Below are 72,089 nucleotides of genomic sequence, written 5' to 3'. Positions count from 1 at the left end.
CAATTGTCTCCATGGCACTGAGCAGCCCTCATGGCACTGCAGGGGCTCTCGGCCCATGGAGGAAGGTAGAAAATAACAGCAACAAAGACCTTCTTTGGAAAAGAATAACGTCCATCTCCAGGTCTGCACCCACTCCCCTGCCTCTTCCCCTTCCTCAGGAAAAAAACTGCTAGCAGAGAAGATACACAGAAACTCGGGGAAGGGCAGAAGGCCCTCAGACAGAGGGCTCTGTTTGCTGCTGCTGTTCCTTCTGAGTGAGATTACTTTTTTTCCTATCTAAGCAGCGTGCCAGAGAGAGCTGGCTCCTGCCCTGTATCCTCAGCAGGACAGGCCCAGCTTCCAGAAGCTGGTGAGGAGCTGCTGGGCCTTGGGCTGGCCTCATCATTACTCCTCCTTAGGAGGCCATGGGACTCGGCTCTAGGAGGCAGGGAGCCAGGCAGGGATGGGAAGACAGTGCAGGGTTTGGAATTCCCAGTGATCTCTCTGCAGGGCTTACAGCTCGGCCTGGAATATGTGCTCAGCTCACTCAAGTCAGTCCTCAGAGTTTTGTATGTTTTGAGGGTTCTATTTGATCCCCCAAGCCTCTGTGCAGGGCTGCTTCTGAGTATCTCTCTCTCCAGCTGTGTGGCCTGCCATGCCAAGAGTGCTGGGCCAGCTCTCAGGGCCTCAGGGCTGGCTCCTCTTCCTGTGCAGGGAGCAAAGTGGGGTGGAAATCCACCTGGATCTGTGTGGTCACTCACTGGCAGGACAGTGCTCTGTAAACTTCCTAACCTTAGGTTTCCTCACCTGTAATACACACTAACAGTCTTACTTAATCTATGTGATGATCACATTTGTTCCAGGACCACTCTACCCCCACCATGGATAATTCATGGATGCTCAAGTCTTGCAACAGGTCTTGCAGAACCCACAGATAAGAGAAGTTGGCCCTTGGTATCCATGGGTTTTGCATCCTGAGAATACCATATTTTCAATCCACAGTTGGTTGGATCTGACAATGGAACTCGCAGATACAGAGAACTGATTGCATAAGGAAACTGGAAAGCTCTCTGTGCAACCGTGTTTACAATGCTGTTGCTAATGAGTCTTTTGCCTCCTTCGGTCTCAGTTTCCTCATCTGTAAGTGGAGGGTAACTCTGCTGACCTCTGCATTATTATAGTATCACTTGAGGAGGTGGACATGAAAACCCTTTTGAAGTGTGAAGTTTATGAGAGATGGTTATCTGAAACTTTCCTTTTTATTTTTATTTTATTATATTTTATTTTTTTTTGAGACATAGTCTCACTCTGTCACCCAGGCTGGAGTGCAACGGTGCGATCTTGGCTCACTGCAACCTCCATCTCCCAGGTTCAAGCGATTCTCCTGCCTCAGCCTCCCAAATAGCTGGGATTACAGGTGTGCGCCACCATACCCGGCTAATTTTTTGTATTTTTGGTAGAGATGGGGTTTCACTGTGTTAGCCAGGATGGTCTCGATCTCCTGACCTCATGATCTGCCTGTCTCGGCCTCCCAAAGTGCTGGATTACAGGCGTAAGCCACCGCACCGGCCCTGTAACCTTTTATACCTGTGTGCCTATCCCTTAGGGGAGACCAAATAAGATAGAATTTGTTTTAAATGCTCAGAAATGGTTTCCAGGATGCCCAAATCCTTATTATCCTTTGCTAATTCCCAACCCCTACTTGCTTTGGCCTCACATATTCCCCAAACTCTGTTGTTGCATCCCTGCTTAACCCTCTGTCCCCAGGACAAAGTGTGAAAGTCATGCATAGCTGACAACATGGCTCTTGGAGACCAGCCTCCCTCCATCCTCCTCTCTTGCCATTCTCCCATTCACAGCTCTAGTGAACCTGAATTTTGACTTGTTAGAAAGCACCAGGCTTTCTCTGGCCTCTGGGCTTTTGCACATGTTGGTTCTCCTGCCTGCTAACTCCTACTCATCCTTCAAATATCAGTTTAATGGCCACTTCCTCCAGGAATCCTTTTGCATTAGTCTGGGTGTCCCTGATCCAAGTCCTAGCAGTGCATTTTTTCCCCTCTGCTGCGATTGACTCCTTGCTCATTTATGTCTCCCACTTGACTGAACTCCACGAAGGTAGGGCCTTGCCTTTTTTGTTCTTCGGTATATTCCCAGCACCCAGCACAGTGTCTGATGTGTAGTGGGTGCTCAAAAAGCATTTGCTGCAGCAAGGAACAGTAGGTGGGTTTACGACAAATGAAAATGAGTGGGATTCTGCCTTAGTCATGTTGCTGAGAGCTCTTCTGTTCATTGAGTACTTATTAAGTCCCCTTGTGAGCCAGACTGTCCACTAAGCCCAGCAGCTCCTGGGCTGCAGACCTGCCTGCAGAGGTGTAGACATTGTGAGGCAGACGTCGTATCAAGCAGAGCAGGTAAGAGTGGGATGAGGCAGCTCTGGGTGCCTCAGCTCTGCTCCTGAGGCCTGACCTTAAACCCCGGCCACCCCCCAGCCTTTTTTCCTAAGCCCAGACTCTTTCACGGCCAGGCTGACCTTGGTCATTCCCAGCAGAGGTGTCTCTGTCATAGCCCAGGCCTTTGCCTGGTTTCTGTCTTATCTGTGGATTTCTTGAGCTGAGCAGCATTGGTGTAGGAGGAGACAGATGGGACCACACCCAGCTAATCCTGCAAGGAGCTCCAGCCTGGCTCTGGGAAGTCCTATTGGAATATTAATATTCTGAGGAGGAAGCCAGTGATTACATTTTAGACTTGCAAATGGGCTTAGTAAATAGGCTTTGCTGAGAGGTGGGACAGACAGCTGGACCAGCAAGCAGTAACGGTGAGCAGCAGCAAGTGGTGATTAAGGAAGAGATTTGCTCCCCAGAAAGGGAACTCTCCAGGGGCTGCTTCCTGGTGGGAGATCTTTTCAGTGAATTCATTTAGGCAGTTCTTGCCTTCCTGCAGAGGTAGAAGTCCCTGGGTGTTGCTTTTTACTGTTTCTCTCTCTCTCTCTCTCTCTGTGAAGACCAGAGAAGAAGAATATATCCAATGACAGGAGAGCACATACTCATAGGTGGGTGTCTGTTGAATAATTCATTCATCCATCCATCCATCCATCCATCCATCCATCCATCCATCCATCCGTTCCCTCAATAATATATATCGTGCACCCTTTCAGTTGGGTTCTGAGGACACAGCAGCGAGGAAGACATTCATTTGTCTTTCCACTCTTTCCTCCACACCAGGATGTAGTCTGGGTCCAGAATATAAGTCAAAACACTTGCAGCTGCTCAGTTTGCCTCTATCAGACCCAGATCACTTTCTATGCCAAAGCCTGGCTAGCACAGTGGATATGTCACCTGGACACAGGTTGGGATGGCCTGGCATTCTGACCATCTTTGTGTTCCCAGCACCATATCGCTAAAGGAAAGAACCCAAGGTGACATAGGGGCACCAGGCCCTCTGGATATTGCAGCACTCTTCCCAGCTCATGTGGTGCCTGGTGCAAATGAGAAACCAGAACTCCTTCCTGGAGACACATCACTGCCACCTGCTGGAAAATGCTCACAGCAAATATTCGACTCTGCACAGCCACAGTGCGAATGGTGCCCCTTAGATTTGCCTATTGGGTCTACTGCCTATCTGTGTGGCCTTGGTCCACTGCTTAGAGTGATCAACTCTGCAGTCCTACAGGGCAGTGGCTGCTGCCAAATATCTCGAGAGAAAGGTGCATTGTTATGCCAAGCCCCAAATACCTGACAAGCCAATATCCATCTGTTTGCTATTAGCACATATTTAAAAAGTTCTATTAGATGAAAGATAACTGAGGGTAGAAATTTATATGATTCCAAACTACATGTGAAAATCTGACAAATGCAAAGGTGGAAAGTGCTCTAAAAAGATCTCATTTTCCTTCTTTCTTTTTTTAAAAATTTTGAGATAGAATCTGCTCTGTCGCCCAGGCTGGAGTGCAATGGTGTGATCTCAGTTCACTGCAACCGCTGCCTCCTGGGTTCAAGCAATTCTCCTGCCTCAGCTTCCCAAGTAGCTGTGATTACAGGCACGTGCCACCACACCCAGCTAATTTTTGTATTTTTAGTAGAGACATGGTTTTGCTATGTTGGCCAGGCTGGTCTTGAACTCCTGACCTCAAGTGATCTACCTGCCTCAGCCTCCCAAAGTGCTGGGATTACAGGCATGAGCCACCAGGCCTGGCCCTTTCCTTCTTTCTTATCTATATCTCTCCTCTACTCCAAGCTGGGGACAGATAGCATCACCACTCAGACAAATGCAAAACACTTGGCCAAAAACAATGCCCTACTCCTTGGCCCCCAGTACTCACACATTCTTTGGAGAAACTTTTCAAATATTTTTATTTGAGATTCATTGCCTTATAGTTTAAAGGATTAAATCCATTGCTTTGCTGACCACCTCCTCTGTGGACAAAGGCCTGAAACCCCTTTGTCCCCAGAGGAGGTGGTCACCAAAGCAATGGATTTAATCAATAGGAAATGGAAACCTAGGTTTGCCTTAACGAATACTGAGGGCCTCTATTTTCAACCCTACATGTGCTACAGTGTGCACAAAGGTGTACACACATTCATATGTGCATGCTCACACTTGTTTGCACTTGTGTGTGCAGTTGTTGGGAGTAGGTGAGCCAGAGTCTAGCCTGGTGCCTCTTTCCCACTGCATCGATAAATGTGGGTTGATGAAAATGGTGACTGGGACCTTCCCCTCCCTGAGGTTTGCAGGTAAAATAAAGGTGTCAGTGCTGCATGATTTTACTGGCTACCCTGAACCCCGTGGTTTTGTAAAGTGATCGGCGAGTGTCCAGGAGCATGTCTCCGGGGGTGGGTGGCTCCAGCTGCAAAGGCACACACCAGGCCCCCACATGGCAGGAAAGGGCTGGCCCAGGAGCCTGAAACAGTCAGAAACAACACATTCCCAGGCTGAGCATCCTTGCTCTGCTCTCCTTGGCCATGGGAATGCGGGGACTGGATCCCTTCAGCTGTGAAAGCTCTTGCCTGCTTTCTGCCTTCCCTTACATACATCATCTGTTCAATGCAGCTCAAGCTCCAAGCCAAAGCAGCTCTCAGCAAATATGCTGAGCCTGGTGGTGGGCATCAGATAGAGTCAAAACTGCTCGGGGGCAGTGCTGGCCACCTTGGCAGTGAGACATGCCAGGCCACATGCACAGAGGGCTCTGGGGAGGACCAGTGTGTTGTGATGCTGAGAGGCAGAGGATGCTTCATCTGGTCCTGGCTTGTATCCATCTATTGATCCATTCAGGTGCTGAATAAATGCTCATTAAGTCCCCTGTGTGTAGGCTTTGTGTTGTGGGCTGTAGGGGGTACATAGATGAATGACACATGATTCCAGCCTGAAGAGCTTACACAAGCCACCCCAGCATAAAGCCAAATGTGCTACTCAAATGCCACGGGGGTCTCAGGAAGCAGAGAGCACTCCCAGCTAGAGATTAGGAAAGGCTTCATAGGGAGCTGGCATTTGAGCTTGGAGAATGGCTGGGATTTCAGCAGGTCTTGAGGATCTGCTGAGGATAAGAAGGAGGCGTTTCAGCAGAGGGCAATCACCGGGAGGGAGGAAGACGGGGGAAAGCACATGGCATATGACAGGTCTTGAGGTCTGGCCACAGTGTAAAACTGGGGAGGGGATTGAGAGAAGATGGGACAGGGAGGGTGACTGAGGACTGATTAGCAATCGAAGGAGTCATGTCAGCCAGGGTTGGTGTGGTAGGTAGAATAATGACCCCAAAGACGTCTGTGTCCTAATCTCCAGAACCTGTGACTATGTTACTCTCCATGGTCAAATGGACTTTGAAGATGTGATTAAATTGAGCATTTGAGGTTAGGGTTGGGGGTGGGTGTGTAACCCTGAATTATCAAGGTGAACCCTATATAATCACAGGGGTCCTCATGAAAGGGAGACAGTAGAGTTAAAGGAAGGAGAAGACCATATGATGACAGAAGCAGAAATTGGAGTGATGTAGCCACAAGCCAAGGAATGCTGGCAGTCCATAGAAACTTGAAGAGGTAAGGAGTGGATGTTCCCCTGGAGCCTTCGGAAGGGACAGAGTGCTGCCCACACCTTGATTTTGACCCTATAAGGGTCATTTTGGATTTCTGACCTCTAGAAGTGGGACAGGATAAATTTGTGTTGTTTTAAGCCACTAAATTAGTGGTAATTAGATACAGCAACAATAGGAAACATACGGTTCGAAACACTCTTCCAGCCGTTGTAGTTTCTAATGTAAGGTATTTCAGTTTTCTATCAGACCTTAGTCTCCTATATTTTAAGGGGTTTAAGAGTAGTACTTACTTCTTAGAGTTTTAAGGATGAATCAAGATCACATATGTAAAGCACTGCATATGCAATTTATTGTAGCCACTAGGACTATTATTATATTATTTCTGCAGGCCATGTGGGGCCCACCACCTCATTCTCACCTTCCCCACTTTCCCCAGCCTGGCCTCCTTCCAGTACAGTTTTCCCTTTTCTTATTCCTCCTGCAGCTTTCAGTGACTTCAGTAACTCAGGCTGCTGGAGCCTCGCTGGGCTGTATATTACAGGTGAAGGATATCACCGAGACTACCTACCCACCCATCATTTAAAACACAATGTGCAGGATTGGATTCCTATTGATGGACCTGCCACAGGTTCACAGATCTTAATACTGATTGAATATTAACATTTTAAAAAACTAAGGCTGGGCACAGTGGCTCATGCCTGTAATCCCAACACTTTGGGAGGCTGAGGCAGGCAGATCACTTGAGCCCAGGAGTTTGAGACCAGCCTGACCAATGTGGTGAAAGTCCGTCTTTACTAAAAATACAAAAATTAGCCAGGTGTGGTGGTACACAACTGTAATCCCAGCTACTCGGGAGGTTGAGACATGAGAATCACTTGAGCCCAGGAGGCAGAGGTTGCAGTGAGCTGAGATTGTGCCACTGCACTCTAGTTTGGGCGACAGGGATACTCTGTTTCAAAAAAATAAAAAATTAGTTGTATATTTAGTGGTAATCACAGATAATAAAACAGATTCACTTTAGGTACTTTCATGTGCGTCCGTGTGAAGAGATCACCAAACAGGCTTTGTGTGAGCAACAAGGCTGTTTATTTCACCTGGGTGCAGGCGGGCTGAGTCCGAAAAGAGAGTCAGCGAAGGGAGATAGGGGTGGGGCCGTTTTATAAGATTTGGATAGGTAAAGGAAAATTACAGTCAAAGGGGGTTGTTCTCTGGCGGGCAGGAGTGGGGGTCACAAGGTACTCAGTGGGGGAGCTTTTGAGCCAGGATGAGCCAGGAGAAGGAATTTCACAAGACAATGTCATCAGTTAAGGCAGGAACAGGCCATTTTCACTTCTTTTGTGGTGGATTGTCATCAGTTAAGGCAGGAACCGGCCATCTGGATGTGTACGTGCAGGTCATAGGGGATATGATGGCTTAGCTTGGGCTCAGAGGCCTGACAGGTACAACATTTAATGAGTATAACAACCAAATCGTTGAGAGGTCTACACGTAGTTGGTGTGCCTAAGTTCAGGTTTGGAAAGGTAGGCAGACTGTGTTGGAAGTTTGTCTCTGTAGCCAACCCAGAAACACGTGTAGTTTTTATATACACTTGTTTTTAACAGCTTTATTGCAGTATAATTGACGTGCAATAAATGATATGTATTTAAAATATACAATTTGGTGGGTTTTGACATATCTATATACCTATGAAATTATCATCATAATTAAGTAATAAACATATTCATCACCCCCACAAAATTCCCCATGTCTCTGTAATACATCCCTTCTCCCTGTTCTTTACCCCTTTTTGCCCATTCTCCCCATAGGCAATCACTGATCTGCTTTCTGTCACTATAGGTTAGTTTATACTTTCTAGAATTTTATATAAATGCAATTATACAGTATGTATTCTTTTTCATCTGGCATCTTTCACTTAGCGTAAGTGATTTATCCTATGTTATGTTGGATCAATAGTCTGTTCCTTTTAATTACTGCGTAGTATTCCATTATATGGATATACCACAGTTTGTTTATCTATTCTTCAGTTGATGAACATTTGGATTGTTTCCAGTTTGGAGCTATTACAAATAAAGCTGCTATGAGCATTCATGGAAAAGTCTTTGTATGGATATGTGTTTTTATTTTTGTTAGGGAAATACCTAAGAAAGAAATGGCTGAACCACATGGTAGGTGTATGATATGGTTTGGCTCCGTGTCCCCACCCAAATCTCACCTTGAATTATAATCCTTATAATCCCCATGTGTCAAGGGTGAGGCCATGTGGAGGTAATTGGATCATGGGGGCAGTTTTTCTCATGCTGTTCTCATGATAGTGAGTGAGTCTCACAAGATCTGATGGTTTTATAGGCTTCTAGCATTTCCTCTGCTTGGACTCACTCCATTCTGCTGCCCTGTGAAGAAGATCCTGGCTTCTCCGCCACAATTGTAAGTTTCCTGAGACTTCCCCAGCAATGCGGAACTCTGAGTCAATTGAACCTCTTTCCTTTATAAAGTACCCAGTCTCAGGCATTTCTTCATAGCAGTGTGAGAACCAACTAATATAGTGTATGTTTAACTTTATAAGAAACTGTCAAACTGTTTTCCAAAGTGGTTTTTTACAGCCCCACCAGCAGTTTATGAGAGTTTCTTACCAACACTTCACATGGTCAACTTTTCTCATGTTAGTCATTCTAATAGATATGAAGTGGTATCTCACTGTGGTTTTGATTTACGTTTTTGTAATGATTAATTTTGTTGATCATTAATTTTTATTGCTTGTTTTCCATCCATATATCTCCTTTGGTAAATGTCTTCAAATATTGTACTCATTAAAAAAATTGTGTTATTTGTTTTATTATTGAGTTTTTAAAGCTCTGTGTTTATCCTGGATTAGTCTTTTACACATATATTCTAAGATTTTCTCCACATCCAGGGCATGTCTTTTCCTTCAATCGTGTCTTTCAAAGAGCAGGAGTTTTTAATTTTGATGAAGGCCAATTAATTAACTTGTTCTTTTATGGGTTGTGTTTTTTGATGTCATATCTGAGAAGTCTTTGCCTAACCCCAGGTCACAAAGATCTTCTTTTATGTTTTCTTTTAGAAGTTTTATTGTTTTAGATTTTACATTTAGGACTGTGACTCATTCTGAATTAATTTTTGTATATGGTGGGATGTGTGGATTGAAGTTACATTTTTGGCTATGGATAGCCAATTGTTCCAGTACCATTTGTTGAAGACTACTCCACTGAATTTCTTTTGCACATTTGTCAGTGTGGGGGGTGGAAATAATCTTTTCTTCACCCATTAGAACGTTCACAGCTGAGGTACCTATAATAGCAGATTAACAGGAGAAAAGCATAACAAAGTTTCTTTTATGATTTAATATGCTTTATGTGACATGGGAATCTTCAGAAATAAAGAGCCAAAGAAATGGGAAACCTGTGTAGTTTTATGCTTAGGCTTGGTGAAGAGTGGACAGTTATGCATTGGACAAAGTGGGTATGATCTAATGATAATAAATTGGGGAGAATTTATCAAGACCTGATTGTTCAGATTCTCCTCTGTGTCCCTGTGTGTTCAGAGATAAGGACATTGAGGTTCCTATGACCTAATTCAGAGAAAGGTCAGCTAACTTTTATGGCCTGCTTCAGGGGAGAAGGGGCAAGAGGAAGGTAAGAGTGACCTTCCTGCTTCTGCTGTTTTCTCAAATGCCAAGGTGCCATATTTTGGGGAAGCATGTTCTGCATGCCCATCATCAAAATTGTTGCCCTCTGAGAAAGACTCTTAGCATGGCCAGACTTAGGCTTCTGAAGCGTCTCCTAGGACCTTGTGTGCCCTTCCTTGTAAAATTCAGTTTTAGCAAATAAAGCTGCCAAGGCAATTTAGCAAGAATCTCCCTGCCTCTATACCTGATCACCCTTGATACCTGATCACAATTCTTCACTCCCCACCCTTGTTATCTGATCACACTGTCCCGCCTTCAGCAGAAATCCTGTTAGGTTGGTTCAACCAAAAATTCTCCTGAACTTTGTGTCTCTTCTTAGCAATTTACTATCCACTGGCCCCCTTCCTCACTGGCTATAAATCCATATGTATCCCTGGTGTATTCAGAATAGACCCCGGTATGATACCAGGGTCTGTCTTCCCCTATTGCAGTAGTGCTAAATAAAACTCGTCTTCACTACTTTCACTTCTGTCCTGCTCTGGTTTTATTTTTTGACACCATTGTTGGGGCACAGAGAATGATATCCCAAAGTGTGATACTTTGGCTTGCTGAGCACTTTTGAATTAAAGGAAACTGGAAGGCCTTAGAAGTTGCCTCAGAACCAAGGACTTTCTCACCATCTCTTGTTTCTCTCCTCCCACTTTACTAAATGCAGGGAGGGGCTATTTCTGGGAGTTCCCTTATCTGACTAAGGAAGACTTTTCCCAAAATAAATGCAATAGGCTGGCCATGGTGGATTACAACTGTAATCCCAACACTTTGGAGGCTGAGGCAGGTGGATTACTTGAGCTCAGGGGTTTGAGACCAGCCTGGGCAACATGGCAAAACCTCATCTCTACAAAAAATACAAAAATTAGCTGGGTGTGGTGGCTCATGCCTGTAGTCCTAGCTACTTGGGAGGCTGAGGTGAGAGGATCGCTTGAGCTTGGGAGGTTGAGGCTGAGGCTGCAGAGAGCTGTGATCATGCCACTGCATGCCAGCCTGGGTGACAGAACAAGACTCTGTTAATAAATAAATAAAGAAAAAGAAATGCAATTGTCTTAAGATCCCCTCCCTGGGAATCTCATCAAATAACCAGGAAAGACTAACTGCTGGAGAAGAGAAAAGACTAAAAGTTGTCACCACACCCAGACAGACTTATCATCAATTCTTCTGAGAGATTTCCTGGGAGACTCTATTAGCATAATAAGACAACCTTTGTTCATAGCGAAGTTCTGCCCCTCAACCTCTCACCACCTCCTCCAGAGCTCAGAACTTTGTCCCAAGCCATTGTCTGTTCTTTGTGCTCATTCGATTTCCCTGAAAATTCATTTACTACTCCTCAAAATTTCCTCCATCCCCTCCTCCATCTCTCCTATCAAGAGGGTATTTAAGCCTCAACCACCTGGACCTTCTTTGAATCTCATGTATGGCTTCTGTTCTCATGCACATTAACACATTTGTTTGTCTTTTCACTTGATAATCTGTCTATTAGTTCATTTCAGCAGGCTTGAACTTTCAGAGGGGGAGGGAAAAATTACCTTTGCCCTTGTACCATATATGTGTGGATGTTAGAAATACTTTGATGTACTCTTTCAATTATAAAACAAGTAATGTATTTAAAACTGCACATTGCAGAAATTCTTAGATAATTTTTAAAAAGTTATGCTCATAAATAAACATAATAAACTTACCTGTCAACTATTTGTGTCAATATTTATAAAGGCATGATTGCTTTGCTTTTATTAATACTTTGGCTGGAATGAGTCATGAAAACCACACCTAGTTGAGCCTTGGCGAAACATACCTCAGCATTTTATAAATGCTGCACAGTAAAATTTTGATATTAGGCTCAGCACCTTTCCAATTCCTTTAACCCTCTCACTTCTCCGCCTCACTATTTGAATTATAGCTAGGGCTTTCTCTATGCATTGCCCTTAGGGTAGGGGACCCTGCAGAGAGAACAAAGAGTCCCTTTCCTGGCTTTTGAGCTCTTAAGTAGCCTTTTGTAAATCTATTGTAGAGGCAGTGGTATTGAGAGCCACAGATTTCAATTCTAAGGGCAAGGTTCTTGAGAGAAAAAAGGGTATTTTTGAATTTCAAAAGCTTGGCTTTAAATATCAAAAGCAAAAGCCAGAGGGCTCAGAGCATAGGTTTTATGTCATAAACCAGACTGTGAAGAACAGTCTCTTTCCCTGCCCAAAAAGAGATAAGATTTCAACTAAGGGGTGAGGTGGGGGTAGAGAAGGGAGAATTGAGCTTGGTTCAAGTTTAAATTGCTGGGTCCCTGGGAAGAGGCTTAGGGCTCCATCCCATTGGGCCGTGGCCTGAAGCGTAGACAACAGCCCAAACAGGCTGGAGGGGAAGGGGGTTCTCAAGGAGAAGAGCTATTGTCTAACCACCCAGAGCACAGCCTTGTGTACATAAGGACCATACTTAAGCAGTGTGGAAACAGAGGTTGGAGGCATCTAGGCCTGATGAGTCCTTGGCAGCCTCTTAGAATCCTTATACCCTAGTATGGGGTTTGGAAAGAGCCAAGAATTCTTGTACTCCCCAAAAAGAGTCTGGCGGTGTTCATGAGGGCTGGTGACCTGGAAAAGGCATTCTGATTGGGATGACAAGGATGCAGAGTCTAGAGCTGACAGCAGGGTGTGATTGCTGAAACACAAGAAAGAGAGAAGAACTTTGCCCCCTTCTCCCAGTGCCAGCAGCCCAGAGGTAGCAGGATCCTGTTGAAGGTAGGAAAAGTTTCAATACTAAAGAAAATGAAGAATTGTGATTATTGCTGAATGTTCCACAGTTCTGATGGAAGACTGTGTTTACAACTTAAAATGCCAGTAGGCCAGGCAGAGTGATTCACGCCTGTAATCCCAGCACTTTGGGAGGCTGAGGTGGGCGGATCATGAGGTCAGGAGATCGAGACCGGCCTGGCTAACATGGTGAAACCCCGTCACTACTAAAAATACAAAAATTAGCCTGGCGTGGTGGTGGGCACCTGTGGTCCCAGCTACTTGGGAGGCAGGAGAATCGCTTGAACCTGGGAGGCAGAGGTTGCATTGAGCTGAGATTGCTCCACTATACTCCAGTCTGGGTGACAGAGTGAGACACCATCACAAAAAAACAAAACAAACAAACAAAAAAGTGCCAGTAGGATTTTCTATATATTTATTTATTTTTTGAGACGAGTCTCCCTGTGTCGCCCAGGCTGGAGTGCAGTGGTGCTATTTCAGCTCACTGCAACCTGTCTCCAGGGTTCAAGCGATTTTCATACCTCAGCCTTCCCAGTAGCTGGGATTACAGGCGTGAGCCACCACGCCTAGCTAATTCTTGTATTTTTAGTAGAGATGGGGTTTCACCATGTTGGTCAGGCTGGTCTTGAGCTCCTGACCTCAGGTGATCTGCCTGCCTTGGCCTCCCAACATGCTGGAATTACAGGTGTGAGCCACCGTGCCCAGCCTCTATTTAGAGAGCTTCTTGATGGGTGGGACTAGAGATTGATCCCCTCAGTCCTTGGGGTGGTAGAGGGGGCCTGGGGGACATTGGAGCCCCCATAGCAGTGCCCCCAGCCTTGGGTAGCTTTGCCCGTTTATCTCAGTGTAGTATATAAATATTATTTTCTGTTTGTGTTTTGATAGAAAGAATGTGGGGAAGTGACTTGATTACAATAGTCCTTCCTTCTCTGCAGAGGATCAGGTCCAAGCCCCCGAGTTGCAAGCCTGAAACCACAGATAGTACCAAACCTGATTGTGTCAATTGGAACATGTTTTTGTTCATGTCTTCCACCTACAAACTTAATGCCTTTTCCATCTTAACTAAGAACTTATGCTCCATGGCCGTAACTTTTGCAATTTGAGGTGTGATATCAAAACTAGCATGAATTTCTTTTTCATTCTTCACAATTTCATGGACAGCAGATTCACTCTTGCCATAGATCTTGGCGACCTCAGCATACATCTTTTTCCTTTACTTATTAGATTGAGAACTCACAGGTTTTCACTTAAAGGAAGCACTTTATGGCTGCTCTTTGGCATATCCAAACGGCCAGCATCACTACTCTTATGCTGTGGGGCCGCTATTAAGTAAAATGAGGGTGACTTGAACACAAGCTCTGTGATACCATGACAGTTGATCTGACAACTGAGATGGCTGCTGAGTGACTAACAGGCAGGTAGTGTAGACAATGTGGATACACTACTGTATCCACAATATGTATCCAGACTGGATAAAGGAATGATTCACATCCTAGGCAGGATGGTGCAAGATTTCATTGTGCTCCTCAAGTCAGAATGGTGTATGCCATTTAAAACTTATGAATTTTTTATTTCTGGAATTTTCCATTTAATATTTTCAGATCTCAGTTGATGGTGAGTAATTGAAACCATGGAAAGTGAAACCATGGATAAGGGTGGACTACTGTAGTTTTCTACTGCTGTGTACCAAATTACCACAAACTTAGGGACTTACAACAGTACCTCTTTTTTTTCCCTCACACCTTCTATAGAATAGGAGTTGGCATGAACATTTGACCTTTGACTGGGTTCTCTGCTCAGGGTCTCACAAGGCTGAGGTTAAGATGTCTGCCACACAGTGTTCTCATCTGGAGCTTGGCATCTCCTTCCAAGATGTTAACAGCATTTAGTTCCTTGTGGTTGTAGGACTAACATCCCCATTTTCTTGCTGATAGCTGGCCCAGGGTCTTTCTTAGTTCCTAGAGGCCACCCTCAAGTCTTAATTATGTGGCCCTTTCACCACACAGTAATTTCCTAGCTAAACAAGCACCAGAACCCATATTCAGTCTGCTTGCCACGAAAGAGTCTTATGTAATGTATCATACTCAAGGGAGTGACTACCCCATCATATTTACGGGTCTTGCCCATTATATAAGGTGTGCTGCAGGAGGCAGAATCTTGGGGGCTGTCTTAGAACTCTACCTATCACAACCACCAAGCTATGGGACATGCTTAGGGCCAAGATTATATCCATGGGCAAAGGGAAAACTGCCCCTGTGAAATAAATTATAAACAGACAATGAGAAACAAAAATAAGTTATGTTATGATTATATCCTATGAATTATTCTTGTTCAGTGATCCAGTTACTTGCAAACTAAATGTTTTCAGGTGGGGGTTGATTTTCATGAGATTGCTGGAGCCAGTGAATTGTAAGTATTCAGTGATTCAATGAAAACAGGGAGGGCTGCAGAATTTCTCTACTGGATGGACTGCAGGGAAGCAATTTTGTTGGAGAGAATGGACAGGGAACTTTTCTTAAATCATAGTCTGTTTTCACTTGCAAGGTATGAGATCAGCAGGACTTGTTCTTCAAGCAGCAGTCATGACCCTGCTAATCAAAACAAGATGTAGCAAAGATACCAGCTAGGACTAGGAATTTTAATGCATTTGCATAAGAAACTCCTATCAGCACCATGACAGTTTACAAATGCCATGGCGACAACCCATAAGTTACCTTATATGGTTCTGGGAACTCCCCACCCATTTTCCAGAAAGTTTGTGAATAACACATGCCTTCATTAACATATAATTAAGAGTGGGTATAAATATAGCTAGCCAGCAATCCACCAGTGCTACTCTGGTCCACTCTGCCTATGGGATAGCCCTTCTCTGTCTGTGGAGTAGACATTTTGCTGTACACTGTTGTTCAAATAAACTTGCTTTGTTTCACTGTCAGCTTGCTCTTGAATTATTTCCTAAGCAAAGCCAAGAACCCTCCTGGGCTAAGCCCCAATTTTTGGGTTTGCCTGCATCACTTGGAGTTCATGCTTATTTGGCATGCCTTTGAAAGTCATTGTAGGGGCAGGTTTTAAAGCCATCCCTAAGTCACCTTTTGGATTACCTATCAGTGCATGTATCAGCTGAACTTTGGGGAAATATGCCTAACTCTTCTAGATGCATAGATTAAGTTCTGGCCATTCTGGTATAGGATACTACTAAGGTTTACACACAGCATAGTGAAAAATACATCAGAATCACAAGCCTTAAGCCCTGGCTTCTAGTTCTAGATCTATCTGCCTGTGGCTGGCTGTGTGACTTTGAATAAATTACTGTCCCTCTCTGAATCTCTGTAAAATAAGAAGTGAAGACATAATGTTCTCCAAGGGCTCTGCCATGTCCTTGGTACCAAGGGCATCCTGGATTTTCCAAAGATCTGAAATAAGTGATCCCCTGGACTGTCAGAACATTCTGAAGATCACCTGTCTCTAGACAAGTAAATACTCATTCTAACACAGGCAGATTTGGCTCTTCTGTTTATGAGTTCTCCAAAAAAAGATGCCATAGTCTTTTCCTCCTATCTACTCTTGTGCTCCACTGTCACCCACCTCACTCCCATCTCAAAGATGATTTCCCATTATCCCACCAATGCCACCTGGCCGTCTTATGACACTGTGATAGGATGCAGTTGTACTGCCATCTAAATTGGTACCTGGCAATGCAGTCAAATTGGTAGCTGCCTAAGTTGGTTGGGCAAGTTAGAATAGGGGAGGTTACTTATTTGACAAAGACAATTTTTTTTCCAACCAACATTCCCTGAGTATCTCCTATATAAGGAACAGTAGCTTATGTTCTGATAGATACAAATACAAATATAAAATCCTGGTCTTTATTCTTAAGGAGCTTCTAATCTCAGAGAACAGTGAAGCAGAGCATCAGAATGAGCTTTTATGGCTCCCCAGACACATTTAACTCCACAGAGAGGACCATTCTCAGGAATTGCCATCCATTCTGAGGTTTATGGGAGCTCATGGTTAGCAAGATGGGCAGAGAAACTGGTCTTTAGTGAGTCGCCTTTATTCCTGTGATGGCCTCTTTGATATGTCAACTTGACTAGGCTACAGTTCTCAGTTATTCAAACACTAATCTAGGTGTTGCTGTGAAGGTATTTTGTAGGTATGAGTAAAATCCATAATTAGGTAACTTTAAATTAAGGAAATTATTTTAGATAATCTGAGTAGGCCTGGTTCAATTAGTTGAAAGGCCTTAAAGGCTGGGCTGAAGCTTCTCTGAGAGAAGAAAAAATTCTGCCTGTGGACTGCAGCCTCAGCCCATACCCAGGAGTTCTGGGCTGCCCTTCCTGATAGTCTGTCCTACAGATTTCAGACTTGCCTAGCCAGACATCACTTATATATTATTATAGGACAATTCCTTGCAACATATCTTTTAATGTATATCTCCTACTGGCTCTGCTGCTTTAGTTGAACTGTGACAAATGTAGATTTTGGTACCAAGAGTGGGGTGAATACATTTTCATTTTGCTTGTAGGTTGGAATGTGTCTTTGGGGATCAGAGAGAAGACTGGTAGGCAGAGTGATGCTCCTTTCAAGGATGTCCACGTCCTAATCACTGAGGCCTGTGAATATGTCACCTTATATAGCAAAGGGGAATCAAGCTTGCCATTGAATTAAGGCTGCTAATCAGCTGGCCTTAAAATAGGGAGATTATCCTGGGTTATTCAGATGGACCCAATATAATCACAAGGACCCTTAGAGGTGAAAGAAGGAGGCAAGAAGAGAGGGAACCAGAGAGATGGTAGTGGGAGCAGGACTCGGTCCAATGTTGCTGCTGGCTTTGAAGATAAAGGAGCTGAGGAAAGTGGACAGCTTTTGGGAGCTTCAAAAGTCCAGGGGACAAATTCTCCCCTAGAACTTGCAGAAGGGAACATAGCCCACATTTTAGTCCAGTAAAATGCATTTTGTACTGTAAGATAATAAATTTGCATTGTTTTAAGCCACCAAATTTGTGGTAATTTGCAGAGCAGCCACAGAAAGCTAATACAACCCCTAGTCTCCATCTCTTCTAGGAGTGGGTCACCAACTGCTGAGCCACTGATATGGTTTTGCTGTGTCCCCACCCAAATCTCATGTTGAATTGTAGCTCCCACAATTCCCGTGTTGTGGGAGGGACCTGGTGGGAGGTAATTGAATCATGGGGGTGCATCTTTCCTGTGCTATTCTTGTGGTAGTAAGTGTCTTCTCTTGTTTGCCACCATGTGAGGTGTGCCTTTTACCTTCTGCCATGATTGTGAGGCCTCCCCAGCCATGTGGAACTGTGAGTCCATTAAACCTCTTTCTTTTGTAAATTGCCCAGACTTGGGTAGGTCTTTAGCAGCAGCGTGAAAACAGACTAATACAGCCACCAGCATGCAGACAGGGGATTTGTTCTTTCCTTGCTGCCTCACAGGTCAGCAAGCCTGCCATCCACCTTGGCCTCACCCACCCCAGCATCTTTGGTCCCAGGGCGCTCAGTGCAGCCCTCAGCAATTGATGCAGCCCCACCCCACCCCACCCCCAGAGTCTGGACAAATCTGGAAAGACCCAGAGTCTGCAGCCTGTCTGTGAGTGGCACCCTGTTCTTTACCCTCCCCCACAAGACAGTTTCCACACCAGATGCTCTGTCTATTTATAGTTTATTGATGCCCACAAGACAGTTAGAGAAATTATACAATGCTGCCTTTATAATTTCTTTAAAAGTGCTTCATTCTCTCTCCAAGTTTATGAGTCCATAGGGATAGCCTAGCTTTATAACCTCATATTATTATTTTGTCAATTGGTTATCTGAAGAAAATGTTTCCTCAGCTTTATCCACTTCCTCTTTTAGAAGAATGCATCAAATACAAGTTTACAATATTCTTTGGAAGAAATATCTTCTTATACCCAGGGCCTAAAGAAAACCTGGCAACTGTCTAGAAGGAGATCAAGCAGTGGCAAAAGGCAATTTCATTTTCTTCCCTTTCGTCTTTCCTTCTTCAACCCTCCCTTCCTCCTTCCTACCCTCTCTCCCCCTCCCCCTTCTCTCCCCTCCCTCCCCCTTCTCTCCCCCTCCCTCCCCCTCCCTCTCTCCTTTTTTTCTTCCTTTTTTCCTTCGTCCCCTTCTTTAAAAAATATTGGTAAAGTTCCAACTTGGTTCCGATACTGTTGTAGGAATTGGTACTTGTATTAGTTTCCTAAGACTGCCATAACAAAGTACCACAAACCAGGTGGCTTAAAACAGCAAAAATATATTCTCTCACAGCTTTGGAGAGCAGAAGTCCAAAATCAAGGCATTGGCAAGGCCATGCTGCCTCTGAGATCTGGGTAGAATCTTTCCTTGCATCTTCTTAGCTCCTGGTGGTGGCTGGCAATCCTCAGCTGGCAACTCTGTCACTGCAATCTCTGCCTCCACCATCACACGTCCTTCTCCTGGGTGTGTGTGTGCGCTTGAGTGGGTGTCTGTCTTTGCATTGTCTTTTCTCTGTGCAAGTCTGTGCCCAAATTTCTCTCTTCTAATAAGCATACCAATCATATTGGATTAGGGATCCACTCTACTCCAGTAAGACAACATCTTAACTTCCTATATCTGTAAAGATATAGAAATGCTGGTGGCTTGGATTAAGGGATAAGAGTGAGGCTGTAGGGAGAAATGGAAGAGGACAGGTTTGAAACCACGAAGGAGGTAGCGTACCCAGAATTTGGTGGTTAATTAGATGAGGTAAGAGAGGAGAAAAGTCAAGGGTGCCCAGGTTTCTAGCTTAGACAACTGGGCAGAAGCCAAAGCAGGAGGAGGCAGCTCCTCTCTTTCCTCTTCATTCACCTACTGTACGTCAAGCATGATACTGAACATGTACAGAGGGTATCTCATTTAATCCTCATTTCTTTCTTAGTGGCGAATAAAGAAGATGGTGGATATTACAATCAATGGTATCTTAGATTGAATAAAATATAAAATTATCCCTTTTTGCAGATAATGAAGCTGCAGTTCAGAGAGATTTATTACATAGGTTGTCTCATTTAATCCTCGTTACATAGATTGTCTCATTTAGTCCTTGCAACAACCCTATGAGGTGGTTTTATTACCCCTTCTTCACAGATAAGGAACCATCCTGGCAGAATAACAATAGTGACAGTTACGATCTATTGAGCTTCTAGCTAGGCACTGGGCAACGTGCTTTATGTATGAACCTCATAACCACCCAGCTAGGTATGTGCCCCCTCCATTAGAGAGGTTAAGAAATGCTTCCCAGGGCACATGGCTACAATCCCCCTTGGATCTCTTTGCTTCCATCACTTACAGGACAAAGCCCAGTCTCCTGGGCCTGGCACACAGGCCTCTCCAGGGCCACCTCCAACTCTACTCATCGCTCAGTCATCTTTGCTTTGTATCTTTTGGTCCAGCAACACTGAGCCACTGATTCCTCAGAAACACTGTGGGCAGGATTAGGACTGGGAAGAGACAGATGAGGTCCCCAGAGTACAACATTTAAGAAGGCACTCACTTATCAGGGTTGGCCCCTGAGGAAGAGAGCATCTCCTTGCCTCCCTCAGTTTCCAGCCCTGCCACATGGCTTCTCCACACTTTGGCTCTTATTTCTCCTCTCAGGAGAATATTCTCCTTTCCCCCTTTTCAACCTCAATTTAGCTCATGCTCACCCTTCATAGTCAGCTGAGAGACGACCTCTTCGAGGAAGCCTTCCTTCCCTAACCACCTCCCACCTCTTGGGCTAGGATGAGTGTCCTTGCTTAGCACTCCTATGATATCAGGTTTATGTATCTGTCATTGCACATCCACAAAAGAGGACAGTTATCTGTTGCTGTGTCTGTTTCCCCTACCAGATTATGATCCTTAAGGGCAGTCTTATTTATCTATGTGTTCCCATCAGTTAGCAAGTGCTTGCTATACAGTAGATGATTATTACATTTTTTTGTAGAATTAACTGTTACCGGCTGAACTGTGTATCTACCAAACTCATGTTGAAGTCCCAACCGCCAGTACCTTGGAATGTGACTGTGTTTGGAGACAGGGCCTTGAAAGAAGTGACTGAGGTAAAATGAGGGCTTTAGGGTGGCCCTAATCCAGTTCGACTGGTGTCCTCATAACAAGCAGAGGCAGGGTGCATTGGCTCACGCCTGTAATCCTAGTACTTTGGGAGTCCAAGGTGGGGCAGAAAAGGAGTTTGAGACCAGTCTGGCCAACATAGTGAAACCTCGTCTCTACTAAAAATACAAAAATTAGCCAGGCATGGTGGTGCACTAGTCCCAGTTACTCAGGAGGCTGAGGCAGGGAGGCAGAGGTTGCAGTGAGCCGAGATCGCACCATTGCACTCCAGCCTGGATAACAGGGTGAGACTCAGTCTCAAAACAAAAACAAAAACAAAAACAAAAACAAAAGGCGGAGATTTGCGCACATACACACACAAAGGAAAGACCATATAAAGCTGTAGGGAAACAATGGCCACTTAGAAGCGAAGGAGAGAGGCCTCCAAAGAGATCGACCCTGCTGACACCTGGAATTTTAGACTCCAGAACTGTGAGAAAATAACTTTCTGTTGTTTCAACTACTCAGCTGGTGGTATTTTGTTGTGGCAACCCTAGCAAACAAACTGACTAACCAACTAACCAACTAACAGGTCTCCAATGTCATGCACAAACCTCATGTTGCTTAGATTGTTTCTATTTATTTCTTACCAGTATCTCTCTCCCTAATTGGTCGTCAACTCTAGAGGAAAGAAATGCATATTTGTATCTCTTCCACGCAGGACTCAGCCTCTGGTTGTTCATACAGTTGTTGCTCAATATATGCTTCCAATTTCTGCATTGTTCAGAGGTGGGGATGGTTCCCGTCTGGCCACTGGGGTAGTGGTCCAGCCTTATTGCATGAAAATCTAGCCAAGCTGTGGGAGATGGTACCTGTGAGTCTCAGGAAGCCCTGACCTTGCGTCTGCCCAGGTTCTCACATTGTACTCATACAAGGGGTCAGGAAGAGGGGCAGCAGAGGCCTCAGACCCTGGACTCAACACCATCCCATCGCCTGGCAGCATGGAATGTACCTGTTACAGGGGTGAGACTGTTATACCTGGGAACTTCACAGCTCACTCATTATTCACTTATTCAGAAATACTCATTGCAAACCTATTACGTGCTGCACTCTTCCAGGCACCTGGGATGTGGCGGTGAAGGAGACAGACCAGCTGTCTTTGGGCTTCCTCCTGATGCTCACGTTCCAGTGCAGTCAAGATCTTTACCACCATCGACATTCTAATAATAAACACAACTCCTACGTTCACAGAGCTTCAGAGTTTACAGAGTGTGTTGATGCTCATTAGCCTACTTGATCCTCTCCAAAACCGTGGGCAGTAAGAATTATTATTATCATCTTTCATAAATGCTCACAATGACATTTTTTTTCTCATTTTAACATCTCTGTCATCAGGTGGGTCTTGCAGGGGATGGCATGCTGTAATGAAATTGGTGGCCCTTATTTTCTTTCTTAGTGTTAAATAAAAGAATGGTAGGTCTTACAATCCATGCCTTAGATTTAATAAAATACAAAACTATCCCTGTTTTGCAGATGATGAAGCTTTAGTTCAGAGCGATTTGGTGGCTTTTTAAAGTCATATGGTTATGTTGTCTTCTGTGCAGGCGGAGGAGCCCTGAAAAAGTCAGGGCTATGCACAAAGCTGCAGTATCCCTGGCAGTGAGGCTCTCAGGGGATTCCTTTCCCAAGCACACCACAGCTGGCTGTTCTCATTTTCCCACAGGGAAAGGAAGCTCTACCCTGTCCCAGGATGAACTTCAAAGGGAGCTGTCCTTCCCTCACTCCATCCCACTCCAGGGGAGCAGCAGGAGTGTGGCTAAGACTAGAGTGGAGCATGTCTGGGATCAAAAGAGCCCCCTTCTCTCCAGAGCACCCAGGGGGCTTGCGTGAGCTCCATTTCTGGTCTGGTTTGAGTGATCAGTTGACAAAATACATCTGCGGTAGGAGGAGGCCTCTGTGATCAGCTGTCATCTCCTCTAAACACCTCTGATGCTTTTTCTCTCTTCACAACCCACGAGGTGTCAACCCTTTGCCTGCATGATCTATAAGCAGGGAAGGCATCCTATCTGGAGACAGAGACATCAAGAGGAGGCAAAAGAGAAGGAGGCTGCTGGAGGGAAAGTGGGAACTAGAAGTTGGCATTGACTTATCTTTATCCCATGTCTGATTTTCAGAGCTGAACCCCTGACCCCAAAGCTAGTTACAGGGTGACCCCAGCAAGCACAATGAAAGCATTGCTCAGTCTCCAGCATTTTGTCCTACACACACACACACACACACACACACACACACACACACACAGACACGGGTGTTTGGGTGAATCTCTTTCCTTCCTAGCTGGAACTCTCTGCCTGGTTAGCAGCAACTATAATGAGATTTGCAACTCTCTCCTTGGATTTCCCATAGATGATATGACACCTCAAGAGGTTACCTTATCCACATCCGTTCCTTCACCTCCATTTTATCTCTAGCCCATCATTGGCTGTAGAGTTCCTCCAGAAGAATTCACAAATTCCATAGTCTGGTATTCAACTCCCCTTAAAATCTATCCCTGATCCATATCCCCAAATGTAATAAGTGGTATTCTTTAATCTGAATATCATACTCCAGCAGAATATATTTTCTGACCAGACCAGAGACATGCCATAGAACATTCTGCCTCTGTATCTTTTCTCATTTCATGCCCCTGCCAACAATGCTCCCCTCCCACTGCAGCCTTTAGAGTTCAACTCAAGTTCCACCTGCTCCCTGATGCCCCTTCCTGGGCTCAGCCTCCCGCTGGCCCTGCTCATGGCCACTGCTTGCCCCTTGTGGGATGGGGAGCCACATCCTGCATGCAGAGCCAGAGCGAATCAATGAGTGAAGTGTGCTCCTTCAAGGGACCCCGAGGAGAGCCACTGCGTCCTCTTTGCTGATTCCCCCTTGATGGCATGTGCCTGTGCTGATGACTTTGGTTATGTGCTTCAATTCCTGTTCTGGAAGGGGGCTTAGAGCCTTGGCCCTTGCTTCCACCAATCCCCATTCTAGGGATGCATCCCAGTCCTTCAACATGAGCCTCCCAAGGACCACTTCCTCTCCATCTTCTTGGAACTGTCACCTGGACTAAGACTGGAGACAGCTATATACCACTGGTACCCACTGGTACCTGCTTGTTCACCAGACTAAGCCTCCGCTGTCATTGCCTTCAGCTAGGTCAGCTTCCATATCATCTAGCCCACTGCTGGAGCAGCAAATGCCAGCTCTCAGCCCCTTCCTACCATCCCCACCCAGCTCTCAGAGACTTGCTGTGCTCTGCCAAACCCTGAGAGCCCATGAGACACTCTGACTGCTGCAGTTGACAGGGCTTCCTCTGCACCATTCTCTTGCATCTTAAGTGATGATTTTAGGAAGACCCTCTTATTTATCTGTGAATTACCTGGCTTATACATGTTGGGAACAATGAATACTAATTGACAGTGCAAATATTAAAATCCTCAAGAAGTCCTTGCTGCTATTTCACCTGAAGTCCTCCTGTTACAATGACTCACTCCACTCTCTACTTTAGCTGCCACTTGTCCTTTTCTGTCTTGAGATTTTTCTTCCTTTCCCTCCAGTTATCCAAAATGAAATGTTAGTGGGTCAGGTGGGTTATTTCTCTAGGGCAGGAACTGAGATTTGTTTGTGTTTATGTCCCTAGAATCCAGCATGGTGCCTGCTATGGTGCCTTCTAGTAGATAACTAGAAAATAGCTGACTAAAATTGTGAAAATGAACTCAATAAACATTTCTTGAGCTCCTAAGGTGTGCAAAGCACTGTGCTAAGTATCTTAAGTTCCAGAAAAAAAAATAGCAAACAAAGTATCTTTCAGGAAACTGGGCCAGGAGAAGGCATAATTGGTATTCCCAATTAATTGCAAATGGGTGCCACATGGGTAGAAGTTTCATTCTAGATGAAGGCTTATCAACTAGTGAGATAGAGATGGTAGTCTCAGAAGAACATGGGGTTTCTTAATGATCACTAAGACATGAACATTATATGCCCATTCTCTATGAGCATATAATTCTATTTTTGGAAACAACAAACCCTTTGCTTCCATCTTGGAGAAGCTCAAAGTCTTCACTATTGGGACTGGTAGGACTGGGTTAGGAAAAGGCCAAGAGCTCTGAGCCTTGGAGGACTCCAGCTCCTGCTGGCCCCCAGAGGGACTGAGCTCCCACCTCATCGTCTTCCCTCAGGTGAGGAATGAGGGCTCTGATGGGGGAAGACAGCCTGCCAGAGGCTGCCTGAGTGGCAGCAGGCAGTCTTGTCAGCCATTATCTTGCTGGAGTAATCCTCCAACCCTCGCGGCCTCTCCATTTGATCTGCCTGAGACCGCAGGAGATAGTCAAATGCTTTTGGCTAATATCATATGCATGCATAATTAGATGGCAGCAATTACCATCTGGGTTCCTAGCACTTGTTCCAACATCCAGGCCCTAGGCGAGGAGCTGGTGGGAGCGAGGCAGGGAGGCCTCCCCCAGCCCACCCGTCCTCTGTCAGCCTCCTGGAGAGCAGATTGGAAGCCTGGAGCCTGGGAGCACAGCCCTGTGGAGGGCCAATGACGCTCAATGAAGAGCGACAACAGGCAGGTGGTAGAGGGAGTTGAGCCGTGACAGTGTCGCTGCCAGCTCATGGGTTGGCATGCCGTTGCGGGCCGGGTGGGTTGCCATGGGCATGGGAGATGAAGACTCATGGGCAGCCCTTGTCTCAGAGAGGAAGCCAAGAGAAGGTTTGAGAGTTCTCAGAGCAGCGATGGGGCTGATGAGACGCCATCTGCCCCGCCCCTGGCACTGGGTTCTTCCACCTCCTCACTGTTGGCACTCCCTGTGGGTGCCAATGACACAGGCATATGCTTGGCCAGGTCTGGCTGACATTTTCCTGAGGCTGGTGCTCAGACTTCTTGGCTGGGAAGTGGAGATCGAGGGAATCGATGTGGCCTGGGAGGTGGGTCTTCGGGTGCAGAGGAGGCTGAAGAGAGTGGACAAGCATGGACCCCAAACCTTCAGATATTTCATTCTCTCACATCCTTTGCTTGGGGAGGGTCCTGGCAGCAGCAGGGTTGGCACTGTCCCTTCAGCATGCACTACCTGCTGTGCCTGCAGTTCAATCAGTCATTCATGTGCACGTCCAGCAGGTTCTGGCTGGCAGAGGGGAGGCAGCATGGGGGCAAAGATCATCCTCTCAAGGGATTTGGAGTGGGTGGGGCTGGATTTAAAACCCAGCTCTGCATTTCCCAGCAGAATGACTGAGGTCAAGCTCCCTAACCAATCTGTTACTCCTTCAGCAAAATGGAGTTGTGAAGGGGTGCCTGGCACATAGGAGATCCTTAGAATATGTCAGTTGGATTTTTCTTTCCCTCTAGGTAAGGCTGAACGTGTCAGGGAGTCTGCACTCTCTACAGTTTCTGTTCTTTCCTGATTGGCAAAGGGGTAAAGTGAGCCTGGAGAAGGTGGGTAGGGTGGGATGGGGGCAGTGCTCTAGGACCAGCTGTTTGGCAACAGGAGCTGTGTGTGCTCCATCTTGGTTGAAAAACCTCCCTGCATATCCAATGCCCTATTCTCTGCTACCTGTTCCAAACATATATGCTCCTTCTTGTGCATATATGTTTGTCTGTCCTGGCACCCAGGACTTGGTCTTGTTTGTATCACACTTGCATTGCAACACGATCTCTTGCACAATTCCTGGCAAATATAATTTTAAGAAATGTTTGTTGAGTGACTAATTGTGGCCTAATTCAGGTCATCTCAGTATAGACCCACCTTGGGCTGTCAGGAGCAGATTAAGGGAAAATGGGAAGAAACCAAGAAGAGGATATCTGAAACCCAGAGATATCTGAAGCCCAACGTCTCACAGTAGAAAGAGCATGAATTTTGGATTCACCTGGCCAGGGCTTCGAACCTAGCTCTGCCATGTAACAGCTGTGTGTTGTGTGATCTTGGAGGCAGTTACTTAATCACTCTGAACCTCAGTGACTGCATTACTAAGATTGATAATGATCACAGGGTTATTATGAGCATTAAATAAACAAACAATATAGTTTGCCACACAGGAGATGCTCCATAAGACGGTGGCCGTAGTGATTGTAATTGAAGATGTGAACTGAGACCTCTACCTTCAAAGATCTATCAAACCTCAATTCTTTGATGTTTGGAGACATGGACCTCCGCTGTGATTTTTTTGAGCTCCTTCACTTATCTTTCATGCTTCTGATGCCCCACTCCCAGGCCTGTCTCTATCTTCTCTTTCACTGGTCTCCATGCCATCTGATCATGTCTGGCCTTTGCAGGTTTTGTAGACTTACTGAAGATTTAGGCGTGGCAGGAATCAAAGAGATGGTTCCATTCAGTTATTGAAACCCAACCTCTGGCCATCTGGCCAGCTCTTTCTCTCTCTCTTTTCTCTCTTTTCTTCCCTCTTCAGAGTACCAAGCAGTTGCTAACCCTTGCCTTATATAGAATAGTTCTATTCACTTCTAGAATTCTTGTGGGACTAATCTTTCATAACAACTCTTAGGATGTTTGTCTTCAGGATAATTCTGGAGAATGAAGAGCTCCTCATCTGACTATTTCATGATTACCTGACTCAGCCACATGGCTGGCTCCTGGTGAGGGCTGTGAGATACCTCATTTATAGGTTTCAAAAAGACTTGGGATGATGTCGGCTTTATTCATGTTGGTGTCAGTAGCTACAGTGAGCTGGGCATGGCACAGCAGTGGCGGGGGCGGGGGGTCAGGAATTAGTGCAGGAAGTCAGGTAGGTATTCACATTGTGGGTAAAGTTGGTCCATCTAGGGATGCTGCCAGGAGATAGGAGTTCCAGGGAAGAGCACCGAAACTATTGGACACTATCAGCAGGGGTTGGCAAGGGCCAGGCAGGGGTACACTAGGGCTCCAGACAAGCAGGGCAGGGCCCTATTACCAAAGGGAACTGGAGGGGTAGGCAAGAAACCTAGCCTGGGGACCAAGTCTTCAACTGAGCTTGGCCCATTTGAACCAGAAAAATAGTTCGTTGCATTTGAACGTGTGTATTTCTTGCACATGTGTGAGTCTGTGGGGTTGCATTCCGACATTCTCATGATTTGAAGCTCTGCATGGTCATATGATTCCTTCTGAAGGATATCTGGTAGATACTCCCTACCTGAATTTTTTTTATTTTTATTTTTTGAGATGAAGTCTCGCTGTTGTCCCCCAGGCTGGAGTGCGATGGCGCGATCTCAGCTCACTGCAACCTCCGCCTCCTGGGTTCAAGTGATTCTCCTGCCTTGGCCCCCTGTGTAGCTGGGATTACAGGCGCCTGCCACCACGTCTGGCTAATTTTTGTATTTTTAGTTGAATGGGGTTTCACCATGTTGTCCAGGCTGGTCTCGAACTCCTGACCTCAGGTGATCCACCCGCCTCGGCCTCCCAAAGTGCTGGGATTACAGGCGTGAGCCACCGTGCCAGACCAGTTTTTTGTTTGTTTGTTTGTTTGAGACAGATTCTTGCTCTATCACCTAGGCTGGAGAGCAGTGGTGCCATCTCGGCTCATTGCAACCTCCGCCTCCTGGGTTCAAGAGATTCTCCTGCCTCAGCCTTCCAAGTAGCTGGGATTACAGGTACACACCACCACGCCTGGCTAATTTTTGTATTTTTAGTAAAGATGGGGTTTCACCATGTTGGCCAGGCTGGTCTCGAACTCCCGACCTCAAGTGATCTGCCCGCCTCAGCCTTCCAAAGTGCTGGATTGCAGACGTGAGCCACTGCGCCCGGCCTCCCTACCTTAATTATACAGCCAAGAGGTAGGTTCTAGACAGAACTCAGGAGTTAGAAGGCAGGTCTTAGGTAGGTTGGAGGGTAACTCCATCTCTCTTGCTTGGATATGAACTTCCAGCATCCTGGATGAGCTGGGGAAAGCTTGCCTTTGGCAAGGGAGGCAAGCTGGGGATCCATCCTGGTGGGGAGGCAACTTATGAGGGCTCCAAGTTGAACGTGAGCCAACTGTAGGTCTTAAACCTGATGATGATCTGATTTTGTATTACTCTGTTTTCTCTTTTGTTTCTTCTGGGCATTTAGTAAGGTTTTATTGAAACATTCCAGTTTGATCTCAGTTACACTGTGAGGAAGAAAGAAAATGGTCCCACACTTGGGACAGCAGGGTAAAGTGGGGGAGCATCCTGAACTCTGGGCCTCAGTCATTTCCAAAGGTAAGGGCAACCCAGCGTGCCATGGGATCCAGCTTTTCTTTCACCTAGAGTTCTCTCCATTGGAAGCTGTGGGGGATGCATTTTCCTTTGCTGAGGATGATGGCCATTTCTTAACCTTTGGTGGACTCAGTCCGTAACTCAGGGTCTGGGGGATTCTGGGCACAATATTTATGAGTCTATGGCAGTTTGACCTAACGAATTCAGACCTGTCCCTTTGTGGACTGAGGCCTTAAAGCTCTCTGTGCTCACCGAGCTCCATCTTCAGAAACTGGAGTGGGGGCTGGGGGTGGCAGAGGCCACAGGAGCGGCCCCCATCTTCTCGCTGGCCACTCACCTTCAGTTCCCCGCATGGACTGGCAGCCTGCCCTTCTCTGGGTTCTGGGTCTGTGCTCTCCGCCTGCACTGAGGGGCCTCAGAAAGGTCCTTCTCTTATCTCCCTGCCAGCAACATGCCCCAGAGGCCCACACCAGCCCAGCCTGAGCTGGCCTTGAGTGTCAGGGGGCCAAAGCAATGACCTCTGCAGTGTGGAGCCCTTTTCCAAATAATTCATCACCACTCTGCATCCAATTAGGGAAAGCAGGCTGGATGAGACAATGGCCCAAACCCCTTGTTAAGTAACATCCCTAATTGATGACAGGGATGGTGAGCAGGGGTTTGGAAGCCAGCTCAGATTGTGTTTTTAAAATCCTCCTTTCTCCCGGGCTGCCTGCCAGAACTCAATGGCATGGCCCTCCAGGAGAACAAAGGGAGCTTTGAAAATCTTTCTCCCCCTCCTTCAAATGCTTATCTGAAAGGACATCTTTTTCCCCTTAGTCGCTACAATCATAAAAGCACAGGTGATAAACCGCTTCTTCGTAATCATCAGTTGTGAAAGCTCCCCCCACCCCTCTAAATAAAAAGCAGGATCTGCAGCAGCGGCAGCAGCGGCAGCAGCAGTAGAAAGCAAGAGAGACCATCTCAGTGCCCACTCTGATGCCTATCGAGGCTCCAGGAAGGGAGCGGGAGAGGGGGATGAACTTTGTTCAGTGACAACTTTTATCTCTGGGTCTCGGGCTGTTGAAATGTCAAGCCAGGGCTGGATAGGATCTCTTAACAGCAGCTGCTGCCTAGCTCTGGGGGATAGAGGGCTGGTGGTGGGTGGGAGGAGAACCTGGGAGTGAATTGAACACGTCTTGAATTCTTGCAGCTAGAGTTCAGGTCTTGGTGGGACTTTGCTCCTAGAGAGGAAAGCCGAGGCTGTAGGGAGGGGCCTTGAGAGCCTGGTTTTGCAATGACCTTGAGAAGCTCTCTCTGAAAGGACAGGGGCTAGGCCATTTCAGAGGAGATGACTCTGTCCAGCTTTTAGGCTCCCAAGCTATGACATTGTAGAAGTGAGGGATAGTTAGGCCTGGGGTTTAGATAGGATTCTAGATCCCTGGGCCCTCACATTAGCTCAAGGTGAGACCTTTCTCCTTCAGAGGCCATGCCCTGATCCCTCCACTTAGTTCATATCACTCTGCTGTCATTCTTCCTTGTAATGCCAACACCACCAAAGACCATTTACAGCACTGTAAGCTCAGCTTAATTCAGGAACATTTCAGATTTTTAAAGCTGGAGGAGATGATTTCTGAGCTGGCCATTTTATTTTTATTTTTTATTTATTTTATTTTTTTGAGACAGAGTCTCACTCTGTCACCCAGACTGGAGTACAGTGGCGTGATCTTGGCTCACTGCAACCTCCGCCTCCCAGGCTCAAGTGATTCTCCCACCTCAGCCTCCTGAGTAGCTGGGACTACAGGTGTGTACCACAATGCCTGGCTACTTTTTGTATTTTTTATAGAGACAGGGTTTCATCATGTTGCCCAGGCTGGTCTCAAACTCCTGAGCTCAAGCGATCTGCCTGCCTCAGCCTCCCAAAGTGCTGAGATTACAAGTGTGTGAGCCCCCATGCCTGGCCTTATTTTTTCAAAAATCCACGTAGCACCCACTGTGAAGTAGCTACTGGTCCAAATGCATGCTTATTAACTCGTTTTATCCTCATGACAATTGAATGAAACGAGAGGAAATTGAGGTACAGAGAGGTTAAGTCATTTACCTAAGATCACACAGCAATTGGCAGAATCAGAATTCAGACCCAGGAACACTGGACCAAAAGCTTGTATTCTTAACTGCTACTCTGTGCTGGCTTTTGCTATGCTATGCTGGGCATTCAAGGATGAATAGGAGTTGCCTGGGTAGGCAATGAAAAGGAGAGAGTATCTTGCTGGCAGAAGAGCAGGAGTAAAGGCAAAAAGATATAAAAACCAGTTTGGAAATAGAAGAAAAGAGAACTGATTTCTGTTGAGTACCTACCTTGATTCAGGCACTGTGCAAAGCAGTTTACAGGTTTATTGTTTCATTTTCAGATTAGGCCTATGAAGTAAATAATATCATTTTCCTTTTTTACGAGTAAGGGAGTTGAGGCTCAGAGAGGTTGAATAAATTGCTCAAAGTCACATAACGACCAGGCGTGGTAGCTCACACCTGTAATCCCAGCACTTTGGGAGGCTGAGGTGGGAGGATCACTTGAGCCCAGGAGTTTGAAATCAGCTTGGGCAACATAGCAAGACTCCCCTCTCTAGAAAAATAAAAAATTAGCCTGGCATGGTGGCATGTGCCTGTGGTCCCAGCTACTTGGGAAGCTGAGGTGGGAGGATCACTTGAGCCCAGGAGGCCAAGGCTGCAGTGAGCTGTGATCACACCACTGTACTTTAGCCTGAGCAACTAGGTGATCATCTTCCATATAGAATTGATTTGATTTGAAGATGGAACCAATAAAGATTTCCTTTGGCAAGGCCCAACCCCTGTGTTTTCTGAGTGTTCCATCACTCGTGTTTCCTTGTGGAGAACATGATTTGATTTTTAAGTGGTGTTCAATTTTTCTAGTGGTCTATGAACTCCATGAGGACAGGGTCGGTGTCTATGTCATTTGCCAGTGTTTCTCCAATACCCAGCATTATGCTGGGCACACTGTAGACTTGAAAATATTTATGAAATCAATGAACAGAAAATGCAAATTGAGGCCGGGCGCTGTGGCTCGTGTCTGTAATCCCAGCAGTTTGGGAGGCCGAGGTGGGCGGATCACGAGGTCAGGAGATCGAGATCATCCTGGCTAACACGGAGAAACCCCGTCTCCGTGTTACAAAAAAATACAAAATACAGAAAAATTAGCCGGGAGTGGTGGCGGGCGCCTGTAGTCCCAGCTGCTTGGGAGGCTGAGGCAGGAGAATGGCATGAACCCGGGAGGCAGAGCTTGCAGTGAGCCGAGATTGCGCCACTGCGCTCCAGCCTGGGTGACAGAGTGAGACTCCGTCTCAAAAAAAAAAAAAAAAAAAAAAAAAAGAGAATGCAAATTGTGTTGTGAACAGCTATTTAACACTTCATTTTCCCCCTATCCAATGTATATGTTATATTTTGCTAAGCCCAGGTCTCACCTAAGTGGCTGGTCTCCACATCAGTACACAGGACATCTCCGGGGTCACCATTAGATGATTAAGGGGGACTCTTACTGAAAGAGGGGAGGGCCGCTTGGAATAGCTATAGCCAGGCTGACCAATGTCTCTGTTTGCCTGGGACAGTCCAAAGTGTGCACCGTTACCCTGTCGAATAATTAACAGTGCCTCCTTCACTCTTGAAAGAGCCCCAGTTTGGAGGATAAATTGTATGAAGACCCTAGGCCAGTGACTGCCCACATAGAGGTTGCTGTGTTGCCAGCACTATGAAAGTCTGCTGGGGGAAGAGCAGATCCCAAACGAAGCCTGGTGGGTAGGAACACAAAGAAAATTCCAGCGGTAGTCTCTATTTCCCCAAACCCTCCACCTTTTCCCCTCAGGCTGGCCCTCCTTGGGATGGGATGAGCACTTCCTGCTGATGGAAGGCAGGTGGCTTAGTCAGAAGACCTGGCTACTGGCCAGCCCTGTGACCTTGGGCAATTCACTTCTGTACTCTGGGGTCCGGAATCTCTCTGAATGTGAAGATGAGAGGACTGGAGTTTGGTGGTTTTCTGCATGTACTCTGTGCAACCTCCTGTGTCCCCATGGGGAGGAACAAAAATAATATGTGAACACCATGCTAGAGAATCAGATGTCTGGATGATCAAGAAGGTGGCATTTGCTGCCCAAGTTCTCAGAGCCTGCAGGGAGCAGAGGCCAGGATTGGGGCTCCTGGATAGGCAGGCTCTGCAGAGCTGGGAAAATGTGCCCATCAGGGGAGCCCCTGCACCCTCTCTATCCGGGTGGCTTCTGGACCACCTGAGTGGCTCTGTGGGGAGATGATTACAGGCCTGGGGAGGGGGAAGAATTCACTGGCTGTGAGGTCTCCAACAATAATGAAGGAATTAATGAGCCAATCAATTCATGTATTCATTTATCATGATTTTATGAAGTAAACTGGGGGGCCCAGCTTTGAACTCAAGGGGTCCCTGTCAGAGAGTGTGTCCGAGTACGTGAGCATCAGGACTCCATGCCTAATGTATCCCCTGCCCCATCTCCCTGCTGTGCCCAGCTGGGGGACCTCGGTCTTGGGGTTGGGGCTGACAGCAGGGAAGAGCAGAGCCAGGAGTGCTGAGAGCAGGAAGGGGAAAAGTGGGCTCCAGTGCCTGCCAGGGGCTGGGAAACACGGGTGGAAGCTAACTCTTCCTCTGAGAGCCTAGTGCTTTGTGGTTGGTACCTCTCGAGGAGTAGCTACAGAAGGTAGTCCATGTTTCCACCTAACTGTGCCTTGCCCTCCCTACCTGCCTCTCCTCCTCCCCAGCTGCCAGCTTTTAAGGAGGCTCAGCCGACTCCCCTTTGCCCTCTGGAAGTCCTTTCTGGCATCTCAAGCCTGTGGAAGCTCTGGGAAGGGCCAATTCCCTTTGATGAGTGACACTCTTCCCTCCCATTTTGTTGCTTCCTCCCTTCTGATATTCCCAGACCCCAGCTAGGGACTCCCGGGGTCCCAGCGGGTGAAGATCCTGATCTAGGAATGTCTGAGGAACAGGTCGGGGAAAGGGGACCTTATTGGTGGGATGCCACACAGACCTGAGGAATTTCAGGGACTGTGAGGAGTCTGCAGGTTGAGCCGCCCTGTGAGGACCCACCTCCTGGGTGGCCTCAGAGGGAAATTCTGCCTTCACTAAAGGACAGCAAGGGAGATCAGGGGCAGACATTGAGCTGGAGAGGGCAGTGGGTGAGTCTCAGGTCCCTGAGGTCTAGGCCTGGTTCTGGCACAAAACTGCTGTGTGTCCTTGGCCAGATCCTCTACGGTGAAATGGGAAAGACGATGATACCAGGGTCCCCCCTTCACTAGACTTCTATGGTGCTGTGAATTACCAGTCTCGGTGCGCCTTTGCCCCTTACCCAACTGGCTTGTGTAGAACAAGGAAAGAGGAGTCTCTGGGGGCCGGTGGTGCCAGGTGCCCATGTGGCCCTAGTGGGTCAGGGACCTGGTTTTGAGTAGCTCGGGAAGCTCCTCAATGCAGCGGAGTGTCTCTGAGGAGAGGTCACTCTGATGTCCCTGGCAGCTGAGATTAACTGCTATTCTCTTAGTCAAAACGCTGGGTGCCTCTTTTCAAAAGTCCAAGAGGCTCATTTGCATGTCATTTGCATCTCATTTGAACACTAACTCATTTAATGTTCAGCAACCACTGAGATTTCTTCCAAGCCCCTGCTTCTTGTTTTCCCCAGGTTGTCTCTCCCCATCTCCCTCCCCGCCTGCATCCTGCAGCTGGTCTAGCTGGGCAGGCCTGGTCCTCATGGACTGGGCCTCACTGGGTCCAGCCTTGTCCAAGGAGCCCACCCATTGGCTGTGGGAGGGAGCAGAGCCAATGGGGACCTCAGGGTGGCAGATGTCCAGCTGTTGCCAGGAGGGGTCAGCCTTCCCCTGCTCCTCCAGGACGCTTCCCAGGCCTTGGGCTCTCTAGAGCTTTCCCTCAGACGCCTGAGACTGTAGCTGCTTGCAGCAACAGAGAGAGAGGGAGAGAGACAGAGAGGAGGAGAGCAGGCAGTATGTGTTAACTGAGAATGGGTTCATTATGCCCCGGGGAGAAAAAAGCAAACAATTAAAGAATTGATAGTTTTGTTTTATTTTGCAAACTGTGGGGCCCCTATGGAGGTCTGCTGCGGAAATCCTTGTGTGGGAGCTGCGGAGAGATCTTCTCTTCCAGGGAACTCCAAAGCACTGTAGGAGCTGCTGGGAGAATCAACATTGTATTAATGTGAGAGGGAAGCTCCCTCCACCCCCATTCCTCATCCCTGGCTGGGCTAGAAGCCAGCGCCATGGAAGACAAGACTGCAGACAGGCCTGAACTGCACTGTTGCAACTGCTGTCTCCTGAGTTCAAAGAGAAGCCTTATGCCCAGAGCCATACAAAATGGCTCTGGCTGAAACCCCTCTGTGTACCAGGAGCTGCTGCAGATGAGGTTAAGGGGCTTGCTCAAGGCCACACAGCTGGGACTGGAACCCACAGCTCCTGACTCTACCCCAAAGCTTGTAGAAAGTCTCCAAGAATTTAGAAAGCTTGTTCCCCATCTGACTGCTCCTCTTGTCTTGCATCTTCTAAATGGAGCAGAAGTCAGTTAAAAGAGGTGATATGGTTGACTCCGGCTAGCCCTCCTGACAACTGGAGCAGGTACCAACTGTTCAGATGCTCTTCTGCACCTCCTGATATCACCTAACACCTGCTGGCCAAGTCCTGTCTCTCCTCCAAAGTCCAGTGTAACTCCTCTCCTCCCTGAAGCCTCCACTGAGGTCTTAGTCCTCCCTGACAATTTGGCACTTTAAGGCACACTTCCTAAAATACAGTGTGTTGTTCATCAGGCATCGTATGATTAGCAGGCTTTTATCTGACCACAAGCTCATGGAGATCAAAGTTCTATAGATGTTCTCTCTCATGTGCACACGTATATGTGCACACACACACGTGTCTCACATGCAGGAGCCAATCCTTTACAGCTCCTGGCTGACGGACCAGGGTGCCTCAGTTTCTACATGTGTGAGACCAGCAGGTGTGAGACACAAGGCTCTGTGGCTCTGTCCATTTCCACAGCGAGGTTGGCCTCCTACCTTGTGGGTGGTTTTGTTTCCTGCCTGTTCATCAAGCTGGTGATTGGGGGAGGGGACACTGGTGCAGCCTCAGACTTGCAGTGGGTAGAGGACTGAAACCCCAAGCAGCCTCCTCTGGGCTCCCTGCAACAGTCTGAGCCCTGAGAGCAGCTGTCGGGCAGAGCTCATTATGGGGGATAATGCAAGCGGAGTGACAGGGAATATCTGTTCTCTCCCCACTATTACACTTGTCGCTCACTCTCTTCCTCTCGCAGGTGAGCTAAGGGGTTTGATTGCCTGTGTGTCGAATCTCTCCATAACAACCAGGCAAACGAGACAATCTGAGTGCTCAGAGCGATTTGGCTGGAAGCGACTTCCTAGCAAACCCCAGGGATGGAAATGGGCCAGGTCCCGGTGGGTGGCTCTGTGGTATGGCCCCCTTCCCCTTCCCAACAAGAGTGCATGACAGTAAGACCACTTTCCTTTATCCCAGAGAACAAGGAGGATGCCATTACACTCAGGCAATCTTGTTGCTAAGACAGAACAGACATTGGAAATGACTTAAAATGCTCCAGAGAGCCTGGTGGCAGAATGCCCTCTGCCTCTCCCTCAAGAGGTGTTTGTATCCAGCTGGGCCTCATTGATAAAGGGCTGGGAGTAGTCAGGCTCACCTGTGGCTCAGGGGTTTTTAGAAAGATTGAAGTTAGATCTGGAAGGGCCAGGGCTCCTGAGCTGGCCACACACAGAATTCCCTATGGGCTTGCTAATAACACAGAGCCTGAGCTCAGAGCTTCAATCACTTCTCTGTGGGTGAGACCCAAAAGCCTGCATCTGAACAAATCCATAGGTCAGGGCTCCCCAACCCCTGGGCCACAGACCAACCAGTAGTGGCCTGTAAGAAACCCGGGCTGCACAGCAGGAGCTGAGCACACCAGGAGGGGAGTGGCGGGTGAGCAAGAGAATAAGAGAAAGCTTCATCTGTATTGACAGCCACTCCTTATTAGTCATATTACTGCCTGAGCCCCGCCTTCTGTCAGATCAGCTGTGGCATCAGAGGCATTAGATCATCGTAGGAGCACAAACCCTATTGTGAACTGCGCATGCCAGGGATCTAGGTTGCGAGCTCCTTATGAGAATCTAATGCCTGATGATCTGTCACTGTCTCCCATCACCCCGAGATGGGACCGTCTAGTTGCAGGAAAACAAGCTCAGGACTCCCACTGATTCTACTTCATGGTGAGTTGTGTAATTATTTCATTATAGATGGCAACAACCCTCCCCCAACAACACTCACCCTGGTAAAATCCTTTTGCCTTTGAGTAGGGATGGAACCCATGAATGTGATTTCACTTATGAATATGTTATGGCACAGATGACCTTAAGACAGAAAAATCATTGGGATGGACCTCATCTAATTACATGAGCTGAATCAAAGCGGAGTTTTCTCCCGCTGGTGGCTGGAGGGGACGTGAGAGAGAGGCATGAGCAGAACTGATGAGCCCTTGCTGGCCCGCAGATGGAGGGAACCCCTTGACATGGGGTGAGGGCAGCCTCCACTGACAGCAGCAATGGAATCGAGATCTCAGTCCTACAAGCACAGGAGCTGAGTTCTGAATGACCCTGGAGGGGGACTCTTCCCCAGGGCCTCCAGGGAAGGGCTCAGCCTGGCTGACACCTGGATTTCACCCTCTGAGACCCTAAGCAGAGAATTCACTGGAACATGCCCCAGCTCTGACTCATGAACTGTGAGATTAAAAATGGGTGTTGTTGTAAGCCTCTAAATGTGTGGCAATTTGTTATGCAGCAATAAAAAATGAACACACTAAATCTAACATCCAGTCACCTGGCTTGGAATTCATCCTTAATTTCTGGCTTCACTTGGCAGACACAATCTCCTTTCTTATCACTGGGGAGCAAGTCAGCTAAGTGCCCATCCTCTTTTCTTTTCAAATCTTTCAGGCTCTCAGAGACTTCCTACACCCCGAGTGAGATCCCACCTGTGGGCTGAGGGTCCGCTACCTATAGTTCTCCTGTAACTGCAAGAGCAGTGATGACAGGTCAGGCGCTGTGGCTCGCACCCGTAATCCCAGTATTTTGGGAGACCGAGGTGGGAGGATCACTTGAACTCAGGCGTTTGAGACCAGCCTGGGCAACATAGACCTCATCTCTACTAAAAATAGAAAAAAACAGTCATCTATGATGGTGTGCACCTGTAGTTCCAGGTACTTGGGAGGCGGAGACAGGAGGATTGCTTGAGCCCAGGAGATCGAGGCTGCAGTGAGCTATGATCATGCCTCTGCACTCCAGCCTGGGCTACGGAGCAAAATCCTGTCTCAAAAAAAAAAAAAAAAAAAAAAAAAAAAAAAGTCAAGGTGGACGGATCACTTGAGGTCAGGAATTTGAGACCAGTCTGGCTAAAATGATGAAACACCGTCTCTACTAAAAATACAACAATTAGCCAGGCATGGTGGTGCACGCCTGTAATCCCAGCTACTCGGAAGGCTGAGGCAGGAGAATTGCTTGAACCCCAGAGGCAGAGGTTGCAGTGAGTTGAGATTGCGCCACTGCACTCAAGTGTGGGTGACGAAGCAAGACTCTGTCTTAAAAAAATAAAAACGCAGTGATGACTTGAACTTCCAGAATGATCTAGTGTAGTGGTTCTCAACTTTTTCACCCCCAACTAATGATAAGAGTGGTGATAGTGATTAGGATGGTAAGAGCAGATATGTAATGCATGCATCCCATGTACCAGACAATGAGCTAGGTGGTTTCTCTATCTTATGTCATTTAATCTCACAGTGACCCCATGAGATGGATATTATTGTGACTCCATTTTGTAGATGAAGAAACTGAGGCTTAGAGAGTTAAGAGACTTGTGTCACTTATTGTGAGTAGGTGGTTGAGCCAGGATTTGAGATTTGGTGCCAGAGCCTGTGGTCTTAGCAGACACGTAATCTCTCTCTCTACCATGTGCCCTATATTTTTAAAGATTTTGTCTGCCAAACAAACTGCATTTATCAAGAAATAATTTGTTTTCCCATTTTTTATTAATCAAAGCCATGTATGACTGCCAATCAGGGGTTCAGATCAGAGTGAGATTAGTGGTGTTATCACACTGAGTTGATATAATTCCAGCCAAAAGCAGGGAAATGATGTCTCAGTTAGTAGTCTGTGCAGCCTTATCTTTGGTAAATGTGTCATTTCTGCTAGGCATACAGAAATATTAAAATAGCTCGTGAGGCCACATTACTACCTGTGGGAACCTGTAGGGGTCTGAGGACTGAAGATTGGGACCACTGGTCTAGATCAACCAGACCCTCGTTATCTGCTCTGCTCAGGCCTCTGCGTCCTTGTGACCTGCCCAGCTACTATTCCTCCTCAAAGAGATGGCTGCTTAATACCCCTTCCCCCAAACCACCACCACTGCCAGAAGCAGAGTAGATAGTGCGATACTACCCCCCAGCCCTCCTCCCATGCACACAGGCACATACACACACACATGCACGCATGCCCTTATGCAAACACACACACACACACACACACACACACACACACACACAGCCATGGACATCATTCTCTCTTCTAATAGTGTAGTTCAGTCTTAGTCTAGAATATCAAGCTTTCTAATCTCACCTCATCCTAGATGTACAGAGACATGAACATAAGTAAGAGAGGAGGGTTGTTCCTTACATCCTGACTAGATATAGTCTGAGTTGTTTCTCATACCATGAGTCTAGTACAGTGAGCCATTAAGTGTCATTCATTCACTCAAAATATATTTGTTTAACACCTAGGATGTGCCAGACATTGTTAGGTACTGGGATTTAGTGCAAACAAGGGAGACAAGGCCTCTGTTCTCATGGAGCTCACAGTCTAGGGGGAAGCTGCATTAAGCAGTTATAGTTAAGTGCAATGAAGCTTTCTAGAGAGGTGCAGATTCTGGGGGCATGCAGGCTGGAGGACTATAGCCTGTAGGTGGTCTAGGGAAGATTGCCTGGAGCTGAGACCTTAGTGTAGGAGAAGTCAGGTGGGGATAATGGATGGCGGAGTGTGCAAGGTAGGGGACCCCAAGGTGGGAAGGAGCCGAGGCTGGAGGCATTGAGGCTTTGTGGGAGGAACAGTGTGACTGACTGAGACCCTGCAGTAGCATTGTGTCTGAAAGATGAGCCCTGCTTGAGAATCAGGGTTCCAGGCAGCACCAACATGGGCACTGCTTAGGGCTGGCAGGGAGGGGTCCCTTGTTAGGGGTCAATCTTGTAGCTTGCCAGTGCACATGATCACCCTTCTTCCATTCTTTCCCATCCCCCACAGGGAGCTAGTATCATATTCTGAGCCAGAAGTGGTTGTGGAAAATGACAGGAGTCTCTCTGTGGGTGGGGTGTGCCTTCTGGTGGCTCCACAACAGAACATGCCCCTGGTGGGAAAGAGTCCTCCTGCACCTTGGAGAGAACCATATGAGCTTGAAGAAGCCGGGAGGATGGTCCAGGCAGGACTGTGGCTAGGAGAGTGGACGGGCCAGCTCAGGCAGTGAAGACAGGCGGCCTCCCAGATGCACAGAAGTCAAGCAACAGCTGAGGGGAGGAGAGCCTCATGCCATGCAGGAAGGGAGGAGAGCCTCATGCCATGCAGGAAGGAAGGAGGCACCCTGGGCCTCCAGGTGAGCATCAGCATCATTGAGGCAGGAGAGCAGAAATACCTTGGTGGCTGGGCCAAGGTCTCCATGGGCTTCATGCAGACCTTTCAGGCTATGGCCCTGGGTTCCTCCCCTTTTCATCCTCTGAGCCTCCCCAGTTAGCCAGAATTCCAGGGGTTTCATTAGATGGTTCTCACCTGGTGTTCCCAGGTAAATGACCATCACAAGCATCTATGCACTGGGCAACAGTTGCCTAGGGGTGTGGGTGGAAGGGCCCTATGAGGGATGCCAACAGGACAGGGGAGGCCAGAGGCTGTGAGCCAGGGGCCCAGTTTGGGTGGGAGAAGTCCTCCACCTGCTCTTAACTATGGGTGGGGGTCCAGATCTCCAGGCACAAGGGAAATGACAAGCACAAGTCCTTTTTCTGTGTCATCATAATGAAAATAAGTACCATTGGCTACATGTGTAGTCTGCTGTAAAGATGATAAGGTATTACATAGACAGGATGAAATGCAAATTTCTCTGCAAGTCTGCAAGTCCATGAAGCAGACTGAACAGGCATCAATGTTCCCATTTGACAGATGTGGCTCAAAGAAGGTAAGCAACTCACTAAAAGGCACACAACCAGCGAGTTCAGCGAGGAAGCTGGGACCTGGTCATGCCAGTTGATGTGAGGCAGAGGCTGTTTCTGAGACCTGAGGAGACACACATTACCAACAATCAATGTCTGAGGGCTCGTGTTCATTTCATGGGGCTGCTGTAACAAATTACCGTAAACTGGGAGGCTTAAAACAGAAATCTATTCACTCACCATTCTGGAGAGCAGAAAACGGAGATCTGGGCTTCGGTGGGGATGGTTCCCTTTGGGGGTATGCCTGTCCCGGCTTCTGGTGATTGCTGCCATCTTGTTGCCTTGGCTGTGGCAGGATCACTCCATCTCTGCCTCCATCGTCAGGTAGCATTCTCCTAGTGTGTGTCTGTGTCCAAATTTCCCTCTTGTTACAAGGATACCAGTCATTGGATTGGAGTGGGTCTACGTAACCCAGTGTGACCTCATTTTAGCTTGATGGGTATCTGTAAACATCCTATTTCCGAGCAAGGTCATATTCACAAGGTAGATATAAATTTTAGGAGACTTTCAACCCAGTACAGGGCTAATCAGGGCAGACTTTGTGGGGATGGAGATCTGGCCATTTAGGTGCAGGGTGGTGGCACGCCAGAGAAGAGTGGGACTGCAGGGACCCAGGGTTAACTTCACCACAGAGGCTCATGCTGTTCTCAGGAGCACAGGACAAGAGAAGGAAACTGGAAACCTACCCCCTCACTCTTGTACACACCTTGCCCAGCCCCGGTTCTGTTTTCCTGCCCCTCCCTCAACAATCCTGACTTGCATCCACAAACAAGGATGTGTTAGGATGGTTGATAATGTAATTATTATGGAACAACTCTGATTAATTGAGCACTTACTATGTGCCAGGTGCTGTACAAAGAGCTTTACATGCATATTTCATTTAACGCTCGTAATCAGTCTGTGAAATAAGACCTGTTCTTATCCTCATTTGGCACTTGAAGAAACAAAGCCTTTGGAAGGCCAAGTCATGTGCCTGAGGTCATCGATGCAGCATGTGGTGTGAATGGGATTTTAGACCAGCTCAGCAGAGAACTGGGGGCCCAAGTCCTTAGATAGCCCTGACCCCTCCACCCACCCAACCCTGACCTATGTCCTAGAGAATAGAGGGTGACCTGTGGGGACCCAGAATAGGAGGGGTAGGGAACAGGGAAACTCTAAGGGACACAAAAGGGGAATGATGAGATGAGATTCTCCGTGCTAAAAGGCTTTGAACTATTTCTACCCAACCAAACTGGCAGCTCCCTTCTCCCCTTCCTCTGGGGCTGCCTGGAAACAGTGAGCGAAGGAAATGAGGCTTCTACCTCCCTGCTGTTTCCATGGGGCCTGGAGTGGTTCCCCACCCTATTTGCAAGGCCATAAATAATCGAGATGTATTACTCAGGGATTGCCATGGTAACATCTTCAGGTTACCAGGGATGCAAGATCCAAACAAAAGTATTCGATTAAATATTTCTGGCCACTAGAGGAATCCAGCCATGTAACGCTGGGATGTGGGGAGACGAGGCGCAGCATGAAGGGCTTATTCCTTCTTTCTCCTTTCTTTTCTCAGCTTCCTCCTCAGATAATTATGGCTCTGCTGGGCGGGCCCTGTCTCCCTCCTCTCTTATTCTGGGGGCCTTTCCCTGCTCTTGTGATGGAGGGTTCCCCCTACATCCTGTATCTCTAACAGAAACAAGGATCCTGAAGCCAGCTCTAAAAGAGATGCCCTTGGCTCTCGTAAACACTCCCTCTTGCAATTGGTTTAGGATTGAGTTGAATATCCAACTAAAGAGCATTCCCACATACATCATCCTTCCAAGTGGAATTAGCAGACCTGAAAGTTGGTTTCCCCCCTGACACCAGGAGCATGATATAGGCCTGGAATTATGGTAGTTGCAGAGAGGAGAAACAGCAGTGTGATTGATTTGGGTGCAGGGGCTCCTGTCCTGGTCCTGGGGGCTGGGAAGAGCGCACAGCAGGCATGATCCTCCCTGGAGCCCCGCCTGGGAATGGCTCTGCCTCCATCCAGAGCTGCGCAACCACTATAAATATGTTTCTAATAACCAAGTGTGTTTGTTTAACATAAGCTTGCTCTACCCTCTAAGGTAGCCCGAGAAAGTGCCAAGTGAGGCAGAGTTTAGGAGGTGTAATTTAAAGTCGTGTTGGCAGGCCTCGGTGTACAGCCAGGGAGAGGATAAATCTCTGTGAGTAGCCAAGTCACCCTTTCTGTGACTTCACTTCTAAGAGGTTGTAGCTGGAAGGGATTGCAAGAGTCACCTAGTTCAAGACCTTCCTTTGCAAGAAAGGGAGCTGAGTGGGAGGTAGGAGGACTTCCTGAAAAGGTCACCCAGCCAGTAAGTAAGCTCCTTTCTGTCTAAAACTCAATTTCCTAAACCAATGATTATTCCCCTATTCCTCTGTATAGGGCCCCAGCCCTGGAGGAGACTATTGGGTATGTGTACAGCTTGAGAATCTGGAGGAAGGTGGAGGGCTGGGGAGCAAAGATACTCAGGGAGACTCCAGGCCTGTTGGGTACACACTCCAGCCCACCCAGCCTGACTGGTGCCTTGAGCCCTACTAGCCATGTAAACAAAGCCCTTCCTGTCTCTGTTATCTCCAGTGGATCCATAGGTTCTCCTTGGGTAGGCTGGGCCTTGTAGACTGCTGATTAGCTTTCCCTTTCACAGAGCAAGATTTCCCTTCTGGGGGCCATTGTTCCACCCAAGCAAAAGCTGGCTTTGCAACCAGACTCTTCCCCAGGCAGGATGAGGGAGGGGAACCTGGCCTGGGGCCAGATGATGGCCACCTCCCCAACCACCTGCAGGTTCCTACCCAACCAGGGGTTAGCATGTCATACATTGTTTATGAAGCTTTTGTCTTGGGCTCAAGGTGAGCCAGGGAATCAGAGAGATAAATAAATAAATAATTTTAAGCAGAGCTGAGCGTAGGGGCAGAAGGGAGGGCTGCAGGGGTTGTTTTTCTTGGGGGCTTGCATATTTTATCACCCTGCAGTCTCATGACCCCTCTTCCCTCCCCTCCCCTCTCTCCTGATGTTGCTGTGATGAGAGTTTATATTATCCAGCACACACTGGTTTGTAAGTCTATTTACAACCCAGGTGTTGTTGGTTTGCGTGAGAGAGAGAGATGCCCCATCCCCAGATTAGTTAAACTGGAAATAAATTGGTTGTTAAATAAAAGCCCTCTGTGGGATGTGACAGTGATGAATGAAGGATGGATGTGCCTGGGGAAGGGAGTGGTGGCTTTCTGGATTGAGACTGTTTGAAGCTGAAGTGGCCCAGGAGGCTTGGGTGGGAGCCTGGGATGGCCTGGGAGCCTGGGATGGCCTGTGGGCCTGGGAGGGTTTGCGGCCTGAGGACAGAGAATGGTCAGGCAATGGTGGGCCCTGAAATACATTTATAGAGGGAAATTGAAGGCTGAAGACTTGAGCACCCTCTAGAACTATATTTTATTTTCTTGTGGCTCAAAGAGCACTTTCGTGTCTTTGATTTTAGAATTTTGCAACATATTTTTCTTACTTTACAGATGGAGGAAACTGCAGTGAAATCACTTGCCTGTGGTCATTGTCAAATAAAAAAGAAATCTGGACTTAGTAAGGAAAGATTTTATTTAAAAGGATTATTGCAGAGTGGGGAAAGCGATTATTGCAGCAGGGAGCTTCTCTGACCCCAAGATCTGCAGGCATCCCCAAGAGTTAGGCAAACAGGGGTTTTCTTTCATAGAGAGGAGTAAACAGGCAAGAATGAATGAGAAGGGGGATGAATGGGTGGCACCATCCTATAGGAAACTGAAGACTGTTTCTCCGAGGCCAGACTATTTTGCGGCTCAGGCTGAGGGCGAGCCAGAGTTCAGAACCTGGAGGAAGGAGAGAAGTTTAACCAGTTTGGTTAACAAGCATTTTGTTCTTATTAGTCAGTGGGGACAAGCATTCAATTAATCATTTATGCGGCAAAGAAAGAGACTGGGGAGGGTCTGTGTCTGGCCTTGACATAAGTAAACAAGACGGTGGTGGGAGGTGGGGCACGCATCTGTGAGTCCTATCTAAGTCATATGGAAAGTGTTTTTGTTTTTATAGGTACACTGTTTTCCAGAATAAAAAGTTGAGTGGATTTCTTAACCTTCACTGTTTTCTAGGATTACAGGGCTCAGATAAAAGTCAACATTGTCATCATGCAGTTACACATGGCCTTGTTAGGGTAGCTGAGTCCAAAGCTCACCTCATGGCGGTCAGTAAGTCACGAGACAAGGTGCTGGGGCAGGAAAGTGACTTTATCTCAGAGAGCCAGCAAGCCAAGAAGATGGTGGAATAATGCCCTGAAGAACCATCTTGAAAGGCATAGATATTGAGCTTTTTTTCATATTGGGAAGGGGGAGCAAAGAGGGTTAGAGGTCAGGAGGTGGCAGGTGACCACAGACATCTGGGCATCAACAGGAGTCCAAGGGGGTTGCATCACTTCTTTGTCCTTGGTCAGGTCACAGTGCTCCTATAAATCTTTTTATTTATTTATTTATTTATTTTTGAGACAGGGTCTCACTCTGTCACCCAGGCTCACTGCAACTTCCACCTCCTGGTCTCAAGCAATTCTCCCATCTCAGCCTCCTGAGTAGCTGGCACTACAGGTGTGCGCCACCATGCCTGGTTAATTTTTTGTATTTTTATGTAGAGATGGGGTCTTACCATGTTGTCCAGGCTGGTCTTAACTCCTGGATTCAAGCAATCCTCCTACTTCAGCCTCCCAAAGTGCTAGGATTACAGGCGTGAGCCACTGCACCTGCCCGGCCTCGCCTGTAAATCTTTAGCATAACATTATTACTTGCGTGTATGCACTTCTTACCTCTTTGGGGGTTAGTTTTAGGAAAGAACTATTATCATCCTTGCTTTAAAGTTAAACTATAGAGTAAATTCCTCCCATTTCTGACTACCAGCAGAAATGAGCGAAGACAACCCGTGAGGTTAGAAGCAAGATGGAGTCAACTATGTTAGAGTTCTCTCACTGTTACATTCGGCCTGGAATTCAGACTCTGGGCTCCCAGAGCACTTATATAGTTCTTCATCCTCTTACCTCTTTCATATCTAAACAGTCTTAACATCTTTCTCTACATTCTTCTCCTCCTATTAAAATCTGCTGTCAAGAATAAAGAACCTGTCAGCAGCCTAAACTGTCACCCTGCCCAGGGATATTTGTGTTTGACTAGGGACCAGAGCTTTAAATTTAGAATTGAGAAGGAGAGTCCTTTCCAGAATTAACCTGTCCTGACTTTCCTTTTCTTTCATCACCATCACAGGGTCACTTCTGCCTGAACTTGGGAGGGATAATAGATGATAAGGAGTTGGTTGATAATGGGTCATTGAAGCAAAGAATCTCAGGGCTGAACGGGAGGGACCTTAGAATATCTAGCACAATCTATTATGCAGATGGGAAAAGTGAGGAACAAATAGGAGAAGGGACGGTAGCCAGGCTTGATACTAAACAAGGATCTTCCTAACTGTTCATGTTATAGAGGGAACAAAGGGGGTACACGACTCTGCTCTCCCATGAGCACCAAGTCCTCCCTTTCCTGACACCCCGCCTACCCCCACAGAGTTCCTGGGTGAACCAGTGGTTATCAAGCTTTAGCAGGAGTAACAATCGCTCAGTGTGCCGGATGTGGATGCCTGCATATCCACTGTCCTCCTGGATTATGTAGGAATGGATCCCAGTTATCTGCATTTTACCTAGATTCTGATGAGGCTGTTTGAGAACCACACATTTTGGAAACACTGGCAGAGGCCAATGTGAGTCCAAGAAAGGTGGACGGGCCAGGTGTGGTGGCTCACGTCTGTAATCCTAGCACTTTGGGAGGCCGAGGCGGGAGGATCACCTGAGGTCAGCAGTTCAAGACCAGTCTGGCCAACGCAGTGAAACCCCATCTCTACTAAAAATGCAAAAATTAGCCAGGGTGTGGTGGCATGTGCCTGTAGTCCCAGCTACTCAGGAGGCCGAGGCAGGAGAATTGCTTGAACTCAGGAGGTGGAGGTTGCAGTGAGCCAAGAGCACACCACTGCACTCCAGCCTGTGGGGTGGCGACCTGTAATTCCCACCTCTAGGAACTGTTGATGGGTAGGGCAGCCCTCCTTTCTCCCCTTATTTCCTCCTCGTACCATCGCAGAGATGGAGCCTGGGGGAGGAGAGCTGTTCTTCAGAGGAATTAAAGACTCTTCCTTGAAAGGTAACAAATTCCTCACTAATTATGCCATTATTTTATTATGCAGCCTTAATGAAAAAAAAAAAATACACAAACCACTCAAAGCCTAAAAAGAAGGCTGTATCCAGGACTTATCCAATTTAATAAATCCTCTCCATCCAGTAATTATTTCCTGGATTCTTTTTAATACAAGTGTGCAGTCATGGGGAATGGTCTCTCTCTGGCTGTGACAGGGAAGGAGGACAGGCCCTCTCTCACCCACCCCACCCATCTGCCCTCTCCAAGTGGTTGCCAAACATGTATACCACAGTCTTTCTAAACCGCACCTTTCACCTTCCTCCTCCAGCCTGTCATATTCCTGACAGAAAGGGTGTGAGGGAGGAGGAGGACACGTTAAATTCTGACCCCCGTCGCTGAAATTTGGGGCTCATCCCTAAAAATTCCCAAGACTCTCCCTGTGGCCTGGCCCTGCCCCAGGTTTTATTCCATGTCCTCAGCCTTTCTCTCAACTAGCAGTTATGAGCCCCAACCCCCAAAGGTTTTCGTGATAAAATGTGGATGTGTTACCCCTTCAAAGTCACATATTTTGAATCAGACAGGTCTGTGCTCACATTTTGACTTGACTAAGCGCTGGTGCGTGCTTCATTTCTCTGAGTCTCTGCTGTCTTTGTCCATATAATGCGGATGCTGATATCTTCCTCATGAAGGATATCGTGTGGATCAAAGGAGGTGGACCTGAAGGATGTAATGCAATGCTTGACACACAGCTGGTGACCATCAAGGAACCTTTCCCTCCATGCCCCCTCCCTCCCCCAGCTCCTTGAAGCCTTAGGTTGAATATCTCCAGGTGGCATTCATAATGGTGGGGGAGACATTTGGGGCCATGGAGGCTTTCTCGGCTCTCCTGAAATTCCCTCAGTTACTTTGTCCTCCCGCCACGCCCCCCACCCCAGTCTTGTGATGGAGCAGCTATAAGGAGGGCTTAGACTTTAGAGGTTACTGGTCAGGAAGCACCTGGGAGAGCTTGTTTTTCTGTCCCTAGCAGAAGGGCTGGGCCAGGAAGAGCTGGCTGCATCCCTTCTCCATTACCATTGCCATGGAGACTGCCTGCAGCTGAATTCCTCAGCATCCTGACTAAGGCACAATCAACTGTGCTCACTCATGCAGGATGCTGGCCACGGCTTGGTCCTGCTAGCTGTGTACCCTTGTTGCACCGGGGTGGTGGTCAGTGTGAGAAGGCTGCTCCCACCCACAGCCCCTGCGTCTCTGTGCTCATCTATTGATTATAACCCCATTAGTTGAATTTTGGGGTTTGCCCCTAGCAAGTTCCTGTTATTCTACCTAAGACTTAAGACAGCATCTTCACAGGCATCACTTCTGGGCACTGCTTTGATGCCACATGGTCCTGGCCAGGCAGCCTGAACTTTGAAGTCATATGGACTCCATTAGAAGGCTGCTTCTGGGTTGGGCAAGGTGGTCCATGCCCATAATCCCAGCACTTTGGGATGCCAAGGTGGGAGGATCACTTGAGGCCAGAAGTTCAAGACCAGCCTGGGCAACATAACGAGATCTCATCCCTACAAAAAACAAACAAACAAACAAAACCCCAAAGAAACTTAGCCAGGTGTGGTGGTGCATGTCTGTTGTCCCAGCTACTCAGGAGGGTCATTTGAGTTCAGGAGTTCAAGGCTGCAGTGAGCCATAATTGTGCCACTGGACTCTAGCCTGGGTGACAGAGTGAAACCCTAGATCTCCCTGTTGGGCGGGGGAGGCGGGGGGAGGAAGGCTGTTTCTGGGATTCACTAATGGGGTCGTTTTGGGCTAGAGTTACATGAACTCCCAGACCTCAGTTTCTTCACCTGTAAAATGGGCATACTAATAGAATATACCCCAGCGGGTTGTCGCAAGGCTCATCTAAGATGACATACAGGGAAGAGTTTTGTCAAACGGAAAGCACTGAATAAACTTGGTGGGTAGGATGAGGCTGGCACTGCCTGAGCACCTGTTCTGTGCCCATGGTCATGTGAAACCTTTAACATACATTATTTCATTGGGTTTAAAACACCATGAGGTAGGGCTCAATTTCTGCACTGTACCTGTGAGAAAAGAGGCATAGAAAAACTAAATAAATTGCCTGAGCTCACAAAGAAGAAAAGAGCCAGAACTTGAACTGTTATCAGCTCTTTCTCGATAAAAGCCTGTAAGAGATCACTGTTCTTATTGATACTGATTCATAAAGAAGTTTTTATTGAGCATTGTGTTAGTCAGGGCTCTCCAGAGAAACAAAACCAATAGGATATATTTGTATATCTATGAAGAGATTTATTATGGGAATTGGCTTACATGATTATAGAGGCTGAGAAATCCTGAAATCTGCCTTCTGCAAGCTGGTGACCTGGAAAAGCTGGTGTCATTTAGTCTGAGTCTGAGGGCTCAAAAACCAGGAGCTCTCATATTTAAGGGTAGGGGAAGATGATTATCATAGGTTCAAGAAGAAAGTACAAATTAGGCCAGGTGGGGTGGCTCATGCCTGTAATCCTAGCACTATGGGAGGCTGAGGCCGGAGGATCATCTGAGGTCAGGAGTTCGAGACCAGCCTGGCTAAGATGGTAAAACCCCATCTCTACTAAAAATACAAAAAATTATCCAGGTGTGGTGGCGGGTGCCTGTAATCCCACCTACTCGCGAGGCTGAGGCAGGAGAATCACTTGAACCCGGGAGGCAGAGGTTGCAGTGAGCCGAGATCGCACCACTACACTCCAGCCTGGGCAACAAGAGTGAAACTCTGTCTCAGAAAAAAAAAAAAAGAAAAAGAAAAAAGAGAAAGAAAAAAGAAAGTACAAATTAGCCTTTCCAGGGCCTTTTTGTTCTATTCAAGCCCGCAATGGATTGGATGGTGCCTGCCTATGTTGGAGAGGGTAGGCCTTCTTTACTCAGTCTACCCATTCAATGTTCATCTCTTCCAGAAACACCCACACAGACACACCCAGAAATAATGTTTTGCCAGCTATCTGGGCATCCCCTAACCCAGTCAAGTTGACATATAAAACTACTATAAGCACTTGCTTACAGGAGGCTGTAAAGGACACTAGAACAGTATATGACAGGGTCTTCCTTGACTGTAAAGAGCTTACACTCTATTTGTGATACAGGAAAAGTGAACCAGCTTTAGACAGGGGGGCCCATGACAAAGCCATGGATGGAGACAGGCAACATGAGTCTTACAGGTCAGGAGGGGCTGCTCCTCCTGGGCTGGGGTCTTTAGAGAAGGCTTCATGGTAGGTGGGGACTTGGGCTAGGCTTTTAAGAGTGGAAAGAATTTGAAGAGGCAGAGAAGTTGGGTCGGCAATCCTGGTGGGGACTTGGATCGTCTGGAGAGAGCACTAGAAATGTGCTGAATGGTGGGGAAAGGGAGGTGCTCTTAGAAACTGGCCATAGATTATTTTCCACATGGAGTTGCAGAGACTTGGCGATCGCTTACATGAATCAATCTGTAGCAGATGCAAGTGTGTACCCAGACCTGTCCCCCATAGCACCTGCCTGCCTCCCAGGCGGCCTCACCTTCTTTTCATTGGAAGCCTGCAGCAGAGTGGGCACCAAATCATTTCTGTCTATCACTCAGCTCCTGCTGTGTCTGCTTCTTTTCTCTGAAGTTGCCTATCCAGTGGCTTCCAGCCTGGCCCTCTTGCTCTTCAAATGTCAGTCGCTGCTTGATCAAACTGGATATCCTCCAATGTAGGGGTCACAGGAGATGGTGTGTGCACCGCTGGGTCCTGGCCCAGCTCAGCCGGGCTCCTGAGGGTCCTTGAAGCAGGCTCTGGGACTGGACTATTCCCTGACATCTGAAGCCCCATGGTGGGGATGAGCAGAGTCAGGCTTGGGTGTTGTTGGTAAAATGAGAGTAGATTTGGATAATTTGAGGGCTGGGATGGGGGTGAGGGTGCAGATAATGTGGACAAACTGAGGGTAGCCAGGAGTGGGGAGGGGTCGGGAGCATGCATTGCACATGGGCCTGCTTGGGAAAACAGATCTCCAGGCCTTCAGCTTCTTCCTTTGCACTCATTTCTGTGCCACTTCAGGTGATGAAACAGGCTAAGGATCCCCATGGGGGAAACTTCTGCCCACTTTCATGAGTACTTAGTCTCATCTCCTAGGAAGGCATCCATGCTTCCTGAGCCAGATCCATCAGTTGTCATGTGAGGAAGTTCTGAGTGTAGAATATGTACCTGTTGGCAAGCTCCATAATCACAGCCTGGTCACCTAATTTGATGTGACTCAGACGAGTACATTAGTCAGGCTGGCTAACTTATTCCTTATGCCCTGATGTTTGGGCTACTTAGTTCTCATGCCTTTCTGGTCTCCTGGGCAAATTCCTTTTCAAAGCACTCTCTTCCTTGTGGTTCTTTTCTTTGGGCATCTCCCTGAAGCTTTGGCTTTTGATGCTTCCCTGCTTTCCATTCCAGGCTCTCCAGTTAAGCATCAAGGCCTATCGTGGCCCCTGCAACCAAATATACTCCAGCAGGTCCTGCCTCTACTTGCTCTCCCACTCCTGTGTTTAGGGACTTTGTCTTTGGTGAAATAAGATTCCTTCTTTCTCCTCCCTCCACCGCTTTCTTGAACTTATCCCTCTTTCTTTCCTTCCACTGATCTTTTGTCCAGGCTTTCTCCTCTCTCATTATGGGGGTCCAGCCAGACCTGCTTCTCTCCTTTGTTCTCTGAAACTTCTAGGTTATCTCACCCTCCAAACCCCCATCAACTTTTCTTTATCTGGAGTCTTCTTCCATGAGAGTGCTGCTCTCGGAGAAAGATTTATAAACTAACCGCTACCAGAATGGGACTATGTCATACTAACTATAACGTACTTGGAATTTGGCATGGCCCTTCTGGAGTTGTGTCTTAACCTAAGGAAATGGTGACCATTCTGGGCCAAAGTTTAGAGCCACAGATTGAGGTCCCTGGGGAGAACATCTTCTGAGACTCATATTTCAGGTGGTCTTAATTTCAGAGAGGGTTCAAGATTGGGACTATCTTTTTGGTTAGTGTCTGTTTCTCCTTTTGTCTACCTTTGCCCTCCAATTTGGCCCTAAACCCTGGACTAGAAACCAGAGTGTGGCACACATTGATCATACCCTCTTCCCATAAGAGGGCCAGCCAGAACTCCTGGTATATCCAGTTCTTCCTCAACTTCTCTTCTCTTTACCACAGTCCTTCTTGGGTGCTCTTGGCATGGAGAAGGGATGGCTCTTCACTCTTTGAATCACCAAACATCTAAGGTTGGATTCATGTGGCCCAGACTCCTCTTGACTTCCAAGGGGTTCTCAGCCCCTTCTTTCTAAGCTCTTATCAATCTGTGAGCCCCCCCATGATAGAAACCAAAGCCTCTCTTTTTCCAGGAAGGCCATTTGCATGTTTACAGGCATTCTGTTATTACAGTTTCCAGTAAATTTGAAAGACATAAAAAAACTGCAAGAGTATTGTTTGGAGCCAATTTTATTGCCATGGCTTAAAAAAAAAAAAAACAAAGATAGTGATTCCATTAGTAGTTGAAAATCATAGTAGTACTGTATTATTGAGTATACATTTTACTGCAATGGTAACTGTGTGCCAAAGAGACAATAAACACACAATTGAAGAGCAGTTATTGGCAAGCTGGGTGGACAGGAGACAACACGTCACACCTCAGGGCCACGTGGGAATTGAAGTAGAGGATTTTTTAGTGTTCTGAGAACTATGCTTTCTTGTACACAGGAAGGTATTTGGGGCATAGAACGAGCTTGAAACCAGACAGATCTGGGTAGAAAGCCTTGCCTTGCCTGTTTCTAGCTGTAGGAAGCTGAGTGGTTCACTTAGCCTCATCAGCAGAATGGGGCTAATCCTACCAGGTTGTGAGGATTAAATGTGACACTAGATGTAAAGGTTCTTGTAAATCGCTGAACTGTAAATTCCATGGAGGCAGGGCCCCTGTCCATCTGGTTCTCCTCTTTCTTCCTAGCACCACCTCAGTGCCTAGCATGTAATAGGTTTATTAATGTAGCTATTAGTGTACTATTTTTGTTGTTGTTATGCTTTCTTTTTTTTACATCACTGGAAGATAATCAAAGGCTTCTGATCTAGTTAATCCCCTGCCTCTTCTGCTAGCTGAACCAGCAACCCATCCTCCCCAATCCAGTGCCCTCGAGCCTGAGAGCACTACAGGGTAGCCAGATGGGAAACTGAAAGAAGGCTTGAATAATAAAGAGAAAACCAAAAGGGCTTTCCCACCAACCCATGAGATTGACGAGCTATGAGTCTGTGTATTTCAACCTTTTGGCAGAACAATTCTGAAGCAAATTACAATACTTGATTTAATAGTGAGGCTCCCAGATACAGAGCATGTCTCAGATAGGCCGGGGATTTGTTACTTGATTTATAGAAAAATACTTTTGATGTAAATGTTTATTAGAGGCAAGTTCTCTTTAAAGGTGATATATGGCATTGTTACACATTAGCTTGAAAAGTGGTGTCTCTGGAGGGCCGAGATTGCACAGGGTCAGAGCTTCATATCTTCCATGGCTGGGAACATTGCTTCCTATTGCTCTCATCTGGCAGCTCTTAGGGTTCTTTATCAACTTTATGTCTCAGTTGTCACACCTGCAGGCCTCCTGTCAAGCATTAAAGGTTCTTGGTCTACAAGTGAGAAGGCGCCTTTTGGCGTTGTAGGTGACCTTCTGCTTTTTAGGTTGTTTGTTCTATTTCTTGGAGAGAGATCAGCAAGGGTAGCCAACCAGGGAACCTCAATTTCCCGATCTGTAAAATGAGGGGTGAAGATGGCATGCTCCATGCAACCACCTGGACTCTTAAAAACCAGGCACCCTGTTTGATTTTCCTTTCTGTCTCCAGTGCTATGCAGAATGCCTGGTACCTGGTAATACTCATGCCATTGCCTTGGATGAAATGAACGAGTGAATGATACCCTCTATGGGAGATTTTGGATAATGAAGGCCTGTATAATTTCCTTTCTAGATGTTCATAAAAGAGGATTCTATGAAATCTCAATGAAACTACCTTCTCTCTTTCTTTCCCTTACTTGGCCCTTTTATCTTTGGATATGCCCAATAGATTTAGCTTCTAAACCCCGAAGCTGCTGTGAGTTTTGAGCTCCTGCCCCACACCTCCCTAGTCTGCCCCTCACTGTCTGTTTTTGAACCCCATCCCTTGTGGATGGAGTTGGCAAACACTATATAATTATATTGGAAATCACAGGTTCCCAGAGACTGGGGAGTAATTATGCTTAATAGGAATAAAATGAATTCCCAGTTGCCCTCTTCGGGGTGGATGACAGTCCGACCCTATATTTACCCTCTAATGATATGGCAATTACCATGTAATAATTACCCTGATACTGGCTGGCACATGCCCAGTTATTAATTGGTTAATGGCCATTGTGCCATGCCGGGAATTGAGGAATGTGCCTGCTCCTTAATTTCCATAACTTAAACATCGTCAGCTTTTAGGGAGGATCTTAGGAGACAGTCACGTGGGGAGCTGGAAGGCACCGTGCCACCTGCGAAAGAATTAGGGTTCCCAGCTGAAGGTCTTTTCTCTAGGAATGCAAACCCAGCCCTCTGGGGAGTGGTGGCAGGAGGGAGCTATGCAGGGGAGAAGCCCACTGGGGTCAGAATGAGCCTTCACTCCCTTCCTATGACAATGGAAGGACTAGAGGTGTTGGGGCAAGTCATAATTAAAGCCCAAATGAAATCTCATCTCATCCCTAGGTGTTAATTAAATCATTTATTCATCCAGTCTGTTTATTGAGCACACTCATAAAACAGTGCATGCACCTCCAGCCTCCTTGGTGCACATTGATTTTTTCCTTCTATGAACCTCTCCCTTGAGATCTTATTTGTCAACTCTGTTTTGTATGATCTCTTCATTGGCCCCAGGATCTCAGTCTTGCCTCAGAAAGTGGACTGGCAGCTTTTTGAGGGCAACATTTGTCTAAACAACCTTTTCCTCTTTGTGATAAGCCCGGAGAAAGCACTTAACATGCATGTTAAATGAATGATAGTTAGCAAGATAGTAGAGGAAAAGTGCATGAGCTTTGGGGTTAGTTAGACCTGTGTTCAAATTCCAGCTTTGTCGTTAATAAGTGGTGTGACATTGGACAAATGAATCACTTACCTTCTCTAAGACTGTTTCCTCACCCGAAAAATGGGAATAATAATAGCTAGTACATAGTGCTTGTCACACAATATGCGGGAGACACCAAAATAGTTTCTAATATTATAGTAGGTACTGTGTATTTTATTTACATATTAATGCATATCATATGGATATATACAAAGCATATGCATGGAAATATATATATGCATAGAGAGATATATATGGATATATATGTAATAAAAATAGGGTAGGCATTTTCCTCTCCTCTTTTTCTTTTTTTTTCCTTTTTTTTGAGATGGAGTTTCCTTCTTGTTGTCCAGGCTGGAGTGCAGTGGCATGATCTCGGCTCACTGCAACCTCTACCTCCCAGGTTCCAGCAATTCTTGTGCCTCAGCCTCCTGAGTAGCTGGAACTACAGGCACCTGCCACCACACCCAGCTAATTTTTGTATTTTCAGTAGAGATGGAGTTTCACTATGTTGGCCAGGCTGGTCTTGAACTCCTGACCTCAAATGATCCACCCGCCTCGGCCTCCCAAAGTGCTGGGATGACAGGCGTGAGCCACTGTACCTGGCCCCTCTCCTCTTTTTCATGGGAGCAGAGGTAATGGGGTTGGAGACCTGAGTAACCATGATTATGTTTTGTGGTTAATTTTTCTGTGACCTGTGAGTGGACCAATATTCTGCCTCAATCTAGAGAATCATTGGAGATCATTCAAATCTCATCGAGGGAAAATTACATTGAAGGTGCTTTGCAATACAATTTTCACACATGTTATTTCACTTAATCCTCACATTAAGTCTGCAAGGGGAAAAATATTGTGAAAAACAGAATGCACCAGTTAATTAAGAAGATGATTTTATTAAGGCTATTTGCAATGGGGAGAGTGCTTATTAATGAGGAGTGTCTAAAAGAGAAGGAAGGGGGCCCAGGATTTTATAGGGGCAGGTAAGCAAGGGACCCATCAGTGAGTCTTATGGGAGTCATGAGAAAGGTAGCGGAGGGTCCTATCTGAGTCGCTGAGGACTGGTGAGGTGGGTGTTTTCTGGGAATATAGGAGCGCAGCTTAGCCATTTTGGGGAACACAAGAGGGTTGGAGGGGTTTGTCAACCTTCGGGAACGCAGGGCCTAGATCAAGTTCAATGTCGTTGATATCATTCTGAGGTTTGTAACTGAACTGACTAAAGATAAGAAGAGAGGTTAAGTAACTTGTCCAACAGCCCATGGCCAGTTTGATGGGGAGCTATCTCAGAACCCCAGCCTGTGTGGCCCCAGAGCTTCCATCTTGTTGCAGATGCAATGGCATTTTTTTTTTTGCATTCATTGATTCATTCAACATTGCATTCATTCGTTCATTTGCATTCATTGATTCATTCATCGTTCATTGAGATGCGACTACATGCTGAGAACTGTTCTTGGTGCTGGGGAAACTTCACTGAAAAGATAGCAAGGGCCCTGACTGCATGGAAGTCACATCTGAGTGCAAGAGAGAGAGAGACATTGAACAACTTAACATGTAAATAAAACAGATCACTTGAGATAGGGATTAAATGCTATGAAGGAAATACAACAGAGTGATGTGTTGGAGAGTGACTGGAGTGGGGAGTATTCTCTGAGGAGGTGACAGAAGAGTGGAGGCCTGAATGGTGAGAAGGAACCAGCCATGCCCACAGCTCAGGGTGTGGATGCTGGGGGACTGTTCTAGGAGAAGGGAACATCAAGTGGGAAGGCCCTGTGCGAAGGAATGAGCGTGGCTTGTCTGAGGAGCAAGCAGACGTCCCTGCAACCGTGTGGATGGTGGGGAGAGGACAGGGCTGAGGTCAGAAAGCTTGTAAGTACCTGATCAGGGAGAACCTTGTGGGTCCTGATGAGGTGTTTAGATTTTACTGCAAGTACAGTGGAGGAAGCCATCAGCAAAACAACAGAAACTGTTGGACAGTGTGAGGAGAACATTATGATTGTGAGCATTTGTGAACAGCCAGAAAAGATATCCCTGGCCTATCAGCAGTTGGGCTAGCCTGTCAGCCACATGCTGTCCCTGCCCCCTGCAGTGCCCTGCTGACTGTGGGGGTGCCCTGCTGACTGTGAGGTTGCAAAACACAGTTATCCCCTCTGCCTACGAACCAGGGCCAATGGTCAGCCTCCTGCAGATGGGCTTTCGCCAGCTTTGCTGGCCTTTTGACTCCTGCATCAACCTGTGAAATGTCAAAGAGTGTTTATGCTATTGTAGATCCTCATTTTGCCTTCTGGCGTGGGTAGAGCTGGGATTATGATCCATCCCCTTCCTTAGCGATGAGGCATCCTAGGGTTTCATGGTGGACCTGAGATCCTACACCTAGTTAAAGAAGGACATTAAACTGGAAACAAAGTTTTATGACTACTGGGTTGAGTGTCCCCCACCCCAGCCACTTTGGGTTCCAGAAACTTCAGGACAGGCTCACACAAGATTGTCCAAGTGTGTCTTTCAGCCATTTAGAATAATAGATGCAACTAGGAGACTCTGTATTTAGTGGTCTTTTAGGCCACTACCTATGAGCTATCAGCTATGATCTACAGCCAGCACTATTACCTGCTATAGCACTGCCCTCTATTAGCAACTATTATCACTACCAACTATTAGCCACCATTAGCTACTATTATCACCTAGCTCCTATTATCCATTATTAGCCACTCTTATCAACGATCTACTATTATCTACTATCAGCTTCTATTATCCTTAACCATTATCCGGTATCTTCCATTTGTTATCTGTGATCTACTATCAGCTACTATCTATTACCTGCCATGTGCAACAATCGGTCAGCTACTTTTTATTCTCTACTGTCTATAGTTACCTACTATCTACCAGCTACTATCTATTATTTAACATCCATCAACTGCCATCTAGCCATCATTCTCCATCTTTCCTCTCTACCTAAGCTCACGCACAATAATTAATAGATATTAGAAATCTCAAGCCAGGACTTTGCTTACAGATGTCCCTCTAGGACAAGAGCCTCATTTCTGCCACCAAAAGTTTTGAGTGGCACTACCCATGGTGGCTTCCTGCATTCACAGCTAGAACCCTCGCTACCCTGCCCAGTGTCCCCGGCTCATGCGTTCATAAGACTCCTGGCTACCACATCACAGATCTAGAGGGAGCTTTGACAGAAAGAATTAAAGTTCCACACTTGGGACTGGAAGAGAAACACAGCGTTAATGACACATAGTTGGTTTGTCCAGTTAAAAGTTGCATGAGGTAGAATGTCTGCTCCCACGGGAAGAAGAATTCAGGAAGATGCCCATGGATCTTGATCTTGTCCCATGGACAAGACAGCTCAAAATAGAACTGATGAACCTGTTTCTCATTCCCAAACACACATGACCCAGGTGTACCCAAGGGACATCAGGGACAGGCTTGGGAAGGTGTGGTTGTGCTGAAGGCCAGCACAAAGGTGAGGGGTGCTGGATGCAGAAGACAAGAGGAAGAGCTCTGCTCCTGCAGGGAGCCTAATGGCCTGCAGGCCAGTGGGGTGGAGGGCATTCTCCCTGGGAGGCCTGGGTGCTGCCTGAGCACTGTCTGAGGAGGCAGATGGTGGTGTGGAAAACTCTGGACTTGCAGCCAGGTTGTGCAGGCTGAAGTCCTTGCTCCAGCAGCCAGTTGTGTGACTTTGAGCAAGTCATTTAACCTCAGGGCTTTCATGAAGGTAAGTGTGCACACCTGTGAAACAGGCTGCCAGGAGATGCATTCTGGGGATGCGGAGGGAACAGAGCAGTGGCAGGCACGCAGGAGCTCACCAGCTCTGAGGGAACCCTCTGCAGGAGGAGAAGGCTGGGGAAAAATCCACCATGTGTCATAGCTGGAATGGTCATTAAAGAACATCTATGATGGGGCCTTTCAGGGTCAAGTGCAGTGGCTCATGCCTGTAATCCTAGCTCTTTCAGAGGTGGAGGTGAGAGGTTTGCTTGAGTCCAGTAGTTTGAGACCAGCCTAGGCAACATAGCAAGACCCAATCTCTAAGAAAAAATTAATTAATTTAAAAGTAAAAAGTAAAGTTAAAAAAAAAAAAAAAAAGATTGGCCCTGCGCAGTGGCTCACACTCCTTGCCTCAAGTGATCTGCTCGCCTCGGCCTTCCAAAGTTCGAACCCTGCCCTGCCACTTACAGCTTGGGTCAGATGTGCCACGTAACTCCTGAGCCTCAGTTTCTCTCTCTGTTAGTGGAAATGCCTACCTTATGATTTTAAAAATAGAATGTAATGTAATAATCTAAAGGAAAGTGCTTAGCCTTTAAATGTTTTCAATAAATACTTTTCCTGGCCACTTCTCCTGCATCTCCCCACCCTGTGCTCCCCAATTCTCAAAGGCTTCCATATTCGTGATCTCATTGACTGTCTCAGCCAGCAAAGCTAGTTCTTACACAAATAGGTCAGTAAAGCAAATACATTTAGTGTTTACATTTATGTAGGCAACAAGGCCAAAGGCCCTCACTGAGACAGCGATGACATATAGTGATCCCAGCAGACTTAGAAGCCGAAGCTTCTTCCAGAAATTTCCAGTATCCCTGAGGCCATGAGCTGTGTATGCTCTTGGGCTGTCCTCCAAGAAGCTCTGAGGTTGGGCAGAAACGAAGGCCAAGTTTGGGGGGTGCTGATGTCTTTCTCCCTCCCTCCCTCCTCAACTTGGCTTGTTTTAAAACCACTGACCAGGCAGATCCACTTCTCTCCTTGTCTCATGGACCTAAGATGAATCTGCCTAGGAAACCTATTAATGAGAAACATGATCTAAACCTGGAAAGGCTTTAATACTCTGGGGGAAAATATTGTTTTTTCCACATTTTAAAGAAGTGCTTCTATTATCTCCCTCAAGATAAATTCCAGCTATTTACTCACTGTTTCCTCTATGAAAAAAGCATCTGCATTCCCTTGGGGCGTCTTTCTTGCTTGATAACCTCATAACCAGATTGTAGATGCATATATATCAAGATGCTTGTTACAGCACCTTCTCTCTCTCAGGTGTGAAGATAGATGGATGAGGATGAGTTTCGTGTATTCAGAACACAGGCAACCTGGGGCCTTGCTTTAACAACAGACTGATTCCCACATGAGTTTCCTGCCTGCTTGTATGTTGCCATTTATTATAAAGTGACTGCACCCCCACATCCTGGCCTGGGAGCCAAGCTCTTTTAGAACCAGGTCAGCCACAAGACCTAGATTTTCTTCTTTGAACCCTCTGGGAACAGAGTACAGACAGAGGTTAATATGGCTATACCCATTTGGCCAGACCTGGTTTCATGTAATTTGTCCCTTTGTTCTCTGAATATGTTTGCATGTGCCCTATTTTCTGGTTGGCAATCATGGATACTGTAGCCGTATCCTTTCCTCTTGCCAAATTCATTCCTTAATCTCATCGGTCTTAGTGAGCTGTCCCCCAAAAAGACTTCCTTTTCTCTCTGGGAAGCTCTGACTAATCTTGCCCAGTGTTATAGGCTACTGGAATCAAATCAAATTCTATATTTAATCAGTACAACTAGGAACCCAGCTAGGTCTGTGCAAATGGGAGTTTTCAATCCCTGGGCTCCTGAGGCTGAAGGTTTACCTCCTGCCTCCAGGAAGGCTGCACTTGAAGGGTTTGATAATTCCACAATGCAGAGTTCTGCTCGTTCTTCTCTTCTTCCTTAGCTTTATTGAGGTATAATTTACATACCATAAAGTTCACTCATCTTGAGTGTACAATGCAATGATTTTTAGTATATTTATAGGGTTTTGCCACTATCACCATGATTTAAGTTAGAACATTTTATTGCACCATAAAGAAACTCTGTATTCTTAGCCATCAGTCACCCCCCAGCACTTCCCCCACTCCAGCTCTAGGAAACCACCAGTCTGCTCTCTGTCTTCATAGACTTCCCGATTCAGGACATTTTATTTGAATGGAATCATACAATATGTAGTCCTTATGACTGGCTTCTTTCACTTAGAGTAATGTTTTTGAGGTTCATTTGTGTTGTAGCATGTATTGGTACTTTATTTCTTATTATTTATATATTATTATTTACTATTTTGTTTATCCATTCACCGATTGATGAACTAATGAGTTATTTCCACTTTGGACTATTATGAATAATGATGCTATAAATTTTTTATTATTATTAGTTTTAGACAGGGTCTCTATCACCCAGACAGGAGTGCAGTGGTGTGATCAAGGCTTACAGCAGCCTGAATCCCCTGGGTTCAACTGATACCCCCACATTAACCTTCACAGTGTTTGGGACTACAGGCGTGTGCCACCACACTTGGTTAAATTTTTTTTTGTTTGTTTTTTTTTTCGAGACGGAGTCTCGCTCTGTCACCTAGGCTGGAGTGCAGTGGCATGATCTTGGCTCACTGTAACCCCTGCCTCCCAGGTTCAAGTGATTCTCCTGCCGCAGCCTCCCGAGTTGCTGGGATTACAGGCACCCACAACCATGCCCGGCTAATTTTTGTATTCTTAGTGGAGACGGCGTTTCACCATGTTGGCCAGGGGGCTCTCAAACTCTTGACCTTGTGATCTGCCTACCTTGGCCTCCCAAAGTTCTGGGATTACAGGCATGAGCCACCACGCCCGGCCCTCAGCTAAATTTAAAAAAAAATTTTTTATAGAGATGGGATCTCCCTATGTTGCCCAAGCTGGGTGCTGCTATAAATATTCCCATACAGCTGGGCATGGGGCTCATTCCTGTGATCCCAGCACTTTGGGAGTGGGCAGATCACTTGAGCCCAGAAGTTTGTGGCCAGCCTGGGCAACATAGTGAGACCCTGTGTCTACAAAAATTCATAAAAAATTAGCTGGGTGTAGTGGCTCACACCTGTGGTCCCAGCTACTTGGGAGGCTGAGGCGGCAGGATCACATGAGCCCAGGAGGTCAAGGCTGCAGTGACCCATCATCACGCAACTGCACTCCAGCCTGGGTAACAGAGCAAGACCCTGTCCCAAAAAAAAAAAAAAAAATTCCCATTCAGGTCTTCATGTCCATACAGACATATGCTTTTGTTTCTTATGGGCAGATACCTAGGAGTGGAACTAATAGGTCACATGTCTACATACTCTATGTTTATTATAGGCTCTATATTTAACATTTTAAGAAGGTGCCAAGCTATTTTCCAAAATGGCTGCACTATTTTAAGTCTCACTAGAAATGTATGAGTTTTTCCAGTTTCTTCACATCCTCACCAACACTTGTTACTGTATGTCTTTCCTTTTTGAGGCAGGGTATTGCTCTGTCACCCAGGCTGGGGTACTGTGGTGCCATCATGGCTCACTGCAGCCTCAACCTCCTGGGCTCAAGTGCCTCCCATCTCAGCCTACCAAGTAGCTGGGATTACAGGTGTGCATGCCACCACACCCCATCTTTTTTTTTTTTTCTTTTGTAGAGATGGGGGTCTCTCTTTGTTGCCCAGGCTGCCCTGGAACTGCTGGGCTCAAGTGATCCTCCCTCCTTGGTTTCTCAAAGTACTGGGATTACTGGTGTGGGCTACCACACCCAGCCTGTATATCTTTTTGATGATAGTCAAAAAGCTGGAGGAAGAGGCCAGAAGCGAAGCAATGCAGATGGCTTCTAGAAACTGGAAAAGGCAAGGAAACAGCTCCTCCCCTAGAGGCTGCCAACACTTTGGTATTAGCTCAGTGAGACCTGTGTTGAACTTGAAATATTTAGAAATAAACACCTTTCTTCATGTGTATGGTTGTTTTTAGGTGTGTCTTTCCTAGAGTCTGTATGTGTGAAACACTCCACAGTGACAGGCCATGGTGCATTGTTTCTGCTGAGCAAGGATCCTAAAAGAATGAGACCCTACAGAGAGTTTTGTCCCTGTGGTCTACTGTGAGGTCTCAGAAGTACATGGGACTTCGGGTGTCACAGCCATTTCTTTTCATGGTATTTATCTTTGATGTCCAGCTTCAGCTCTAGGAAAATGCAGAGAGGGGTCACGGGGTGTTGCGGGATGAATGGAGTCAGTAAAAGCCTAACTAAACCCAGGACCATCACGTGGTTTTTCATTCAAATCCTATCTGATAGCAACCTCTCTGAGCTTGGTAGCAGAGGTGAAAAGGGGATCTTTTTCCTTGCTCTATTACCCACGTTTTGTCCTGAACTGGACATCTAATGGCAGGATCTAAAGATCAAAGTGTCTGGCCTGTGATCATATGGCTGGCTTATGGCCTGGGGGCTCCTGCTAGATTGCCTGGGTGTACGTGCAGGCAAGCCAGACACACTTCTCATCTCAAGGTCTTTAACTTTAATCACATCTGCAAGGTTCCTGTTGCCATGTAAGGTAACATAGACACAGGTTCTAGGGATTAGGGCACAGGTATAAAGTGGTATCTCATTGTGGTTTTGATTTGCATTTCCCTAGTGGCCAATGATGTTGAACATCTTTTCCTGGGCTTTTTGGCTATTCACGTGTCTTGTGAAATGGCTATTTAAACCTTTTTCCCATTTTTATATTGGGTTATTTGTCTTTTTATTGAATAATAAGAATTCTTTATTTGGGGTATTAGTTTTTATTGCTGCTGTGACAAATTGCTACAAATTTCTTGGCTTAAAACAACATAAATTTATTATCTGACAGTTCCATAGGTTAGAAGTTCGACATGGGTCTTACTGAGCTAAAAAGTAAAGTGTTGTTAGGCTGTAAGGGAGAATCTGTCTCTTTGCCTGCTCCAGCTTCTAGACATCATCTGCATTCCTTGGCTTGTGGCCCCTTCCTCCAGCTTCAAAGCTAGCCATGTAGCATCACCCTGATGCTGCTTCTGGGGTCATATCTTTTTCTGGCCATAACCTGGAAAGGTTCTCCAACTGTAAGGACTCAGTTGATTAGAATGAGCCCACCTGGATAAACCAGGACAATCTCCATATCTCAAGGTCATTTAATCACATCTGCAAAGTTTCTTTTTTCTTTTGCTCTTTTTGAGACAGAGTCTCGCTCTGTTGCCCAGGCTGGAGTGCAGTGGCGTGTGATCTCAGCTCACTGCAACCTCTGCCTCCCAGGTTCGAGTGATTCTCCTGTATCGGCCTCCCAAGTAGCTGGGATTACAGGTGCGTGCCACCACACCCTGGCTAATTTTTGTATTTTTAGTAGGGACGGGGTTTCACCATATTGGCCAGGCTGGTCTTGAACTCCTGACTTCAAGTGATCCACCTGCCTTGGCCTCCTAAAGTGCTAGGATTACAGGTGTGAGCCACCATGTCTGGCCACATCTGCAAAGTTTCTTTTGCCATGTAAGGTAATATTGGCCAGGTTCTAGGACTTAACAACATGGGCATCTTTGGGGGCTCATATTCTGTCTAACACATATGATTAAAAGTCCCTTGTCAGACGTATGATTTGTAAATATATTTACATATTTTCTCCCCATCTGTGGCTTGTCTTTTCATTTCCTTGGTGTCTTTTGAAGAGAGAAAGGTTTCAACTTCGATGAAGTCTAATTTATCGATTTTTTTCTTTTATCATTTGCACTTTTGGTGTTGTAATTAGGAAATCATTGCTTAATTCTAGGTCACAAAGACTTATTTCTATGTTTTCTTGTTAGAATTTTGTAGTTTTAGTTCTTACGTTTAGACCTATGATTGCTTTTTAGTTAATTTTTGTGTATGGTGTGAGTTAAGGGTAGAGAGCCATCCTTTTATACGTGAATGTCCAACTATCCCAGCATTTGCTGAAAAGACTATTCTCTCCCTCATTAAATTGTCTCGGCACCTTTGCCAAAATCAATTGGCCATAAATGTAGGGTTTATTTCTGGACTCTCGATTCTATCCCATAGATCTATATGTCTGTCTTTATGCCTGTACCACACTAGTTTTGTTTGGTTGTTTTGACACAGGATCTGGAATTGTTGCCCAGGCTGGAGTGCAAGGATGCAATCTCAGCTTACTGCAACTTCTGCCTCTCTGGCTCAAACCATCCTCCCATCTCAGCCTCCTGAGTAGCTGGGATTATAGGCGCATGCCACCATGCTGGCTAATTTTTGTATTTTTGATAGAGATGAGGTTTTGCCATGTTTTCCAGGTTGATCTTGAACTCCTGGGCTCAAGCAATCCTCCTGCCCCCCGAAGTGCTGGGATTACAGGCGTGAGCCACTGCACCTGGCCCCACACTGTTTTGATTACTGTAGTATACAGTAAGTTCTGAAATTGGTAGTACAAATCCTCCAACTTTGTTCTTATTTTTCAAGAATGGCATAGCTATTCTGGATTCTTTACATTTCCAAATGAATTAGATACACTATGTCCCTGGTTCCCTTGTCTATTACATCTTTATCATAGAGAACAATTTTGGATGTATCCATCTTGTCCATTACCCAACACATTAAAGGTTCCCAGGGAATAGTAGTCTAGTAGACAGAAGAGTCTATAAACCTCCAGGGAGGACACTGAGGACCCTCAGTACTATGTTTGTTGCTGGGCAAAGTGGAGATCTATCTAAGATATGAAGAAGAGGCAGCTCAGGTCTAGGCTTAAGGCTCAGATCTCTCACCATAGATCCCTCTTTCCCAGCCCAAACTGAGAAACTGTGCTCTCACTGTCTATCCCTTTGCTTTACTTTGAGCTATATCATTGATCATAATTGGGGCTGGCTTCATTCACTCATTTGTCCATCATGTGCCAGACATTTCCTCAATGCCTAAGATACATCTTTTATTTTGGGAGTGGGAGGAAAAGGAAACACATATTATGGAGAAGCCACTATACTTAGGCTCCTGTAGAGGCAACCAAACTCAATTCTAACAGGTCCAGTAGCCTATGGGTCTAGTTGCTTTAGGCCTTTGGCTATTGGACAAAGCTAGAGAATTCATTTTTTAAGCTAAAACAGGGTCTGGATAATTCTATCTCCAGGCAACGAGTCAGACCTCAATGTACTACTTTTCCTCTGGCTCTCAATGGACTATACTTTGGGGCAATTGGAAACCTCAGACTGGGTGAGGATGTGTATTAGTCCATTCTCACACTGCTAATAAAGATATACCCAAGGCTGGGCAATTTATAAAGAAAAAGAGGTTTAATGTACTCACAATCACGGCAGAAGATGAAGCAGGAGCAAAGCCATGTCTTACGTGGCAGCAGGCAAGAGAGCACGTGCAGGGAAACTTCCCTTTATAAAATCATCAGATCTCACGAAACTTATTCACTACCATGAGAACAGCACAGGAAAGACCTGCCCCCATGATTCAATTACCTCCCACCAGGTCCCTCCCACAACACATGGGAATTATGGGACTACAATTTAAGATGAGATTTGGGTGGGAACACAGCCAAACCATATCAGGATGCATCTCTAAATCTTCTTGCTCACAGCTACATTTTTGTCAGAGGACACATCCTTGTCTTAGGCAGATGATAATTAACAGATGTACTTGAGAAATACCTGGAGAATTAGGCTTTTCCTGGGTCCTGATCTGTCCTCTGCTGGGTTTCTTACTTCTTGCCTCCACTTGCAGAAAATTGAGCTGGAGGTGGAGAATGTGGCTTTTCCAACTCTGCAAGCCTAATTATGTATAGCCAGACCCCTGGCAATTATATTGCAGACAACAAGCTAAAAGGGTCACCTCTTAGCAAATTCTCATTTTGTTCTCCACCTGTGTTCAGGTGAGGCAGTTTTAAACCTTACTAAAAGCTTCAAAAAGTAGCCTTCACCCTCAGACACCTTGAATTTTTGCTAACAAATTCTGGGATGCTGAAGTCTTGGCAAATATGCAATATGACTCTTGAGATAAAAAAGTCTATAGTAGGAGCCAGGTGCAGTGGTGTGCACCTATAGTCCCAGCTACTTAAGAGGCTGAGGTGGGAGGATTGCTTGAGCCCAGGAGTTTGAGACCATGCTGAGACCCTGCCACTAAAAAAACAAACAGAAAGGCTATATAGTTTAATCAGCTGTTTTGCTACCTCAGAACAAGAGTGACCAACCTCCTGGCCCAGGATAGTTGATATGGTTTGGCTGTGTGTCCCCACCCAAATCTCATTTTGAATTGTAATCCCCATGTGTTGAGGGAGGAAACTGTAGTCCCCACATGTCAAGGAAGGAAAGTGATTGGATTATGGGGGCAGTTTCTCCCACGCTGTTCTCGTGATAGTGAGTGAATTCTCACAAGATCTGATGGCTTTATAAATGGTAGTTTCTCCTGCACACTCCCTCCTGCCACCTTGTGAAGGTGTCCGCTTCGCCTTCTACTATGATTGTAAGTTTCCTGAGGCCTTCCCTGTCATGTGGAACTGTGAGTCAATTGAACCTTCTTTGTTAATAAATTACCCAGTCTCGGGTAGCATCATTATAGCAGTGTGAGAACGGATTAATACAGTAAATTGGTACTGCAGTGAGTGGGGTGCTGCTATAAAGATCCCTAAAAATGTGGAAGCGCCTTTGGAACTGGGTAACGGGCAGAGGTTGGAACTGTTTGGAGGGCTCAAAAGAATACAGGAAGATGCGGGAAACTTTGGAACTTCCTGGAGACTTGTTGAATGTTTTTGACCAAAATGCTGACAGTGATATGAACAATGAAGTCCAGGCTGAGGTGGTCTCAGACGGAGATGAGGAACTTACTGGGAATTGGAGCAAAGGTCACTCTTGCTATGCTTTAGCAAAGAGACTGGCATTTTAGTGAAATCTTCATTGCCTTCCCCTTTACCTCTTTAGCTCCATCAATTGATGAGATTACATTCTATGTGGGTTTTGGGTAACAGAAAACTCAAGCTGAACCAGCTCAATCAGTAAAGAAGATGTATTGCTTATGAAACTAAAGTCCAGAGATAATGGAGGATATCACATATGGCTCAATCCAGAAAATCCTCTCCCTTTCTCTGAACCACTGGCCATTGTGTTGGCTTTCCCAGAAGCCTGGATTCCTGGGATACAAGACAGCTATACTTATCTTAAGGGGTTTCAGGCCTGTGCCTGGAGAGCTTGAAAAACTACTGATGGCTGAATCCTATCCCCAGAGATTCTGGGGTGTGCAGCCAAAGTTGAAAATCAATACTAACCTTGATTAGTGAAAATACTAATTAATAGAAATACTAATCTTGAGAAGTGAAAAAGTATAAGAAGCATTATTCTAAAGCAACTGGTACTGAAAGGTAAAATTAAAAGAGTTTAGGATCTACCGTATTTTATCAAGTCTAAGATGCCATTGATTGAAAGATGCACCATTACTTTATGTACCACTAAAAAAGAAAAAATGTTTATTAAACTACAATCCTCTACCAGTTGTTACCTGCATCCTGATTTCAGAGATAAAAATATGAAAAAAAGTGTGGTCGCTGAATCCATGAAATAAGGTATATATCGGGCCGGGTGCGGTGGCTCATGGCTGTAATCCCAGCACTTTGGGAGGCCAAGGCGGGCGGATCACCTGAGGTCAGGAGTTTGAGAACAGCCTCAACATGTAGGAACCCCGTCTCTACTAAAAATACAAAATTAGCCTGGCCTGGTGGTACATGCCTCTAATCCCAGCTACTCGGTAGGCTGAGGCAGGAGAATTGCTTGAACCTGGGAGGCGGAGGTTGCGGTGAGCTGAGATCGCACCATTGCACTCCAGCCTGGGCAACAAGAGTGAAACTCCATCTCAAAAAAAAAAAAAATTTAAAATAAATAAATAAATAAATAAATAAAATAAGGTATATATCTGAAGGAGGATTGCCCTTTAAAGTAGTCATCCCAGAAGGAGTAATTGTACAAAGATTCCCTTGAAGTTACTTCATTGGAAACACCTGTAGATTGTTTTGCCTTTGCCTTCAGAATCCGTTTTCTATTTATACAAGAAAATCATAGCATGTTGGAGCTGGAGGACACATTATAGACCATCCAGATCAACCCCCGGATCGATTTAATTATAGTTACACCTTGTTTTAGACTAAAAGTGGTATTTCCCAGCCTTAATCTCTTACTCTATTCACCATTCTTGGCTCTGGATAGCTTTGAGTTGTTTCCAACAATCAAAACCACCCTCCAAGGTTGAAGATTTGCCACCAATGAGGCTATTTAAAGTCATGTGCAACAGTTCTGCTGGCAGTTACCAGAGTGGGAGCTGAGGAGGGGGTAAGTAATGAAGCCGCTTTTGGAATCAGCCCATATTCTCACTTTGATGTTTATGTTATGTTACATCATGATCAGTCACATGGCTGAGCTTTATTCCCCAGAGGAAAGCTGCTAGGGCACCAGGGGGGCACACTGTAAATGAGACATGTATGATGCCCGCCCCTCCTTACTGGTTCTTCTTCAAATATAGGAAACCCAGTAGAGACTGGAGGGGAAAAACCTCAAATAAAGGACAATCTAATGTATATGAGATAGTTTGCAAGCCCATCTGAGGAAAGCCAGAGAGCCTTCCTTTTTTTGTTTTGCAGAGAGAGAAATTAAGATCCAGAGAGAGTAGGTGGCTGGGCCAGGGTCACAGTAAGTTGGATTTGAGCCCAAGGCAGCAATGAGGCTCTTGCTTCCCAGCTGGCCTGTGCTATCTCCTCTCTTCTTAATGCCTCATAGCATTTATGCAGCTCAGGGTTTGAGGGGATGCTGTGGCCATAAATTAGGCAGGAGGCCAAGGAAGGGGTCGGTCTTCCAAGCCTAGAGCACTTGAGGCCAGGGTTTACACAGCACACTCAGCCTGCCAGCCTGTCCATGTGATTAAGCCTGTCTACAGCTCCAGTATGGAGCACAGATCCAGGATCAAAGGTGAATCAACCCTTGTCCTGAGGTCTCCAGGAAGTCACTCAAATCATATATTCTTTTTCAGTTATAATTCAGGTAGGTGATGAACTTGGCAATGATGGATTATGATTGGGGGATTAGAGGCTGAGCCAGTAATTTATGCCAAAATGGGCTGGAGGAGCGCTCATGAAAACTTTTCACAATAGTCTGGAAAGGCAAGGGGAGAGAACAGATCTCTGAGAGGGGCAACTGTGATTGGGCTTGAGAGCCTCTCCCGCTCCCATCTCAATCACACACCAATGCAGTGGTAACTGGCTGGCTTCTCTCTTCTCTCACTTGAGCTTCCTCTCCTTTATCTCCCTGCAGCTCCTTTCCTTGTCCTCATCATCCTTTTCTCCATCATATAAGGACATATCTTAAAGTCTGTAATAAGGCACCTTAATTTGCATTTCCAACAAGCTTCCAGGTGATCTGTTGCTGCCACATTGAGGATCATGCTTGAAGTGGCCTTGGTCTAGGGTAGTGTGGGCCAAGTTCTCCAAGCATGGTCCTTAGACCAGTAGCATAAGCATCATTGGAGAACTTGTTAAAAATGCAAATTCTCAGGCCAGGTGCAGTGGCTCATGCCTGTAATTCCAGCACTTTGGGAGGCCTAGGTGGGCAGATCACTTGAGGTCAGGGGTTTGAGACCAGCCTGGCCAACATGGTGAAATCTCATCTCCACTAAAAATACAAAAAGTAGCCAGCCATAGTGGCACACGCCTGTAATCCCAGCTACTTGGGAGGCTGAGGCAGGAGAAGCACTTGAACCTGGAAGGCAGAGGTTGCAATGAGCCAAGATTGCACCACTGCACTCCAGCCTGGGCAACAGAGTGAGACTTTGTCTCAAAAAAAATAAAAACAAAAAAATTCAAATTCTCAGGTTCCCCAGACCTACTGAGTCAGAAATCCTAAAGGCAGAGTCAGAAATCTGCTTTTCCAAGCCCTCCAGGTTGTTCTCATATAAGCTAAGTGATTGTCAACCCATTGAGCTAGTAGTAGTATTCTTCAGACATGGCTAAACTTCAGAATCTCTGTTCTAAAAAATACTGGTGGCCTCACCTACCACCAGTTAACTAAGTATCTCTGGGCTTGTTTGGGCAAGTATACTTTTAAACAGCTTTCCAAGTGATTCTGATGCACAATGAATATTCAAACGCAGGCATCTAGCCTAACAGCTTGCAGGTTCCAAACAGGTTCCGAGAAGGAAAGTGGCTTGCCAGGGCCGCAGAGCTGCTGCAGCCTACTGGAGCTCCTGGTTCCCTTGCCCTGAAGTTGCTATGTTTCTGGGCATGTGTGGGCTCTGTGGCTCCTGCGCAGGCCTTTGTTCTACCTTGAATTATGCCTCAGAGCACTGGGCCCCCACCTGCGTGCTCCGTCAGGCGGGGCCTAACCTTGCCGACAACACAGGACCTGCTTTTCTGGACTCTGCGCTCTTCAGCTCTGCCCACCTATCTGTAGAGCACACCCTCCAGAAGGGGATTATCTCTTCTGGGACATCATTTCTTTTCCCGGCTTCCCTGCGCCCACAGGTGAGATCCTGGGAAGTGGGAACTTTCAGGGGAGACACATTGGTGATCATTCCTAAGTTCTTTAAAGCCAGTGCGTCCTCTTAGGATTAGGCTGGGACATCCTCCCCATTTCTCTGATGAAAGCTGTGAAGCGGGGAGAGGCTCACTATGCTCAGCCGTCTCTGCCTCACCTGCCTTCAGGATGCTCTGAGATGGGCCCCGTTGTGGCTTGACTTGTGTCCAACAGCCCCTGTCTCAGCAGGCCTTCCACAGGGCTGAAGCTGGACAGCGGAGGGCCAGGGGCAGGAGTGGGAGTGGGGATGCATGGGTCCCTGGAGAAGCAACTCTTGATTGTCTGAGATTCATCCCCAAAGCCAAAAGTGCCCCCAAATTGATTCTGTTCAGATTTAAAGTGAGTTATGGTGTTGTTAGGTATTTTTTTCCCCAAACCATAAGCCAGTTAGGTTATTTTTTTATTTTTATTTTTTTCTGAGACGGAGTCTCTCTCTGTCTCCCAGGCTGGAGTGCAATGGCGCGATGTTGGCTCACTGCAAGCTCCGCCTCCTGGGTTC

The 72,089-nt window shown here is 46.5% G+C and overlaps 1 long non-coding RNA gene across 1 annotated transcript; it reads right to left on the bottom strand.

The window, feature by feature from the left end:
* Positions 1-44,741: 44,741 nt before the first annotated feature.
* Positions 44,742-66,460, bottom strand: LOC117975036 (uncharacterized). Its single transcript, XR_004665257.2, has 3 exons — positions 66,342-66,460; positions 47,785-47,908; positions 44,742-44,842 (listed from the first exon to the last, which is right to left on the bottom strand). It is a non-coding gene; the product is annotated as an uncharacterized LOC117975036 (long non-coding RNA).
* Positions 66,461-72,089: the final 5,629 nt, after the last annotated feature.

This window comes from Pan paniscus, chromosome 9 (assembly GCF_029289425.2).
Source record: "Pan paniscus chromosome 9, NHGRI_mPanPan1-v2.0_pri, whole genome shotgun sequence".
In the NCBI taxonomy this organism is placed as follows: Eukaryota; Metazoa; Chordata; class Mammalia; order Primates; family Hominidae; genus Pan; species Pan paniscus.
The sequence above is the reverse complement of the archived record's forward strand: the minus strand, read 5'-3'. Positions and strand labels throughout refer to the sequence as shown.